This window comes from Vicia villosa, linkage group LG3 (assembly GCF_029867415.1).
Source record: "Vicia villosa cultivar HV-30 ecotype Madison, WI linkage group LG3, Vvil1.0, whole genome shotgun sequence".
Taxonomy (NCBI): Eukaryota; Viridiplantae; Streptophyta; class Magnoliopsida; order Fabales; family Fabaceae; genus Vicia; species Vicia villosa.
In genome coordinates, this window is record NC_081182.1 from 8,461,667 (window position 1) to 8,533,755 (window position 72,089).

Here is a 72,089-nt window from a genome sequence, read left to right on the forward strand (position 1 = left end):
CTTCGTTACTGAAATTACTTCGGCAAAAGAATCATAGGATGTTGTTGTTCAAGTGATTCGCTCATGGTTTGTGCCAGACATGAATTCAAAAAAAAAATATTATGCGATGGAAATGGTTCTAATGGATGAGAAGGTTGTTGCTGTAGTTTCATTTTTTTCTATGATATTGTCGCACTGTAATTGCCCTCACGTCTTCTTATTTTAGCTTAATTTTGGTTTAATTTCGTTAAATTATCAACTTTTTTGATAACTCTCTAGAAATCCTGTTATGGTTCTTGAGTGTTGTGCGACTGTTTCACACGGTGGACGTCAGGTTAGTTAGTAGTTTTATGAACATTTTTGAGACTGTTGAAACTTGATTCAAATATTTTGATGCTCATGTTTTTTTAAATGTTGTTGTGTGCTTCTAAACCCTATTTTGTTATATAAATTTTATTCTGCAGAATACGTGTTGCAGCAGCTGCAACTATGGTTTTAAATTGCGGTCCGCAACCGCAATTGCACCCGCAATATTGCGGATGCGGTTGCCTCCGCAACCGCATCGGACCGCAATTGCGGTGTGATTTTCAAATCTCGCCTCCGAATGTATTCAGAATCCCATCGAACAATTTTCATCATGTTTTTTTAAGTATTTTCATCAAAAATCAATATATTAGATTTCTAAAACTCAATTTACTTTTTATATAATGAAAAAACATAAAATTAAGTGTTTTTCAATATAAAATTTCAAATACTTCCTTTAAAAAATTCACGTCGCAACGGCCGCAATGCGCATCGCAACAAGCGCAGTGACCGCAATCGCAACATCCGCAACCGCAATTTAAAACCATGGCTGCAACAGCTTCTTCGATGGCACAGACTCCATCAATTAGAAGAATTACGTCAAAAGGGAGCTGGTTTACCATTGTTGCAAAAACATGTCATGGATTGTGTCAAATATATTTTCTTTTTTGTGATAATTTTGATGTGATCATCATAAATTATTGTAGGTCTACTTCTTATATCCTTAGCTGAGTTTCTCAATATTATCTAGTGCAGTGAGAAGTTTTGGAAGTGAAATCAAACAAATTAACTCCGTGACAACAAGTTAGCTGGATGCAATAATTTGAACGACAAGCTCAGAGTGATAGATGCGACTATAGAGTGAGACACTTAATTCATATGTTATTGAAAAATTACAGAAAACATCATATGTCAATGACAAGTAATTCAACCTTTTATCATGTCATGCTGATTTTCGATTTTATGTTTTCAACTGCTAGATATGGCTTATGCTCATTTCAATCATGTAGGTGTAAGATTGATAACATTGAAGAGTTGTTGTTATTAGTTGCTATGATATTAGAACTTCTGAATCACAGGGCAATTGATAGATCACAAGGCAATTGTATAAACACTACGCCAAATTTGGCTTTTAGCAGCACCCCTACGAAAGCGCTTTTAGGAAAAGCGCTGGCATAGGCTTCGCTAAAGACAAAATTAAAAAACACGCTAAAAAAGCGCTCTAATAGTGGGGGGGTATGAAAGCGCTTTTAAGAAGCGCTCTGGTAGGGGGGGTTATGAGAGCGCTTTTCAAAAGCGCTCTGGTAGGGGGGGGGGTACGAAAGCGCTTTACAAAAGCGCTCTGGTAGGTGGGGGGAACGTGGGGGGAACGAAAGCGCTTTTCAAAAGCGCTCTGGTAGGGGTGTTTAATGAGAGCGCTTTTTGTCAAAAGCGCTGGTATAGCCCAGGCTATGAGAGCGCTTTCCAGAAGCGCTTTAGTAGCCTTATTACTAAAATTAAAACCAAAAACACGCTTCTACTGTTTCTCACTTTCTCTCTTTCTTTTTCTCTCTGCACGCGAACCAGAAACCCCACCCCTCACCGTCGTCGGTCCTCCGTCAACCTTATCGGTCCTCCGTCAACCTTATCGGTCCTCCGTCCACCACCATCGCGCGAACTTCTTCTCCTCCGTCCACCACCATCGTTTCGTCTCCGTCTCTTCTCCTCTGGTAGCAACTTGCTTTGCGCCACCCAGGTATCACACTTCTCATAGCTTTTAACAAAACCCTAGATGTATCAATGTATCCTTGTGATTCTGAATTTGATGGAATGCTCTTTTCTTAAGGCCTTTGATATATATATATATATATATACATAATATTTCTGTTAGCAATTGCCTAGTTCCAGAAACGTGTGATTTTAGGTGATAGGGTTTGTTCCAGAAACTTCTAAGTGATAGGGTTTTGAGTTCTGTTGAACTGTGAAATGGTGGCTGTTGGATTGTTTGGGGTCTGCTTGTATGGTTTTCACAAAATATAAATTTAACCTCTTCTTATCTTTTGAGTTCTGTTCCATAGAGAGGCTCTTATTCTTAATTTGTGGTCTCCATTTATGTCCTTAGCCTCTTCTTATCTTAGTACAATTGAAATTGTGAGTCTCTTGTTATCTTAGTAGAATTGAAATTGTGAGTAAAGTTTCTTGACTGTTGTATAAGATAGTGGAGGAGGTGCAATATTTCTCTACCAATGATGATATATGTAGTGGATTTTGAGGCATGTCGGTATATACATACGTGTAAAGTTATATAACTAGCTAGTGGCATAACCGATGCCCATCATATATTTGGGCATAAAACTGAATATAAATTAAATGATATAAAAATGAATATATAATAGTATCAGTATGAACATAATTAAAAATGAAACATCTCATGAAACAGAGACCAGCACTAAAATCATACCATTCCCTCCATATGCCATAAAACTCACATTACAGACAGTTTTTCATTCATTAGAATTCACATGAAGTTATCCTACAATATTTCTTAATTTAGTGAAAAGGTAGTTACTACGAAGTTTCTAAGAAATAGCGCAGTTTCTAACTGTTACTACGAACTATTTGATGAATACATATCTGGAAGTTTGAGATGGACAATACTGCACCAAACAGTATTATGCATATATATAAACTATATAATATATAATATATATTATATATTATATACTTTTATTTATATATAATAACAACAACAATAACCCTAGCTAGTACATACATAGCTATATAGATTTTGGAATTTGATAAAATATATATTATATACTTTTATTTAACTGCATCATGAGCTATTCACCCATTCTTATTATAATCATACATTGAATTGAATTTCTTGTATAGGTCTGACTGGATTGATAACTTTGGATCTCTTTGGAGCTCGTATCATTGACTCTGGTACTACATATTTAGGAGTATGTACACACATCAAACTATTGTTGATTTCCTTTGTTCAATCGATTTTGTCTTGGTGGTTACTAACTTTGTGAATTTGCTATAGGGGTAACTTGTGTATAGTGAAAGTTTGATCGTTTCCCAGCCTAGTTCGACGTTTGGCGTTTTCTTGAGTTCGGTAACATCCGAGGTAAATTTCTTTCTCAAATTACTGGTATTATGATGAATTTGTCTGAAATTGTGTGATTATATATGTTACGTTTTATTGCTTCGGATTCATTCCGTTTATACTTTGCGTTTTGACAGAAACACATTAGTTTTATGTGTTTAGAGAGTTAATATGGGAGGTACTTACTAACTTTGTGAATTGAATTCGCCATAGGGGTTACTTGTGAAGAGTGGAAGTTTGACCGTTGTTGTTTAGCTTAATTAAGACATGGATAAGTTGCGACATCCGGCAGACTCACCACAATGGAGTAAAGTTGATACTGAATATCCTGAATTTGGAAAAGAAGCAAGAAACCTTCGGTTGTCATTGTCTACTGATGGAATGAACCCGCATGGTATTCAAAGTATCTCGCATAGCACATGGCCTGTGATTCTTATGATTTATAACTTACCTCCGTGGCTATGTATGAAGCGTAAGTACATGATGTTATCTATGCTAATTTCTGGGCCTAAACAACCAGGGAATGACATAGACGTATACTTGGCACCCTTAATCGAAGATTTAAAGTTTTTGTGGGAGAGAGGTGTGGAGGTTTACGATGGGTATAGGAAAGAAAGTTTCAACTTGAGGGCGATGTTGTTTGGAACAATTAATGATTTTCCAGCATACGGAAATCTATCCGGGTACAGCAACAAGGGTCAAAAGGCGTGTCCTGTTTGTGAAGATGAAACCGATACGACACGATTGGCGCTTTGTCAGAAGAATGTCTTTCTCGGCCATCGTAGATTCTTAAATTCTAATCATCACTACCGTGGGTGGAGAAAAGCATTCAATGGAGAGGCCGAACATCGTACAGCCCCGCCTTTTTTGTCAGGTGATCAAATTTTAGAAAAGGTGAAAGATGTGAGCACTCAGTTTGGCAAGCCTTTTGCACACTCAATTGTCAAGGGTGGGTGGAAGAAGAAGTCAATTTTCTTTGAACTTCCATATTGGAAGTCGTTGTACGTAAGACATTTCCTGGATGTTATGCATATTGAAAAAAATGTATTTGACAGCGTTATAGGTACGCTACTCAATATACAAGGAAAGTCTAAGGATGGCGTTAACATAAGGAATGACATGGTAAACATGGGGATGAGAACTGAATTGGGGCCCGTGACGAAAGGAAGACGAACATATCTGCCACCTGCTGTTTACACTCTATCTAGAAAGGAGAAGAAAACATTGTGTAAGTTCCTCAGTGAAGTAAAAGTTCCAGAAGGCTACTCTTCAGATATTAGAAGACTTGTGTCCATGAAAGACCTCAAGTTAAAGAGTTTGAAGACGCATGATTGCCATGTTATAATGGAACATTTTTTACCAATAGGTATACGTTCTATTCTGCCAGAAAAAGTAAGAAGCGCAATAACTAAGCTGTGTTTCTTCTTCAGGTCTATTTGCAGTAAGGTGGTCGATCCCGCGATCTTACCAACATTGCAAAATGAGATAGTTGTTACTTTATGTGATCTTGAAATGTATTTTCCTCCCTCGTTTTTTGACATAATGGTTCATCTAGTCGTTCATCTTGTGAAAGAGACACAACTGTGCGGACCAGCTTATATGAGATGGATGTACCCTGCTGAACGTTATATGAAAATATTAAAAGGGTACGTGAAAAACAGAAGTCGACCGGAGGGTTGTATTGCCGAGCGATACGTTGCTGAAGAAGCGGTTGAGTTTTGTACTGAATATCTGTCAAATGTTCAATCAATTGGACTCCCCAAATCTCATATTGTCGAAAAAAAAGAAGGAAAAAGGCTAATTGGAAATAAAGTTGTGACAGTATCAATGGTCGAACGGGATCAAGTGCACTTGTATGTTCTGCACAATGAGATTGAGGTTGAGCCGTTTGTTGAAATGCACAAAGTTGTTCTCCGAGATTTAAATCCAAATAGAAATGAGAACTGGATAGTACGAGAGCACAATCGAAGTTTCATACCGTGGTTTAGAGATCATATTTATTCAAAGTATCGTTCAGATCCTGCTTCAGTAACAGAAAGGTTGAGATGTTTAGCCTATGGTCCATCTGTAATTGAACTTTCTTATAGCGCATACGCAATTAATGGATACACATTTTATACCAAAGAACAGGATGATAAAAGTACTATGCAAAATAGTGGTGTTACCTTGGTAGCTGAAGCTATGCACATATCAAGTGCGAATGACTTAAATCCGAAATTTGCAAATTTGTCATATTTTGGGGTTATCGAGCGCATTTTGGTGTTTGATTACGCGAAGTTTCAGATTCCTGTATTTGGTTGCAAGTGGGTTGAAAATAATAGTGGCGTACGAATGGATAAGTCAGGATTTTTGCAAGTGGATCTCAATAGGGTAGGGTACAAAGATGAGCCTTTCATTCTAGCCTCTCAAGCTAAACAAGTGTTCTATGTCAATGATCCGACAAGTACGAAATGGTCTATAGTGCTTTTATCTAACAAAATAGTTGATGAAAAAATTGAAGATCAAGGTGATATTGGTGTTGGCATTGAATCTTGTACAAGAAACGATCAAAATGAGAATGAATCTTGTATTAGAAATGATCATAATGAGGGTATTTGGATCAATCCAACCGTCCGCATTGTTAAGAGACGCGTAGTACACAAACCTACCAAGAAAAGAAAGAGACGTTAGTGATAAAGGTAATAGTATACATAGTCCGACTAATTTGTTTTATTCAATTTGGTGCATATTCTCGTTTTGTACATAACTTTTGAACCATGTATCCGCTTGTTGACTTCTTTACATGTAACTATACTATTTTGACGATTCCGGAGCTGCTCATGCACTTATCTTTACATTTCGGGACTATTTTTTTATCGGTTTTGCTTCTGCCCGTAATCAAAAGTCGGGCTTAGGGTCTGAATTTCGGAAAACCGACTTTGTTTTTGAGTCCGTGGCGACGTTTTACCATAGCCATGTAAATTTCGTTCAATTCCGATAACTTTCTTTTTTTACGCTTATTTTGATTTGTACCGATTTCGTTTCCGATTTACTTGTACATGCATGGTTTGACTTCCATTTGACTTGTATAGATTGTTAGCTTATTAATAGTGTACTAATGTGCTTTAGTTTGTTTGATACAGGTTCAATGGCTTCAGATAGAGATGCTCCACCTGAAAACCCACCTGAAAACTTACAAGAAAACTCACAAGAAAGAGTTGCTTCGGATACAAATGCTCCACCTGATACTGAAGCAAAAGAGGTTGCACGAGGCATCACTATTATGAGGGATATCATACGACATAGAGACCAAGGATTAGTATACCGATTGGAATGGAATTCTGATAAACAACCAATTGGTCCTAATTCTGCAAAGTTGACAAGTTATATTGGTACACTTGTCCGTATGCATATTCCAGTCTCCATAGCTACCTGGAAATCGAAGACGAAAAATTTAGAATTGGAGGAGAAAAAACAAGCGATTTGGGAAGAGCTTTAGGTATATATCATATATGGTTAATTGTTGTTATTATCTTGACGATAAATTGTTTAAATTATTTATACTAACACACTATGCGTACGTTTTTTTGCAGAGGACTTTTGAGATACCAGATGAACGTAAAAGCTACATACTTAGTTTGGCCGGCAAGAGATATAGAGGGTGGAAAAGTTTTTTGACAAACACCTATCTTAAGGATAAAGATGGAAAATTTCTTGAAGATGCACCGGGACGGCCAACAAAGTATGCGACCTTCATTGATGAAGCAGATTGGGCTGAGTTTGTAAAGCAAAGAGATGAAGCTTTTCAGAAAAAGAGTGCCACGAATAGGGAGAGAGCATCCAAACCCGCGTATCCATACAAAAAAGGGCGTTTGGGATATGCACGCTTAGAGGATAAAATTGTAAGTAAATAGAAATTCGATTTAATTAATTGTCTACATGTGCATGTTTTAATTGACGATTTTATCGTTTGTGTCAATGCATAGTTGGAGGAGACTAAAAGTGAGGAAGCTTCACTTCCTGTACATGTGTTGTGGAAGGAAGCTCGTGTGGGCAAGAATCACGCTGTCGATCCCGATGTTCAGAGAGTTTATACTGAATGTGTAAGTATAATACTGTGTCTTTAATTAAATCAAATGTTTTTTAATATATAAATGACTTTTTATCTCCACTAATAATTATTTAAATGTAAATGAATTACAGGAGACCTTGTCGCAATCGGCATCCACCGGTGAGGAGAGCGTACTTAGTAGAGTACTAGATGCTCCCGAGTATCCCGGTCGGGTGAGGGGTAAGGGTCATGGTGTGACTCCAACCTCTTTTTATAAGAGTTCTAGGAGAAGATCAAATCTTACCAATGAAGAAGTGTTGCAAAAGTTGCAGGAATTGCAAGCACAGGTCTCTGAATTGCAAAGAGATAAAGATATGTATATGAGAGAAAAGTGCAACACTTCATCGGTGAGAGAAACTAGTGATAAGGCTAGTATCAACTATCAAAAGAAATTTCCCGAGGTAATTATAAGTTTTTTTCCTTACAAACTGTTCTATTTTATTAATGATAATGACTTTATATTTACTTTTGGTTTAGGGCATTTCATCTTGCCAACTATACTTATCGGAACCGAATTATCGACTAGTTGGCAAGGGAAAAGTGCACAACACTTCGGGAGATTTACTTCACCACAGACCGCTCCCGGATGGACACCTGAAAGTATCGGTGGATGTTGTATTAGATCGTGATGCGATTCTACCGGTACCTGACATGGTCTCAGAGACGACATTGCTGCGAGATGCAATATGATCGTTTGTTGCATGGCCCTCGGAGCTCATTACCATTAGTGATGAGGTAAATTGAAAACGATTATGAATCATTTAGTTTTCGAATGTCAATTCTAAACCGTTTATTAATTATGTTTTACATTTTATTTTTAGACTGCTCCTATAAAACCCGCAATTAAGGGTAAAGGGATTTTACAGGAGGAGGAGTCTGTTGCATCGCTAAAAGAGGTACATTTAAAGTGTTAATATATAATCTGAATCAAAATATGCATGATTTTATATTTTACCTAACTTATATGATTTTTAGGCATCCGCTCGGGAGTCACAACAAGTGACGCAGCAGGTTCGTAGCGTACCACCCAGTGGTCCTCCGAAGCAAGCGGCAAGAAAAGGCGGTGCTTTTGTGCCTCGATACCGGGCGACACTCGCAACAATGGTTGATATGTCCGATATGAAGGATGGTGCTTTACGGGAAATCGATATGGATGAAAGTGTCTTCGGTATTGAGTTCAAGTCACATATTACAATTGACGACTTGCAAGAGATTTTTGACCAGGATCAACTAGGCGTCAGTAATATGCAATCATACATCCGGTAATATTCACTCATCCGATATATTATTTAATTAGTCCCACAATATAATTTATTTACACTTTTCAATGAAAAGAATCTAATGTTTATTATGTTTTTATTTAAGGTTGTTGTATGACAGAGTGTTGCGCGGGACTGCATTGTCTAACAGATTCCGGTTCGTGTCTTCCGCCCATTGCAGCGGAATGGAAATTGTTTCGGATCCGGAATCTGTTAGACAGCGCTTAGTCGATAGATTCATGTCCACCGGCAATACAGAATGTCTGCATCTTTGGGCGTATAATACCCGACCAGTAGGGTTAGTTTCTCATTCTTTATTCATCTAATCTCTGTTTCTTTAGTGTATAGCAATATTTTCATATAACCTATTGTTTTAATTTATAGAGCACACTGGTTGCTGCTTGCTATCAACCCGATAAGGGAAGTCGTGTATTATCTGAATTCGGTAAAGGGTGAATGGACCAATTATCCGGCCATGAAGGAAATCGTTGATTTGTAAGTGGGATCGTTCTAAATATATATTCGTGTATATTTATATATTTACTTATTTGTGGGATTGATCTAAACATATGCTTTTATATATTTGTTAATTAGATCAATACAAGTATTCCGTAGTCAACGGGACGCACAGGTATCCCGGACTAAATCAAACAACATCACCTGGATCGAAGTGCAGGTACATTACTTTTCACAAATTTGCTTATAATATTTATGCTACTTGGTAAAACAAGACAACTTATATAGAATCTTATTTGTTTTTCTATGTAGTGTCCGCTACAGCGTAACAGTTCAGACTGCGGATACTTTGTATTGAGGTTTATGAAAGAAATCATTCAGGCGAATCAATTAGAGATTCCTCCCAAGGTATAAAGTTATAACTTAAGATAATTTCATATAATTTATTACATTTACCTAAATATATTATTCATATTATGTTTTTGTTTTATAGTACCTTGACGAATTCCGTGCTGCTGGGTACTCGAAGCTAAAGTTAGAAGAAATCAAAGAGGAATTGTGTCAATTTTATATTAAGCAATTTTTCATGCAGATTTGAACTATAATATTGTTGATTTTGTAATGATGTATATATATAATTTTGTAATGATGTATATATATAATTTTGGATATTATAATGGTATATATTAGTATATATATTGTCTTACTGATGGCTGAAATAATATAGTCGAAAATATATTACAGGTCGAAAATATATTACAGGTCGAAAATATTACAGGTCGAAAACATTACAGGTCGACTGGGAGGATTAAATTATAGGCTGCACATAAAAATACCTCATTTAGCAACTACAGCGCTTCTAAAAAGCGCTCTTAAAGGTCCACATACTAGAGCGCTTCTTAGTAAAAGCGCTGGCAAAGACCAGTAAAAAAGCAAAAAAAACTAAAAAATTACGCAGCATACAAAAGCGCTTTGGGAAAAGCGCTCTGGTAGGCCCCCCTATGAGAGCGCTTTGTCTGGAAAAAGCGCTCTCATAGGGGGGCCTACCAGAGCGCTTTTCCAAAAGCGCTTTTGTATGCTGCGTAATTTTTTAATTTTTTTTGCTTTTTTCACTACAACACGGAAGGGCTTTCACAGCGCTTTTTTTGGCCTTTAACAGCGCTTTAAAGCGCTGCCAAAGCCAGCGCTGGCGTAGGCTACGAAAGCGCTTTTAAAAGCGCTCTGGTAGACCCCCCCTTTAAGAGCGCTTTCCTGGAAAAAGCGCTCTGGTAGGACCCCCTATAAGAGCGCTTTCCTGGAAAAAGCGCTCTGGTAGACCCCCCTTTAAGAGCGCTTCTTAGTAAAAGCGCTGGCAAAGACCAGTAAAAAAGCAAAAAAAATTAAAAAATTACGCAGCATACAAAAGCGCTTTTGGAAAAGCGCTCTGGTAGGCCCCCCTATGAGAGCGCTTTTTCCAGACAAAGCGCTCTCATAGGGGGGCCTACCAGAGCGCTTTTCCCAAAGCGCTTTTGTATGCTGCGTAATTTTTTAGTTTTTTTTGCTTTTTTACTGGTCTTTGCCAGCGCTTTTACTAAGAAGCGCTCTAGTATGTGGACCTTTAAGAGCGCTTTTTAGAAGCGCTGTAGTTGCTAAATGAGGTATTTTTATGTGCAGCCTATAATTTAATCCTCCCAGTCGACCTGTAATGTTTTCGACCTGTAATATTTTCGACCTGTAATATATTTTCGACCTGTAATATATTTTCGACTATATTATTTCAGCCATCAGTAAGACAATATATATACTAATATATACCATTATAATATCCAAAATTATATATATACATCATTACAAAATTATATATATACATCATTACAAAATCAACAATATTATAGTTCAAATCTGCATGAAAAATTGCTTAATATAAAATTGACACAATTCCTCTTTGATTTCTTCTAACTTTAGCTTCGAGTACCCAGCAGCACGGAATTCGTCAAGGTACTATAAAACAAAAACATAATATGAATAATATATTTAGGTAAATGTAATAAATTATATGAAATTATCTTAAGTTATAACTTTATACCGTGGGAGGAATCTCTAATTGATTCGCCTGAATGATTTCTTTCATAAACCTCAATACAAAGTATCCGCAGTCTGAACTGTTACGCTGTATCGGACACTACATAGAAAAACAAATAAGATTCTATATAAGTTGTCTTGTTTTACCAAGTAGCATAAATATTATAAGCAAATTTGTGAAAAGTAATGTACCTGCACTTCGATCCAGGTGATGTTGTTTGATTTAGTCCGGGATACCTGTGCGTCCCGTTGACTACGGAATACTTGTATTGATCTAATTAACAAATATATAAAAGCATATGTTTAGATCAATCCCACAAATAAGTAAATATATAAATATACACGAATATATATTTAGAACGATCCCACTTACAAATCAACGATTTCCTTCATGGCCGGATAATTGGTCCATTCACCCTTTACCGAATTCAGATAATACACGACTTCCCTTATCGGGTTGATAGCAAGCAGCAACCAGTGTGCTCTATAAATTAAAACAATAGGTTATATGAAAATATTGCTATACACTAAAGAAACAGAGATTAGATGAATAAAGAATGAGAAACTAACCCTACTGGTCGGGTATTATACGCCCAAAGATGCAGACATTCTGTATTGCCGGTGGACATGAATCTATCGACTAAGCGCTGTCTAACAGATTCCGGATCCGAAACAATTTCCATTCCGCTGCAATGGGCGGAAGACACGAACCGGAATCTGTTAGACAATGCAGTCCCGCGCAACACTCTGTCATACAACAACCTTAAATAAAAACATAATAAACATTAGATTCTTTTTATTGAAAAGTGTAAATAAATTATATTGTGGGACTAATTAAATAATATATCGGATGAGTGAATATTACCGGATGTATGATTGCATATTACTGACGCCTAGTTGATCCTGGTCAAAAATCTCTTGCAAGTCGTCAATTGTAATATGTGACTTGAACTCAATACCGAAGACACTTTCATCCATATCGATTTCCCGTAAAGCACCATCCTTCATATCGGACATATCAACCATTGTTGCGAGTGTCGCCCGGTATCGAGGCACAAAAGCACCGCCTTTTCTTGCCGCTTGCTTCGGAGGACCACTGGGTGGTACGCTACGAACCTGCTGCGTCACTTGTTGTGACTCCCGAGCGGATGCCTAAAAATCATATAAGTTAGGTAAAATATAAAATCATGCATATTTTGATTCAGATTATATATTAACACTTTAAATGTACCTCTTTTAGCGATGCAACAGACTCCTCCTCCTGTAAAATCCCTTTACCCTTAATTGCGGGTTTTATAGGAGCAGTCTAAAAATAAAATGTAAAACATAATTAATAAACGGTTTAGAATTGACATTCGAAAACTAAATGATTCATAATCGTTTTCAATTTACCTCATCACTAATGGTAATGAGCTCCGAGGGCCATGCAACAAACGATCATATTGCATCTCGCAGCAATGTCGTCTCTGAGACCATGTCAGGTACCGGTAGAATCGCATCACGATCTAATACAACATCCACCGATACTTTCAGGTGTCCATCCGGGAGCGGTCTGTGGTGAAGTAAATCTCCCGAAGTGTTGTGCACTTTTCCCTTGCCAACTAGTCGATAATTCGGTTCCGATAAGTATAGTTGGCAAGATGAAATGCCCTAAACCAAAAGTAAATATAAAGTCATTATCATTAATAAAATAGAACAGTTTGTAAGGAAAAAAACTTATAATTACCTCGGGAAATTTCTTTTGATAGTTGATACTAGCCTTATCACTAGTTTCTCTCACCGATGAAGTGTTGCACTTTTCTCTCATATACATATCTTTATCTCTTTGCAATTCAGAGACCTGTGCTTGCAATTCCTGCAACTTTTGCAACACTTCTTCATTGGTAAGATTTGATCTTCTCCTAGAACTCTTATAAAAAGAGGTTGGAGTCACACCATGACCCTTACCCCTCACCCGACCGGGATACTCGGGAGCATCTAGTACTCTACTAAGTACGCTCTCCTCACCGGTGGATGCCGATTGCGACAAGGTCTCCTGTAATTCATTTACATTTAAATAATTATTAGTGGAGATAAAAAGTCATTTATATATTAAAAAACATTTGATTTAATTAAAGACACAGTATTATACTTACACATTCAGTATAAACTCTCTGAACATCGGGATCGACAGCGTGATTCTTGCCCACACGAGCTTCCTTCCACAACACATGTACAGGAAGTGAAGCTTCCTCACTTTTAGTCTCCTCCAACTATGCATTGACACAAACGATAAAATCGTCAATTAAAACATGCACATGTAGACAATTAATTAAATCGAATTTCTATTTACTTACAATTTTATCCTCTAAGCGTGCATATCCCAAACGCCCTTTTTTGTATGGATACGCGGGTTTGGATGCTCTCTCCCTATTCGTGGCACTCTTTTTCTGAAAAGCTTCATCTCTTTGCTTTACAAACTCAGCCCAATCTGCTTCATCAATGAAGGTCGCATACTTTGTTGGCCGTCCCGGTGCAACTTCAAGAAATTTTCCATCTTTATCCTTAAGATAGGTGTTTGTCAAAAAACTTTTCCACCCTCTATATCTCTTGCCGGCCAAACTAAGTATGTAGCTTTTACGTTCATCTGGTATCTCAAAAGTCCTCTGCAAAAAGAGTACGCATAGTGTGTTAGTATAAATAATTTAAACAATTTATCGTCAAGATAATAACAACAATTAACCATATATGATATATACCTGAAGCTCTTCCCAAATCGCTTGTTTTTTCTCCTCCAATTCTAAATTTTTCGTCTTCGATTTCCAGGTAGCTATGGAGACTGGAATATGCATACGGACAAGTGTACCAATATAACTTGTCAACTTTGCAGAATTAGGACCAATTGGTTGTTTATCAGAATTCCATTCCAATCGGTATACTAATCCTTGGTCTCTATGTCGTATGATATCCCTCATAATAGTGATGCCTCGTGCAACCTCTTTTGCTTCAGTATCAGGTGGAGCATTTGTATCCGAAGCAACTCTTTCTTGTGAGTTTTCTTGTAAGTTTTCAGGTGGGTTTTCAGGTGGAGCATCTCTATCTGAAGCCATTGAACCTGTATCAAACAAACTAAAGCACATTAGTACACTGTTAATAAGCTAACAATCTATACAAGTCAAATGGAAGTCAAACCATGCATGTACAAGTAAATCGGAAACGAAATCGGTACAAATCAAAATAAGCGTAAAAAAAGAAAGTTATCGGAATTGAACGAAATTTACATGGCTATGGTAAAACGTCGCCACGGACTCAAAAACAAAGTCGGTTTTCCGAAATTCAGACCCTAAGCCCGACTTTTGATTACGGGCAGAAGCAAAACCGATAAAAAAATAGTCCCGAAATGTAAAGATAAGTGCATGAGCAGCTCCGGAATCGTCAAAATAGTATAGTTACATGTAAAGAAGTCAACAAGCGGATACATGGTTCAAAAGTTATGTACAAAACGAGAATATGCACCAAATTGAATAAAACAAATTAGTCGGACTATGTATACTATTACCTTTATCACTAACGTCTCTTTCTTTTCTTGGTAGGTTTGTGTACTACGCGTCTCTTAACAATGCGGACGGTTGGATTGATCCAAATACCCTCATTATGATCATTTCTAATACAAGATTCATTCTCATTTTGATCGTTTCTTGTACAAGATTCAATGCCAACACCAATATCACCTTGATCTTCAATTTTTTCATCAACTATTTTGTTAGATAAAAGCACTATAGACCATTTCGTACTTGTCGGATCATTGACATAGAACACTTGTTTAGCTTGAGAGGCTAGAATGAAAGGCTCATCTTTGTACCCTACCCTATTGAGATCCACTTGCAAAAATCCTGACTTATCCATTCGTACGCCACTATTATTTTCAACCCACTTGCAACCAAATACAGGAATCTGAAACTTCGCGTAATCAAACACCAAAATGCGCTCGATAACCCCAAAATATGACAAATTTGCAAATTTCGGATTTAAGTCATTCGCACTTGATATGTGCATAGCTTCAGCTACCAAGGTAACACCACTATTTTGCATAGTACTTTTATCATCCTGTTCTTTGGTATAAAATGTGTATCCATTAATTGCGTATGCGCTATAAGAAAGTACAATTACAGATGGACCATAGGCTAAACATCTCAACCTTTCTGTTACTGAAGCAGGATCTGAACGATACTTTGAATAAATATGATCTCTAAACCACGATATGAAACTTCGATTGTGCTCTCGTACTATCCAGTTCTCATTTCTATTTGGATTTAAATCTCGGAGAACAACTTTGTGCATTTCAACAAACGGCTCAACCTCAATCTCATTGTGCAGAACATACAAGTGCACTTGATCCCGTTCGACCATTGATACTGTCACAACTTTATTTCCAATTAGCCTTTTTCCTTCTTTTTTTTCGACAATATGAGATTTGGGGAGTCCAATTGATTGAACATTTGACAGATATTCAGTACAAAACTCAACCGCTTCTTCAGCAACGTATCGCTCGGCAATACAACCCTCCGGTCGACTTCTGTTTTTCACGTACCCTTTTAATATTTTCATATAACGTTCAGCAGGGTACATCCATCTCATATAAGCTGGTCCGCACAGTTGTGTCTCTTTCACAAGATGAACGACTAGATGAACCATTATGTCAAAAAACGAGGGAGGAAAATACATTTCAAGATCACATAAAGTAACAACTATCTCATTTTGCAATGTTGGTAAGATCGCGGGATCGACCACCTTACTGCAAATAGACCTGAAGAAGAAACACAGCTTAGTTATTGCGCTTCTTACTTTTTCTGGCAGAATAGAACGTATACCTATTGGTAAAAAATGTTCCATTATAACATGGCAAAAAAGTTTTACATTAGCATAAAGTCATTTAATACATGCATAAAGAACATGAACAGAATAGAAAGCATGTCATGAATTGCATACAACATACACTAGTTTTACACTTTCTTTTGGTGATGCCATGAGGGTCAAAAAGAAGAAACTCAAGGCCCAGTAGGAGTCATTGTAAATTAACATAGTTCACCACAAGTAAATGTATGATTTAGGATCAATTACAAGCCATTGATGAACATAGTTCCAGATATGTATTCATCAAATAGTTCCCTCAATGGAAATAACCTAACATTTTCCTCTAATTCAAGAAATACTCAAGTAAAAAACTCTTGTAGCTGCTGCAAGGCTTCATGTTTCTCCATGACAGTGCCCAACAATAATTGTATTTGTTAAGAAAAGAGGTAATTCAATTAACAAAATGCTGTGTTTTTGAGTGTAATCTAACAGATTGAGAAACACATACACTTGTATTTATACTCATTCTATATCAGTCAATACAGGAAATGTAGTATACACTAAAGACAATATAACATTCATCAATGGCCAAACCAAATCCACTAAACATCATTTTTCTCTCATGGTTTATTCTCCTCTTCATGATAATTATAACTACTGGTACACTTTTATATGTACATTCTAAGACAAGCTAGTATTTTTATTATTACAATAGTAACAAAATAATTTAATTATTAAGAACTTAATGTGCTTTTTACATGCAATTAAATTAATGCAAATTCAAATGGTGCTTAAACAAATTAGTGAAACTGTTTGTATTTGGAGACTCATATGCTGATACAGGAAATTATTTGAACTCATCTTCATATAAACCTCCATATGGGATGATTTTTCCCAGTAAACCTTCTGGAAGTTTCTCCTACGGTCACATCCTCACCGATTACATCTTTAACTCTCTACTCTAATTGTCTCTAAATCTCAAACTAAACAAAAACCGAATTGTTGAAATTATTTAAATTCTTAATATAGTTCATTAAATAAAAATTTAGTTATCAGTTCTAAGCTCAATTCATTGTGCCATCTTCCTATATGAAGATCAAATCTCCTGCACCATATTCATTGAGAAATTTCTCAAAACTACAATATGGTATGAACTTTGCTTACGGAGGCACTAGTATGTTCAATACTTTTATTGATGGACCAAACATGACTCTACAAATCTACTCATTTGAGGAGTTAATTCAACAAAACGTATATACTAAACTCGACATTGAATCCTCGGTTGCCCTCATCAGCGTTTGTTGTAACGACTATCTTACATTTCTTCTTAATAAACGGGTAGAACACTAATGTGAGTTTTTACAACAAAGGCATGGTATTAAACACAACAATCTCATAATGAATCTAAGAGGAAAAGAAAACAACAAAGAACAACAACTGATATTCACAAATACTCACAAACATGAAGCCTTCCAGATATGAAAGCTATGAGAAGTGTGATACCTGGGTGGCGGAGGAGAAGAGACGGAGACGAAACGATGGTGGTGGACGGAGGAGAAGAAGTTCGCGCGATGGTGGTGGACGGAGGACCGACGACGGTGAGGGGTGGGGTTTCTGGTTCGCGTGCAGAGAGAAAAAGAAAGAGAGAAAGTGAGAAACAGTAGAAGCGTGTTTTTGGTTTTAATTTTAGTAATAAGGCTACTAAAGCGCTTCTGGAAAGCGCTCTCATAGCCTGGGCTATACCAGCGCTTTTGACAAAAAGCGCTCTCATTAAACACCCCTACCAGAGCGCTTTTGAAAAGCGCTTTCGTTCCCCCCACGTTCCCCCCACCTACCAGAGCGCTTTTGTAAAGCGCTTTCGTACCCCCCCCTACCAGAGCGCTTTTGAAAAGCGCTCTCATAACCCCCCCTTACCAGAGCGCTTCTTAAAAGCGCTTTCATACCCCCCCACTATTAGAGCGCTTTTTTAGCGTGTTTTTTAATTTTGTCTTTAGCGAAGCCTATGCCAGCGCTTTTCCTAAAAGCGCTTTCGTAGGGGTGCTGCTAAAAGCCAAATTTGGCGTAGTGTTTACTGGTCTTTGCCAGCGCTTTTACTAAGAAGCGCTCTTAAAGGGGGGTCTACCAGAGCGCTTTTTCCAGGAAAGCGCTCTTATAGGGGGTCCTACCAGAGCGCTTTTTTCAGGAAAGCGCTCTTAAAGGGGGGGTCTACCAGAGCGCTTTTAAAAGTGCTTTCGTAGCCTACGCCAGCGCTGGCTTTGGCAGCGCTTTAAAGCGCTGTTAAAGGCCAAAAAAAGCGCTGTGAAAGCCCTTGTACGGCGTAGTGAAAGGTGTAAAGTAGAAGAAAAGTTTATTATAGTTTTATTTTTGATACTAAATAAAGTTCAATATTTTTATTGTTACTTGCAGGGTGTAAATGAAAATTACAAATACAAGCAAGAATATGTATATTTCCAATCAATGAATCTTTTTCTACTTATGCATTACAGAAAGCAGCGATCTCAGAAAAAACTAAAGCATAAATTAAGCATTGATACTTCAAGTAGAATGAAATGAAATTCAAACAAAGATTTATCAAACTTCACAAATATAACCTATTTATACAAAAAATCGGAGGCAATTGAGTAAAGGCAAAAGATCATTCATACAATTGAAACTGAAATAAAAATCCTATCAATTTGCATACTTAAATGAACTAAGAGAGTAAGCCTTCAAAATAATATTGATAAAGCAAAAATTCTTATCATCAAACTGTTTCTTAATTTCGCTTAAGCTTGATAGTAACAAAGATATGGGCGGGCATCTGACAAGCCACTTTGCGTACAAGGTAAAATTCAAGTAGCCATAATCATATTGCTTCCGAGTGGTGAAAACAAGAAGAAAATTTACTATATATTCCTCCATTTGAAAGAAATCTTTTATTATAGAATAATATCTTCCCATGAGATTTTGTCGTAACACCAATCTCATCAATAGTCCCGGTACTTATATCAAAACAAGCTAGTTTGTTGTCTTTCTTTCTGATCAATATATTTCCCTTCTTCCCTATTCCAATCGGAGTCTTAAGACAAGATAAAGGTCCAACAATAAAGAGTTTAATCCATGATTCTTTTACACCCAATTCACCCAAAATTGAAATATGAAATGTATTTGTCTCCTCAAAATTTACTATAAACGCAACAGATCCATTTAACACCGTCAAAATTCTCTTCCTCGTCCACTTGATCGAATTAAAAACAAAAACATCATCTGTGTAAGAGGGCATGAGTGTTGTAATGAAAGATTCTTTGCTGAAGTCAAATGACTCCAAATATGTATATGTTTTCGTTTTTTCCCACCAATGAGACACTCCATCCACGTACACTTCTTCACCGCATATATACGAGTCAGGAAAAGAGTCATGGATTTTCCTCCAAGAGTTATTGTTTAGGCTAAATATCTCCCAGAAGGAAGAAATCCCATGATTACTTGTTGGAAAATAATGAGTGCGCCTAATCATCTTATAGTCATCTTTAACATGATCATAACCAACTTGATATTGATCCGACCAAACGTTGGAATTTCTATAAGATTCAGCATAAATAATCTTGAATTCCGTGGTAGTCGGTTTCCATGCGATAAATTTTCGATCGTCACCAATGTAATGATATTGGAGAAAAAGAGTGCCGCTAAAACTAATCGGACCCAAAACGTCAAAAAAGTAGTTGTTTCTCCTATCTCTCAGAGAAAGCTTTGGCCAATCTAATTTAACCATATTCTCAAATCTCTCACCGGAAAGAGAGTACAATGCATTTTCGCCTTTCAAATGTAGGAGAAGAGACATATCATCATAAAAAGAATGATCCTTGGACAAGAAATAGTTGCGGTACATAGTCATGAAGCTAGGGCTATCAAATAATAGAGACCATGGTTTGCATACGCATTCGAATCGCTTCAAAGATTTGAGAGAAAGTTTGGAGAGAATAGAGAAGATAATATCATCAGGTATATGGTTGCTCACCTGAACATTTGAATCAGTCAGTGTTATATCCATCATCACCACGAAATAGCACCGACGCCGTAAAGGATCAAGAGAGTGGCGCTGCACACTGCAAGGAAGGTCTAATCAAATTAGTTAGGTATTTGAAATTTATATACACACCCAAAATATGATTCAATGCAATGCCTGGAAGGTTTCTAAAGAAAAAGGTTTAGGGCTATGCATTATAAAAAACAACAAAGTAACCACGTCACAATCATAGTAGAGTTATTTATTATAAGGAAATTTCTTTACCCACCTCCCTCTTTTCTTGACCACCTCAGGTGAAAAATCCAAAATACTCTTACTTCGGAAATGCATTTTCGAAACGCTTATTTTTTTTTCAAAATTTGTCTTATTTCGGAAATGCACTTCCGAAAATACGAAAAAAAAAAGATGTTTTCGGAGATGCATTTCCGAAAACACCCCTTTTTGGGGTTTCGGAAATGCATTTCCGAAAACACCTTTTTTTGGGAGGGGGTGTCTTCGGATATACACTTCCGGATTTGTTTTGGGAGGGGGTGTCTTCGGATATACACTTCTGAAATATTCTAAGACCAAATTGGTCTTGGAATGTTTCGGATATACACTTCCGAAAGAATTCAATAATTATTAAAAAATTAAAATCAAGGTGAATCAATACAATTAATAGGTATAAAATCAAGGTGAATCAATACAATTAATAGGTATAAAATTTCCTAAACAATTTTAAAGTTAAAAATTATTTTACTAATTTATATAAATCAAAAACATCTTAATTCCATAAGTAAATTTTGAATTATTTAAAATCAAATATAATATATAAATATAAATATAATATATATATTATAAATTAAAACACTTGTTGTTTTAATTTTTATAATTATTATATAAATGTATAAGTATATTTATAATTAATATATAATAATTATTATATAAATATATAATAATTTTTATAAATATATAATAATTATTATAATTATTATATAAATATATAAATATATAAATTAAAACACTCATTTTTTAAATTATTTTTGTAAATATATAAATATATAATAATTATTATAAATATATAAATAAAAAATTATAACTCATTTTGTAAGTGAAATTATTTTAATTATTTTAATTAAAATTATTTTAAATTTTAAAATATGAATCAAAATAGAAATATATAATAATTATTATTCATAACTCATAAATTATATCAAAATATATAATTATTATTATTCATTATTCATAAATTATATCAAATTTATGATAATTGAATTAATTAATATCCTAAAATTAATTTTTTGGATTTTTTTTTGTTGTTTCGGAGATGCATCTCCGAATTAGTCAAAATCCCAATTTTTGGGATTTTTTCGGAAATGCACTTCCGAAGTCTGGAAAAATTTAGAAAAAAAAAATTTCGGAAATGCATTTTCGAAGCGGGGTAAAATGAGGTTTTCGCTGGGGGTGACCCCCATAGGGAGGTGGGTAAAGAAAAAATCTTATTATAAAACTTTAATATTTTTACATAATTTATGTGTTTTTCTTTTTGGCTTTATGAACTCAAGTTTTTAAGAGAATTGGGCCCTAGTAATTGGATTCGAACTCTATATTCTTCAAACCTTCGTACCATGCGAGTCCAATTTTATAACTTTATTAATCAATATTTTATATTTCATTAACCAACTTTATATTATTACTAAAAACTATTTGCGTTTATTAACCAACTTCTTACCTTTATTTACCAACATTTTACTTTTTATTAATCAATTTTATTTACTATTAAAATTATTTTTGATATCTGAACATTTATTAACCAACTTCACCATTTCATTAACTAAACTTTTACTTTTCATTAACCAATTATGTTTTACTACTAAATTATTTTTAATATCTAAAAGTGATTAATCAACTTTATCACTTCATTAATCAATTTTTTATATTACATTATTCAACCTTGTTTTATCATTAAAAGTCACTGTTCACGAGTAATGTTCATAAATATATTATTTACTTTTAAAAATATATTGTTCTTTGTATAAATACGGTAAACAGCGCATATAGGATATGATGTAAGTGTTGGTGTCAAAATGGGGTGTCAGGACAGCGTTATTGTTTTTCCTTTTAAGTAAATAATTTGTCTCTCATTTATACCAACCATCTTAAATTCAAATGTACTTTTAAAAATATATGATTAATTAATTAATATAATAATTAGAATAAAATTTAATATAAGTGATATGATATTTAAAAGTAAAAATTTTATAAATAGTTTTTTGGAACCAAAATAACGTTAAAAAACAGTGAAAAATCAGGGGGGTAAATAAAAAAAAAAACAAGTTTACAGAGGGGTCCTAGGGGGGTAAGTCATAGAACTTTTCATATTTCAAGGGGGTAATCCAAAAAAAAATTAATAGGGGGTAAACTGAATCTTGCCTATATGGTAGGGGAAAATACCTATTATCCCTATAAATAAACATAAAAATAAAAATTATAATAAAAATAAAAAGTTTGCAGTGATTATAATCTTTATTAAATAAAAATAATAATTTAAAAGGTAAAGAGAAATTATAATAAATTGGCAGAAGCAATAGAAAAAAATCACAAAAAAGAAGCTGAAACACACAAGAAAATTATAATTTTGAAATAATAAGATATAGCTGGGCATATTTCAGTAAATATATTAATTTATTAAATATCAACGGTCACATTCTATCCCCTCCCCTCTGAATCCCCCCGAAACAGGGATGCAAAATGTGTAATTTGGAGGGATTTTGCTCTCATTCTCCCCCCTTAAAAATTATACCAAACACATTTTATTATAAAAATTTATTTCCCCTCCCCTCCTCTCCCCTCCATTTATCTCGAACCAAACACACCCCTAAGAGACCCATAACCAAAGTGGAGGATAATTCATAATAAAATAATTTGATGAACAACTTAATAATCTAAGTTGAATGATATCCCATAAAAAAATTTGAATGATACCAAATATCTACTATTTTATATCATTTTATGTTTTTTCTTTCTTTTGCATTTAATAATTTGATGAGCAACTTAATACTCTAAGTTGAATGATACCAAACACCTATCATTTATATAATTTTTTTTTTACATTTTATTATTTTAAAATGAATTTTATATTCAGAGTATCAATATCTAACAAAATCATCTAGTACTAAAATAATGTTGATCTCTCTTTTCTTTAGTTGGTTTATGGCTTTCTGCAATGTAAGATTGAGTACCACTCGTTCTGGTACCTTCGCTAACTAGTTAGAGGCAATCCCAAGATGGAAATCTACTTGAGAACCTCTGCTGAATTTGATCTAGCAGGGACTTAACTCTTGGTCCCATAGGTATGTTAGCTTTGGGAGGACAGTAATTCTCTTTAATTTTGTGCTTAAGCTACACTAGTTTTTTCCTCTCTTTTCTTTAACAAGCGCGTTCACTAGACCACCTACTCCCATTCACATGCCACTGTCCTCTCCCCCTAACACGAAGAACCATGACTATGTGGGCAACTGTATCCAACTGGAGTTCAATCTCAACAATTCTATAACAATCCTAGTTTCGTGTCCGACAGTAAAGACTTGGGGGAAACTGTGTCGAATTGGCCAAACGGTCCAATAAAACTAGACCAATCCAAAATTGTCCTCGCTCAAAAATGATAAACTGGTAAACCCTCATTGTAGGAACAAACACTGAAACTTAGTTATGTGCCCATCTCAACTGTTAGAGTCAATCCAACAACCTCCCACATTCGACGCTGTAATCACCGAGAGCTATTTCAATTTACGTCCATATATAAGCGTTATTTTACACCATGCTAAACTAGGATTAATTCATTCTTGCAAGTTTCATCTTTCTGAAATCACTAACTTGAATGCTTAAGTGTTAACTTTGCAAGTACATCTGTCTCAATCTACAAGAAACTCCCATCACCGTATTAGGGAAATTCTACACTGTTCTTTACTATATCACGAAATTTCCAATTCTTTATCAGAATATAACCAAGCTCAGCCCAACTAACATCCCTTATACACCCTATGCACGAGTAAAAAAGATAAACACATTTGTCAAAAGAAGCACTTAGCTTGTCTCACTTCTCACAACAATTTTTACAAATTCAAAATCTAAATAAAAAAAAGAATATAGCCTAGGCGTTTCAAGCCTTAAAAGAAGGGTAGACAAGCGTGGAAAATTATTTGCGATTCAAAGCAAAAAAGAAAAAGAAAGAAATCTAAAAAGAAGCCGAAGCCACCTCCTAAGAAAAACCACCCCTAAGAGACCCTTAAGCAAAGTGGAGGATAATTTACAGTAAAATAATTTGATGAACAACTTAATACTCTAAGTTGAATGATACCCCGTCAAAAAAAATTTAAATGATACCAAATATCTACCATTTTATGTTTTTTTACATGTAATAATTTGATGAGCAACTTAATACTCTAAGTTGAATGATACCAAACATCTACCATTTATATAATTATTTTTACATTTTATTATTTTAAAATGAATTTTATATTCAGAATATCAATATCTAACGAAATTATCTAGTAACAAAACAAAGAGGAGAATCCACGTGCCTCAAGAGTAGGTTTAATGAACATAACTTTGAGAAAGCATATATGCTTTTGTTCCGATGACTTGTCTTCTCTACATATTTTTTTTAGGATACCTACTTTTAGGCCTTCTTTTTGAGAAACTTCATGGAGAAGATTAACACATCAAAAATTCATTTCAATATACAAAATTTTTGATGCATCACAACATATGAAGAATCAATTGAAGGAACATCTAGAAATTCATGCAAAGATTTATGCAGAGATTTATTCAAAGCTTTGTCCAAAGGATTCACATGAAGTAACTTCATGGAGATCAACTAAAAAAATCAGAGGAAGAAAATCACATTGTTTCAAAGCTATACCTACAAAGAAAGCAATAATAAGATAACACCTTTGACCTATAAGCAAATGTTTAAATTAAGTGTCAAACTTAGTTAAAAAAAACTAGAAATTAGCAAGAAATATCGTTGACTTCAAATATCACATTAAATTCATTGAAAATAACAATAAAATTCTTGAAAATGAATTAAATTATATTACAAGTCAATTGTTAATGTGAAACATGTAATTCGTTAAAAAATGACGTTAGTAATTTACAAGAAACCCTAGATAAATTCATTAAGGACAAAGTAAATTTGGATTTAATTTTATCTAGTCATGTCATGATAAGAAGAAATCTAGTCATCCCATTTATAATTGTAATCATTGTCATAAGCATGACTATTTTGAACCATTCTACTTTTATAAAATGCATAATTTAAGATGGACTAAAGGGGATAGCTCAAGAACTCTTAAATCCATTAATGCAAGAAGACCCAAAAATATTTGAGTACCAAAACTAAAAATTTGATTTGTTTTACAAGTATACTTTACAGCTACAAGAGCCTAAGATATTAGTCCAGACTGTGCAAAGCACAAGTTTAAAGGTTCCATAAAAAAATTGATTTTGATGATCTTGAAGGTCAAGAATGTCTTTGGAAAGTATATTTTGGTGAAAAAAAATTTAAACATTTCCCTAGATAATGAATAATGTTTTGGATCTCCTCTCGCATCAAGCTATTCAGAGATATGACCCTCCTTTTGTATTATACATTCACTTCAATATGGGAGAATTACAAAATTCTTTAAATTTTTAAGGTAATATACTTAATAGAAAATAAACTTGGAAAACCCCAGTTAATTCTCTAACAAGTGATTAATTATTTTTCTAGTCCATTTAATTTATCTCTAGTAATCATACATTATAAGAAATAATGTCCTTAAGGAAAGGGGTGCAAAGCTGATAAAAAGGGCGTGCAGCGAGAAGGGCAAGGCAATTGCGAATCCAATTGTGAATTATTGTGTCCAAGATTTTCAAACTATCCTCCCTCTCACGCTACTCCTTCAATCGAACTCACCGTTCGTTGAAGCTTTCACTCGACTGAATTCGTACTGCAAAAGTTTTCCCAATGAAACCTCCAAAGATTCTCAACCCAATTTACTGATACACAAACCTAAATTGGACGTTATTAACACAAATCTAGAAGACACTCAAACAACAAATTATTATCTGTAGTTTGTTTGTGTGTATGCATAGATGTGAGGCTGAAGATGAAGAGAAATCTTTGTATATTTATGGTTTCATCAAGTTTCAAATGATTCATGTATGAAGTATTTATATGTGTGCAAGTTGGTGGAAAAATGAGAATTTATTAGTTTGAAAAAGAATGATAGTTTTCAAAGAAAACGCAACATATGTAGACACATATAAGTCACGTGTCGACTAATGTTGGTGCATGTGTTGACCTATTCAAGGTCATGTGTCGAAACATATAAACAGAAGCTACATGCTTTAAAAATGAATAACATGTGTCAACTCATTCATCATATGTGTCGACACATAAATGAAAATTTTCTACTATGTATTGACGCATAGAAATAGAGGTTACATGCTTTAAAATACAAGCACATGTGTCGACACATGGACCTGTTTTTCATAAAAAAAATCACTTTTGATGCATGAAAACCTGTTTTCGAAGCATAGAATCTGTTTTCAATGCACAAAACCTTTTTAAATTCATTCTAAGTTTCCTAATGCAAAGGTGCATATAAAGACAAACATTTAATGAAAAAAGTTACTCACACAAGTAACCCTCTCTAACCATACTTCGCTAAATCTTCTTAAAAGTTGTTGATGAACTCAAAGATTTGTTCTCCATTCCAAACAAATTGCAAAATTTGGATGAGTACAGTAAATGTTTCAGTTGTTGAGACATTCTTATCCATGAGAATTTCGAGAATCAAAATGTTATAATTTAGTATGAAATGCAACTGTGACTATTGAAAAATTATATTGATTGAAGTTCATTAGACATAAATAAGAGTGATTTTGAAACAATAATATAAAAAAATTGAAACAAAAAGAATTTTCAAAGTTATTGTACATATAATTTGGTTGGCGACTGTTTGAAATATGTGGCTTTTAAGGAACGACATACTTTTAGAAATGAAGATTAGAACGTTTTAGATGTGATTTGGAACGTTAATGCTTTAATTTGGAGATAATTTTTCATCGGAAATATTACTCATCTCAATTATAACTTTTACAAATTTTGCAAATATCCTTTGTTTTATTTATATTAAGTCGCAATTGGATTATAATTTCTTTGTTGCCAAACTTTTGTCTCATTTTTTGTAATCGAGATTGAGAATCCTTAATTCTCTTATTAATTTATCTTGCTTACAATAAAAATTATAATAAAAATTAAAAACAAAAAAAAGTGAGCATCAAAATATTAACAAAAAAGAAATATATCAAATTTTTATTTGAAAGATCGTGAGAATTGAAAAAAATTCAGTGCTAAAAGAAACTTACTTTTCAGAGACAACTAATGGAGTTGCTGTAAAACAACCATATGAAATTTCTATGCTACAAAAGATGATTTTGTTTACTATTGATAACTTCTTATGGTTGTTGGGACAAATTAAAAGGATTTTCAAGAAAGATGAGAGAAGAAAAAGAGAAAAAAGAAAAGAAAAAACTGTTAACTAATTTTGTAAAGTTGTTATTGTTATATTTTGACCGAATGATGTATTCGATCTGTCGAATACAACTGACTCCTATTACTCTTTGACTTGCTACTTTGAAACAGTCTAATACTAACTTTTAAAATATCGAATTACAACTTCAAACGGTGGTTACATGTGTAAAATAAAAAATTATATATATGTTGTATTCAAGTTTTTTTTTTCTATCTCTGGCTTGTACAGTATATGGACAGTGAGAATATTCCACAAGAGATACTTATCAAATATATTTTCCTACCCTATGTTTTTTTTTCTATCAATGCGGCACAAGCCAGAGACTCCAGTTTTGTAATTAATTTTTTGTTAAATAGCATGTACATAATTTTCAGCATTCCATTACTTTTCAGTTACTAATGTTTTGTATTTGATATATAGTTTTTTTTTTTTTGACAAACCAAAAATCAACTCATATCATTAAATAAATGTTGTTCAATACAAAGAGGTATCACATGAAATAAACTACGCCTAGTCCAAGAATCGGCCGCCTTAGCTATAGAGTGGGCAACCATATTCGCTTGGCGTTTAACAAACTTCACCTCGAAGTTAGGAAAATTAAGTAACAAACTATGAATCGAAGAAATAATGCAACTAAATTCTGAAACACCTTGGAAGTTTCCATGAATAGCTTGGACCGTTCTAAGAGAGTCGCATTCAAAGACAACATTTTGCATCTCCATGTTGATAGCACTTTGAATGGCTTCTTTGAGAGCCAAAGCTTCCGCTTCAAGAATAGGATAATGGCTAAAATCCCAAGCCGCACCTGCATATAAAAAACTTCCCATATGATCTCTCATACACCAGCCCCGGTTAGTAGTACCCCGACTATTATTATAACCCGCATCAACATTGCATTTGGTACTTCCTTCCACCGGTGGCTCCCACCTCAGGTTTGAAGGCCTACTTCCCACATTGGTACCATGCCTTTGCGCCAGAAACCACTCTTGCCAGCTACAAAAAGCATTTAAACCAAGCTTAGAATATTCCTCCTTCTCATTATTCCAAACCATATTGTTACGATTTCTCCATAAAATGTCAAACATAACCGCAACTCTACCCGCAATCAAACTATCCTCCTTACTACAAATATCAAGAATCAAGGATTTTACATCATGGAAAATTTGTAATCGAGGATAAATAATGTGAGCCAAACCTGTAATTTGCCAACAGCGGTTAGTCACGTTACAGCCAAAAAACACATGCCACGAGTCCTCCAATGTATCCTCACAAAAAGAGCAACTAGATGGACAAGAAACATGGTAATGCCGCAACTTTTGTCTCGTCGGAAGACAATCGCGGCAAATCCTCCAAAGTAAGTGTTTAGTTCTAGGGGGCTTTGATATTCCACATACTACACCAATCACCATCCACCCCACTTGAACCCGGCCTCACCTGCTCCTTTCTCCACAACCTATAGCCAGAACGGACACTATAACACCCATTTTGCTCCTCTTTCCAATTCCACTTATCCTCCTGCACTTCCTCAACTAAAGGAACTTGCATGATGTCCTCCGCCACATAAACACCTTGTCGTTGCGGGCCATACACTCTCCCTTCTTTTTTCCCCCTTAGCCAAGGTGAGTCCATTACAGAAATATTACTACCGTCACCAATACTCCACCTTGCTTTAAATATTCTGGAGGATAACGATTGAGGCATAGTTAGCAAATTCCAGCCCCTCTTAGCCACCATAGCCATATTAAAAGCCTTTAAATCACGAAAACCAAGACCACCTTCATTCTTAGTACCAGTAAGCCTATCCCACGCCATCCACTTAATGCAATTTGAAATATTTCCTCCTTCCCACCAAAACGAGTTAAGCATCTTCTCAATATCTTTAACAATTCCTTCCGGAAGGATAAAAAGACTCATAATATAGGAAGGAATAGATTGAAGCACCGACTTAATCATTACCTCTTTTCCCGCTTTCGAAATAGGCCTACTTCTCCAAGCATTAATCTTTTTCCAGACCCTGTCCTTCACATAACCAAACGTGTCCTTCTTATTGCGACCTATAAGAGATGGGAGACCCAAATAGGTTCCAGTTCCCATGACATGCCTCACACCCATAATACGTGCCAAATCTTCTTGAGCCGGACGACTGATATTCCTACTAAAAAACACTTCAGACTTAGATAAATTAATGTCTTGGCCTGATGCGTCAGCATACACCCGAAGGATCTCCATGATATTATTAACTTCAGAAAGGTTAGCCCTGCAAAACAGAAAACAATCGTCAGCAAAAAGTAGATGGGACACACTCGGTGCCCCTCTACAAATCTGAACACCATGGATGTCCCCTCTAGCAACGGCTCCTCTGATAAGAGCAGAAAGACCTTCTGTGATAAGAATAAAGAGGTACGGTGATAAAGGATCACCCTGTCTCAATCCTCTCCCTGGTTGAATAGGTCCAACACTATCCGTATTCACAAGAACCGAGTAATTCACCGACGAAACACACATCATCATCCACTTAATCCACTTCTCCTCAAAACCTAATCTTTCCAACATCCCTTTTAAGAACCCCAATCCACCCTATCATATGCTTTACTGATATCGATTTTTAAGGCCAATTGAGCATTATTACCCGATTTCCTTCTCTTAAGTGCATGAATAACTTCAAATGCAATCATAGCATTATCCAGAATCGATCTACCCTCCACAAAAGCCGATTGCTCCTCACTAACACATTTATCCAAACACTTCTTTAACCTATTAGACAGGAGTTTTGAAACAATTTTGTAAGCCACATTACATAAAGAAATCGGACGGAGGTCCTTCATACTATTAGGATTTCCACACTTCGGGGTAAGGCAAATATTTGTATCATTAAGAGTAGGAGGGAAAAAACCTCTATCAAGCCAAATCTTCATTTCAGTAAAAAAATCATCCCCACATATTGTCCAGAAATTTTGATAAAAAGCTGGATTAAAACCATCCGGTCCAGGAGTCTTATCCGGGTGCATTTGAGATAAAGCCTCATAAAGTTCTTCCTTTAAAATAGGAGCCGTAAGAAGCCCATTATCCACATGAGTAATAACCGGCTGCACCAAGTTCAGAACCGGCTCATACTCCCCAGTCCTAACCTCAAACAGTGCATCAAAATATCTCTTAGCAACACCACACAATCCTTCCTGATCACTTATCGCAACATTCGCCTCGTCATGGAGTATTCTGATTTTTTGAGAACTACGACGCGCTGAAGCAGACCGGTGGAAAAACTTAGTATTAAGATCCCCATTACGAAGCCAATGCATTTTCGCCCTTTGACGCCAGTAAGTATCTTCACGGATAAGAAACTTAGAGTACTCATTATGAGCTTCCATATAATGAGCAGCACTCGTCGGGTCGCTACCTCCACGGTATAATTCCAATTGTGCACGAATATTATCCCGTTCCTCATTATGCTGACGCACCCGATTTCTATTCCATCTATCTAAAATCATAGCACAATCTGAAATTTTCTCCACCACAGAATGATCAGTAACACCCGACCAACCATCACGCACAACCTCCGTAATCCCCTCTTCTTCCAACCACCAATTTTCAAACTTGAAACTTCAAACTTGATATATAGTTAAGAAAGTGTTAATTGTCATTCATCAGCAGCTCAATAGAAATACCCCACTTAGAGACTTATTTGACCTTAAATACATGATCAGAGTTTTTTCTGCATTTCAAATTCTACCTTTTGTTTGTTCTCATCTGCTTTTATTTTATTAGTAATTTGGCTCACAAATTAAAAAACTAAAGCAAAACATTAAGCATAGTGGCATTCAAACAAAGATTATCAAGCTTCACAGATATAAGATCCTTAACATAAAACCTGAGACAATTGAGTAAAGGCAAAGATCTTTAACATAAAAACCATATCAATTACATAAGTGGACTAAGAGAGTACAAGGTAAAATTCATATAGGCCGCCCTTCAAAACAAGAAGATAATTTACTAAATATTCCTCCATTAGGAAGAAGGGTTTTTTTATCGTAATATATCACGACACGATCGTCTGTTGTAACACCGGTCTCAACAATAGTCTCAGTACTTATATCAAACCAAGCTAGTTTGTTGTCTTTCTTTCTGATCAATATATCTCCCTTCTTCCCTATTCCAATCGGAGTCTTAAGACAAGGTAAAGGTCCGATAGTAAAAAGTTTAATCCATGATTCTTTTACACCAAGTTCACCCAAAATTAAGATATCAAATGTATTTTTCTCTTCATAATCTACTATAAAAGCAATAGATCCATTTAATACTGTCAGAGTTTTTGGCGTTATCCTGTTGTTAACGTCCTCTAAGCAAGAGGGCACAGGTGTTGTAATGAAAGATTCTTTGCTGAAGTCAAACGACACCAAATATATATTGTTTTTCCTACTTTCCCACCAATGAGACACTCCATCCATGTACACTTCATTACAGCATCTGTATGGTGAGTAAGGATATTTATCACAAATTTTCCTCCAAGAGTTATTGTTTAGGCTAAATATCTCCCAGAAGGAGGAAATTCCACCGTTACTTGCAGGAGTACAATGGATGAGTCTAATCATCTTATAATCATCTTTAACATGATCATAACCAACTTGACAATGATTATAACTAAAATCTGGAAAACAAGAATTAGAACTATCGTAAATGATCTTGAATTCCGTGGTAGTTGAGTTCCACGACATTATTTTGTGAGAGTTGTCATAATGTCCTAAACAAAGAGTGCCATTAAAACTAATTGGACCCAAAATGTCAAAAGAATAGTTGTTTGGCCAATCTAATTTAACTATTTTCTCAAATCTCTCACCAGAAAGAGAGTACAATGCATCTTCATCTTCTTCGTCGTCTATCAAGTGTAGGAAAAGAGATATACCATCATAAAAAGAATGATCCTTAGATATGAAATAGTTGCGGAACATAGTCATAAAATAAGAGTTATCAAATAATAGAGACCATGATTTGCATACGCATTCAAATCGCTTCAAAAATTTGAGAGAAAGTTTGGAGAGAATAGAGAAGACAATATCATCAGGTATATAATGGCTAACCTCAACATTTGAATCAGACAATGTTATATCCATCTCTGCCACGAAATAGCACCGTTGCCGCAAAGGAACAATAGAGCGGTGCTGCACACTGCAAGGAAGGTTTCTAATCAAATTGGTTAGGTTTTTTTTTCTATTAATATTGGTATTGCTACTTTCATGCTCAGATTTATGGAGAAATTTTCTATACATTAAAACAAAATAATCTGTTTTCAATTTAATCGCCTAAACTAAATCTAAATAATTTTCAATTTTTTGAAGCAAAGAATTGGTCTCTCGTTTATTCCAACCATTTTAAATTCAAGTGTACTATTGGAAAATATGATTAATAAATTATCTATTAATTATAATAACATTTAATAGCTTATTTTTAGAAAATAAGAATAATAACCATGTGTTGTTTAAAATATTATAATTTATATTAATTATTATTTTTTAATGTTATTTACTACTAAATCACATATAAACATAAGAATAATGTTATTTACTACTAAATCACACATAAATTAATGAAAAATATCCATTCACGTAGAAAATATGAATTCTTAATGTAATTTTTTTTTACGAAATAATTTGTCTCTCATTTACTCCAATTGTTTAAAATCAAACTTTACTTTGTCTAAGGAAATAATTAACTAATTAATATAGTCACTATAATAACGACTACTCCCTCCGTTTTGGTTGGTAATATTTTTTTTTGGTTGACTATTTCCGGCTTTTGTAAATGGATTGAGGAACTCCTAATTCTTCCGTTAATGATATTTCGCTTTCTAAAAAAATGTCGTTTTAGACTTTTCACACATATTAAGAAAAATAATAATTGTTGTATGAAAATGAAAAATTATAAAGTTTTTTACAAAATTATCCTTCATTAATGACATGTGGAAGATAAATTTATATAATTGAAATGGAGAGAATAATAATTATTTAAGTATATAATATGAAAAATAGTATTAATTATTCATTGGAATTGTAAAACGACTTATATTAAAATACAAAATATTTTTCCAAAATGACTTATAATAAAAAACGGAGGGAGTATGTTTTAGAGAATAATAATTTCAAGTCATTTTAAATCAAAGTTTACCTTTTCTACGATCTAATTTTTTTCTTGGGAGTGGGGAAAGTTGAATTCTAAAACAGAAAAAAAAAACACTAAAAAATAATCAACCGAAAAACATAATTCGTTGTAACACCTCTCTCAAGTAATCGAGCAAGACCAATACGATATAATTAAGTAATATGATAATTATAATATCATGCAGTGACTTATTTTTAGAAAATAATAATAACATTTAACCATTTAATTTTTTAAGCAAAAGAGAACTTCAATAAAATGAAAATCAAAAGAACAATAATAAGGAGACCAAATCAAGACCCCTAAGAAAAAGATGAAAATTTAAGTCTAAGTCTAGGAGCATCTAATTTGTCTAACAGGAAATCATTAGCAATGTTAACATGAATATTATGAATGTTGATCTCTCTTTCAGCTAGCTGAGGGTTTTCTGCATTATAAGATTGAGTCCCCTCGTTCCGGTACCTTGGCTAACTAGTTGGAGGCAATCCCAAGTTGGAAATCTACTTGGGAACTTCTGTTGAATTTGGTCTAAAAGAGACTTAATTTCTTACACCCTATGCACGAGTAAAAAAGATAGACACATTTGTCAAAAGAAGCACTTAGCTTGTCTCACTTCTCACAGCATTTTTTACAAATTCAAAATCTAAAGAAAAAAATGCCTATGCATTTCAAGCCTAAAAAGATGGATAGACAAGTGTAGCAAATTATTTGCGGTTCAAAGCTTTGGTTACAAAAATAGAATTTTAAAAAAGAAAAAGAAAGAAATTTAAAAAGAAGCCGAAGTCACCTCCAAAGAAAAGCTACCCCTAAGATACCCTCAAGCAAGGTGGAGGATAATTCACAGCAAAATAACTTATGAACAACTTAATACCCTAAGGCTATGTTTGGGAGTTTGGAGGGGAAGGGAGGGGAGGGCTTTGGAAAATAGGAAGAATTGGATGAAAAGGATAAAAAGATTTTGGGTTGGAGGGTTTTGGAGGGTTTGAGTTTATTCATAACACCAAAAACCCCATAAAATGGGGGAACTCAAAAATTGAATTGAAGGAGGGTTTTGGAGGGTTTTGAAGGGCTTACATAAATATTTCAAATATCTTTTGGGTTGTTATACTATTCTGAAAATTAAAAATTTAATAATGATAATGACTCTTTTATCATTCTAAACAAAATCATTTTTTCAAAAAATGTCAAATATTTTCCTATATTTTTTTAAAATTTCATTTTTGGAAGCCTTCCCCTCCCCTCCCCTCCAAACTCCCAAACATAGCCTAAGTTGAATGATACCCCATAAAAAAATATAATAAGTTGAATGATACCAAATATCTACCATTTATATCATTTTATATTTTTTTACATTTAATAATTTGGTGAGCAACTTAATACTCTAAGTTGAATGATACCAAACATCTACCATTTATATAATTTTTTTCTTACATTTAATTATTTTAAAATGGATTTTATATTCAGAGTATCAATATCTAACAAAATTATCTAGTACCAAAACAAAGAGGAGAGAATCCACATGCCTCAAGAGTAGGTTTAATGAACATAACTTTAAGAAAGCATATATGCTTTTGTTCCGATGACTTATCTTCTCTACATTTTTTTTAGGATAGCTGCTTTTAGGCCTTCTTTTTAAGAGTTTTTGTCCAATTCGTCAACCCTAGAGAGAAAATAGTAATAACTATTTAAAGTTCTTCCAAATAATTGTTGTGAAATTTAAAGGTTTAACCATACTAAAAAGTTTGATGTGTAGCAATAAAGAATAGTGACAAATAAGACTCAAGAACTGATATAAAAAATATGATTCAGTACTTAGCTTTGAGGATAAAAAAATTTTGATAAATTTTTAGAAAGATCAAACAAAAAGATGAGGGAAAAAATTCAAATACTTCTAAAGAATCTTCATCAAAAGATTTTTGCAAAGAAACACCATAAGTATCTTTTGAAAGAATTATCAATGTGAATGAAAGATCTTCTATAGAAACATCTTCTGAGAAAACTTTTGTAAAAGCTTCATGGAAAAGATCAACACATCAAAAGTTCATTCCAACATACAAAAATTTGGATGCATCATATGAAGAAGTTGTAACAACATATGAAGAATCAATTGAAAAAGCCTCTAGAAATACATGCGGAGATCTATTCAAAGTTTTGTCCAAAAGTTCATCAAAGAATTCACATGAAGTATCTTCGAGGAGATCAACTAAAAAAGCAAACGAAGAAAATACATGATGCATTGTAAGTATATTTTGCAGCTTCAAGAGCCTAAGATGTTAGTTCAATTTATGCAAAGCACAAGTTTGAAGGTTGCTTAAAAAAATATGATTTTGATGATCTTGAAGGTCAAGAAGGTCTTTGGAAAGTATTTTTTAGTGAAAAAATATTTAAATATTTCCCTAGACAAGGAATAATGTTTTAGATCTCCTATCACATCAAGAAATTTAGAGATATGACCCACCTTCTACTTTATACATTCTCTTCAATATGGGAGAATTATAAAATTCTTTAAATGTTTAAGGTAACATACTTAATAGGAAATAAACTCGGGAAAAACTCTAGTTAATTCTCTACCTAATGATTAGTTATTTTTCTAGTCCATTTAACTTATTTCTAGTAATCATACATTATAAGAAATAACGCGCTTAAGGAAAGGTGGTGCAAAACTGATAAAAAAATGGGGTGCAAAATGAAGATCAAGGCACAAAGTCATACAATGCCCAAACAAACCAAGAAATCTAAAAAACCAGCATCTAACCGATTAAACTTAATTGGCTAATCAATTAGGCGTGTTTCAAATTCATATTCTACAAGGAAATAAAATTTGCACCGAAAAAAATTAAATGTAAGTGAAATTTCATAAGGATCCATTTCACTTTACTCAAAAAATAGATCTGCTTGAAACTTGACATTAATATTCAAAGCCAAAAATTTCAAAATACTAAAAAATTGAGAATATGTTGCAACCCATAAAAATTTTCTGGATGGTAAAAAATTAAAACAAAAAACATCAATAAGCCGCGTGAAATCTTCACCATCTAATCAGAATGTAAACGACACAACTATATATCTTAGATATAGCATTGTAAAAGACAAACATTGATAATTAAATCATTCGGACCGAAAACAGTGAACTGCAAGCTTAATAAAAGCTGGAAACAATATTTATGATTAATTGCAAGAGTAGAAAAGTCTTAGTTCGAGGTTGGTGTTCCTTACTGATCGTACCTGATGAATGGATCGCTGTGGCCTGCAACTTGTTTATAGGCGACAACGCTGGGTCAAGATCTGCTATTTTGGGCTGGATTATCGAAGGCCAAAAACGGGAGACTATCAGGATCCTACTTGATAGGGCAAAGTCAACAAGTGACTTCTATCATGGATGTATTGAGGGTTCGGAGTTGTCAAAGACCGATTTCTCCGCTAGGCGGTTGACCACGTGCTCTACGGGGGTTACGTGACAAGCAAGTCGTCATTCCTTTTGGTCTCAGATGTCGAATTGGGTTTGGCCGAGGATGTGCTCGGGCACACTCCAGAATACTTACATAATGAGTTATCTTGTAATTGATTAATTATTTTCTTTATCTAAGCTTTATTAATTTTATACCAAAGACAAATAATGCAAACCATTGAAAAAATATCGCATTCAAATATGCAACAAAACTTTGAATTTGATCTTCACTAAAGTTCAAAATAATTCTGATGAAGACTCAATTTTTAACAAATTTGTACTTAGAATCTTTTAAAAATGTCTTTAATAAAATATGGTTGTTGGGACTGCACCTTTATTATCATATTTTGAAAATGTGTTTTTTGGTTGTCTTGTTATTCAAATTTGTTGAGATTGTAAAGATGAAAGTTCATGTTTATTCTTAATTCTCAAACAAAAATTAGTTGCTGTGTTTGCAGAAATTGAAGGAACAAGATGTTATTAATAAGAAACATCATATTTTTTAGCAAAATTTCTTTGATAAAATATTCTTTTAACTCTGTACATGATATTAATAAAAAAGATGTTAATGCTTTGATTTATAGATGATCTTTCATCGGAAATATTACTCATTCCAATTGTAACTTTTACAAATTTTGCAAATATCCTTTGTTTTATTTATATTAAGTCGCAGTTGGATTATAATTTCTTTGCTGTCACACTTTTGTCTCGTTTTTTTGTAATTGAGATTGAGAATCCTTAATTCTCTTATTAATTTATCTTGCTTACAATAAAAATTAAAATAAAATTTTTAAAAAAAAGTGAGCATCAAAATATTAATAAAAAAGAAATATATCAAGTTTTTATTTGAAAGATCGAGAGAATTGGGAAAAATTCAGTGCTAAAAGAAGCTCACTTTTCAGAGACAACTATTGGAGTTGCTGTAAAACAACCATATGAAATTTCTATGCTACAAAAGATGATTTTGTATACTATTGATAACTTCTTATGGTTGTTGGGACAAAAGGATTTTCAAGAAAGATGAGAGAAGAAAAAGAGAAAAAAGAAAAAACTGTTAACTAATTTTGTAAAGTTGTTATTATTATAATGAATAGCTGTATTTTGTTTTTTTGATAAAATGAATAGCTGTATTTGAAACTATACAAGTTATACTTATTTATAAGCCATCAATATCTAGGCCCTCACAATTCAAGTCTAATTACAACTCAAGCTTAAAAGATATAAGTTATATTTTGACTGAATGATGTATTCGATCTGTCGAATACAACTGACTCCTATTACTCTTTGAATTGCTACTTTGAAACAGTCTAATACTAACTTTCAAAATATCGAATTACAACTTCAAACGGTGGTTACATGTGTAAAATTAAAGTTCATTAAAAAATTATATATATGTTGTATTCAAGTTTTTTTTTTCTATCTCTGGCTTGTACAGTATATGGACAGTGAGAATATTTCACAAGAGTATAAAATTAGCAGGATCTTGAGTATGCTGTATATTTTGAAACATTAAACGAATTTTTAAAATTAGAAGGATCAATGGCACAAGCCAAAGACTCCAGTTTTGTAATTAATTTTTTGTTAAATAGCATATACATAATTTTCAGCGTTCCATTACTTTTCAGTTACTCTTATTTAACAAAACCATTTAGTTGAGAAAGTGTTAATTGTCATTCATCAGCATCTCAATAGAAAAGCTCCACTTAGAGACTTATTTGTCCTTAAATACATGATCAGAGTTTTTTCTTCATTTCAAATTGTACCTTTTGTTTGTTCTGATCTGCTTTTATTTTATTAGTAATTTGGCTCATAAATAAAAAAAACTAAAGCAAAACATTAAGCATAGTGGCATTCAAACAAAGATTATCAAGCTTCACAGATATAAGATCTTTAACATAAAACCTGAGACAATTGAGTAAATGCAAAGATCTTTAACATAAAAACCATATCAATTTGCATACATAAGTGGACTAAGAGAGTACAAGGTAAAATTCATAGCGCTTCAAAACAAGAAGATAATTTACTATATATTCCTCCATTAGGAAGAAGGGTTTTTTTATCGTAATATATCATGACACGATCGTCTGTTGTAACACCGGTCTCAACAATAGTCCCAGTACTTATATCAAACCAAGCTAGTTTGTTGTCTTTCTTTCTGATCAATATATCTCCCTTCTTCCCTATTCCAATCGGAGTCTTAAGACAAGGTAAAGGCCCGATAGTAAAAAGTTTAATCCATGATTCTTTTACACCAAGTTCACCCAAAATTAAGATATCAAATGTATTTTTCTCTTCATAATCGACTATAAAAGCAATAGATCCATTTAATACTGTCAGAGTTTTTGGCGATATCCTGTTGTTAACGTCCTCTAAGCAAGAGGGCACGGGTGTTGTAATGAAAGATTCTTTGCTGAAGTCAAACGACACCAAATATATATGTTTTAACCTACTTTCCCACCAATGAGACACTCCATCCATGTACACTTCATTACAGCATCTGTATGGTGAGTAAGGATATTTATCACAAATTTTCCTCCAAGAGTTATTGTTTAGGCTAAATATCTCCCAGAAGGAGGAAATTCCACCGTTACGTGCGGGAGTACAATGGATGAGTCTAATCATCTTATAATCATCTTTAACATGATCATAACCAACTTGACAATGATTATAACTAAAATCTGGAAAACAAGAATTAGAACTATCGTAAATGATCTTGAATTCCGTGGTAGTTGAGTTCCACGACATTATTTTGTGAGAGTTGTCATAATGTCCTAAACAAAGAGTGCCATTAAAACTAATTGGACCCAAAATGTCAAAAGAATAGTTGTTTGGCCAATCTAATTTAACTATTTTCTCAAATCTCTCACCAGAAAGAGAGTACAATGCATCCTCATCATTGAGGTCGTCTACCAGGTGTAGGAAAAGAGATACATCATCATAAAAAGAATGATCCTTAGATATGAAATAGTTGCGGTACATAGTCATAAAATAAGAGTTATCAAATAATAGAGACCATGGTTTGCAAACGCATTGGAATCGCTTCAAAGATCTGAGAGAAAGTTTGGAGAGAATAGAGAAGACAATATCATCGGGTATATGGTTTCTAACCTCAACATTTGAATCAGACAATGTTATATCCATCTCCACCACGAAATAGCACAGTCGCCGCAAGTAGGGGTGGAAATAGGCCAGGCCGATAACAGGGGCCTACAGGCTAGCCTATATAGGCTCAGGCCAGGCCACACATTATTTTTAAATAGAAAAGGCCTAGGCTTTTTTATAAGCCTCTTTAGTTAAAAAGGCTAGGCCCCAGGCCCTAAAAGAAGCCTTTTAAACCTATCAGGCCGGCCTATTTAAATAAATATGAATACTTTTTTATTATCATTATGTTATGTTTTAGACTTTGAATTAAAATACATAAATAAAATTTGGTTATCTTGAAGATTATTTTCATAAGTTCTCTTAAACAAATAGTCTTGTAAAAATTATGCTAAGAGGTAAGTTAAAATAAGTCAATGCAGACAAATTTGTAGTCTCTTGATCTTTTAGTTAGTTAGTCTATTTAAAAATTATTTTAATTGCATATATACATATGTCTAAAACAAATAGGCTTTTATATAGGCTAACAGGCTAAACAGGCCTTCGAAAAGGCCAGGCTTAGGCCTAAAAAATAAGCCTACGACAGGCCACAGGCCAGGCTTAGGCTTCAGTTTTTTTGGCAGGCCAGGCTTAGGCTTGGCAAAGCCTAGCTCGGCCCAGCCTATTTCCACCCCTAGCCGCAAGGAAGGTTTCTAATCAAATTGGTTTTGGTATTGCTACTTTCATGCTCCATATTTATGGAGAAATTTTCTCTACATTAAAACAAAATAATCTGTTTTCAATTTAATCGCCTAAACTAAATCTAAATAATTTTCAATTTTTTGAAGCAAAGAATTGGTCTTTCAAGTGTACTATTGGAAAATATGATTAATAAATTATATATTAATTATATAATAACATTTAATAACAGTTAATATATATTATTCTGATATAACTAAAGAAATATATTATTATTAAAAATATTCAAATTTAAAAAGTAATATGCTTCAATGTAAAATGCCTAAACCAAATCTAAATCTCACATAAATTAATGAAAAATATCCATCACGTACAAAATATCAACTCTTAATGTAACTACTTTACGAAATAATTTGTTTCTCATTTACTCCAATTGTTGAAAACAATTGATCTCACCGTTAAATTTTGATTCAGTAAAATTAATGAATTAGATTACAATCTCATTCTATAGTCCTCTTTAATAGTCTATCAACAAAATCAATTCTCATTATATTTTAAGAAATAAAATATTTGATACTTTTAAAAAATAATAATAATCAATTAAAAGTAATTTAAATATATGATATCTGTACTTTAATTAATAAAAAGTTAAAATTTATTATCGTTTGTATTCAAAAACTAAAATTGTCATATATTAATCAAAATTATTAATATAATCAAATATTAATGAAAATTACTAGTAAAATTAAAATATCACTACGCCATACAAGGGCTTCTAGAGCGCTTTTTTTGGGCTTTTAAAGCGCTTAAAAGAGCTGCCAAAGTCAGTGCTGCCGTAAGTAACGACAGCGCTTTTGAAACTTCAGAAGCGCTCTCGTAGCCCCCCTATAGCAGCGCTTTTTCCAGAAAAGCGCTCTCGTAGCCTCCCCTATAGCAGCGCTTTTATTCAGAAAAGCGCTCTCGTAGTCCCCCTTATATCAGCGCTTTTTCCAGAAGCGCTTTCTGTAACACCCCGTTAATTCTTGTTTAGTAATTTAATTATTATTTTTAATTAAATTATTAGAATTAATAATTTTTGGGAATTATTTGGAAAATGATGAAATATTGGCATTGGGCCTAGAGTGGTGGTTAGCAGTAAGGGGGTGTTAACTAAGCAAGCCTAATAAGATATTTTATTTTATTTTTATAAAATAAAGGAAATTGGGAAAAGAGAAGGAGAAGCAGAAGAGACAGAGTCTGAGAAAGAAAGAACACGTGAAAGAGAGAAGAGCCAAGGGAGAAGAAGACCTTCGAAGATTCGACTCTGAGGTAAGGGGGGATTCTTCGGGTTAGTGATCCTTATGCGATTGTAGGTAGTAGGATTGATTAGAGTTGCCGTTAACTCAGTCGTACGTGTCGGGTTTGGGAATTTAGTTAGGTTTTGATGAATTTGTATGAATTACATGATTCTGTTAATACTCATGACATATGCTGTTAATACTAGTATAAAACTTGTCTGAAAGATGTGATGATGTGAAAATTGATGGTATTTGTGTGCTATGTTCGTATGTACTTGAAATTGGGGAAATGGGATAGGGTAAATACTGTCAAAATGGTGAATTTGGCTGTGCAGGTACGTAGGAACCGGTTCCCATGTGGGACGAACCGGTTCCCCCTTATAAAAACAGAGAGGTGTGGATTCTGGGTTGCTGGGAACCGGTTCCCAGATAGGGACAACCCGGTTCCCCATAGTAAAAATCAGAGGCGTGTTTTGGGAAGCAGCCAGGAACCGGTTCCCACGTAGGGACGACCCGGGTTCTGCTGCATTTTTTCTAAAAAATGTTTTATCTTTAAAATCTCATAACTTTTGATCCGAGTATCCGATTTATGCGCCGTTTTGAGCATTGCGAAGCTGAGTTAATGGCCTATACGATGAATAGGTGGTATGGACGTAAAGTCCAAGTTGTTTATTTGTGATTATATTATTTATTGGGTGATGACTTTCGTGTATGCGTGTGATATGTTTGTATGAATGCTAAGAATATATACATGCTTTTTGGTGATGATTTGGTGATGATAATGAGACGATGTGTTACATCAGATTGGTGATGTTGTAAGCATGTTATATGTTGCATTCATTCGCATACATTTTTGGTGATGGATTCCGGTGATGAAATGGATCAAAATGGTGGGCATAATTCCCATTGTGTGGAATTTGTGCTGGTTAAACTGTATCTCGGTGATGAAAAAGATCAGTTGGATGGGTGTATCCCATGTATGGTACCACATGCATTAGTGTCAGTCCATTCATTACATTATATTCTGATATAACTGAATGATTATGTAGTGTGTTAGAAGATGCTTATGTACTGATGCTTGCTTGTTGTAATAAATTCCGATTATATGTATGCTTGAGTGTATGACAATTTCTATGAGATTTTATTGCCTATGACTATATAATGTTTATTAATTCGAATGAAACTCACCCTTACTTTGATGATTTCAGATTAAGGATGTAGCGGCGTCTTGATTGGGTGAAGATAGCTTGTAGGCTAGCCCGTAGTTCGTGTCGAGTCATGCTCTGATTGTAACACTGGGATCGATTAGTCTTAGTGTTACTTGAGATACTTTGTTGCTATTTTGATTATGGATTATGTATTGTTGATCTGTTTGGATATGTTCCTAACATTGTTTAAAATAAGTTTCCGCTGTGATGAACACATGTTTGAAGTTTGGTTTAATCTTAATAAAGCATGACAAACGACATTGGTATTTTTATTCATTTTAATAATTGTAGCATCCTTGATGTGTTATTACTCTGATTATATTATATTTTCCACGGGGGTTTAGAAGGGTGTTACAATAGTGGTATCAGAGCATAGTAGGTCGTTAGAGTCAGAGTCTTAGTGTCAGTATTCCCTTGTATGCGACTAGTGTAAGGTAGACACTGTCGATACTTTTATTCTGATGAGCTTGTTTTGTGATTTAGCAAAACAATGGCTGGAAGAGGTGGGAGGAATGATGACGCTATTGCAGAGGCTCTGGGCTTGATCGCTGGTGTACTGGGAGGAAATGCTAATGGAGCTGTGATTGGTGCTGACAGACAATTGAACAGCTTTCAGAGGAACAACCCTCCACTGTTCAAAGGCACCCATGACCCTGATGGTGCTCAGAAATGGTTGAAGGAGATCGAGAGAATCTTCCGAGTGATCGATTGTGCGGAAAATCTGAAGGTGAGGTACGGTACTCACATGCTATCAGAAGAAGCTGATGACTGGTGGGTTACTACTAAGACTGAATTGGATTCAGATGGGATTGCAATCACTTGGGCCATATTCAAGAGAGAATTTCTGAGGAAGTACTTTCCTGAAGATGTGCGGGGAAGGAAGGAAATTGAGTTCTTGGAGCTGACACAGGGTAGTATGACAGTGCCGGAATATGCTTCCAAATTTGTGGAATTGGCTAAGTACTACACACACTACACCAACGATGCAGCTGGGGAATTCTCTAAGTGTATCAAGTTTGAAAATGGTCTTCGTGATGAGATCAAACAGGGCATCAGGTATCAAAGGATTCGCCGATTTGCTGATTTAGTAGACTGTAGCAGGATTTTTGAGGAAGATAGTATCAAGCTGAAATCATCTCACTCTCGCGAGTTAGTTGATAAGAAGGGTAAGAAGCCTATGGACAGAGGTAAACCATATGGTAGAGGAAACCCAAGAGCTGGTGATTGGAAAAGGCCTAGTGGGGGAGATTCTGGTGCTCCCTTTAGGTGCTTCAACTGTGGTGAAACTGGACATAAGAGGAATGAGTGCAAGAAAGAAGAGAAGAAGTGCTTCAAATGTGGCAGAGTAGGCCATGTTGCTTCCGACTGTAGAATGAGAACTGTGACTTGCTATAACTGTGGCGAAGAGGGTCATATCAGTACACGGTGCACCAAACCAAAGAAGAACCAATCTGGAGGAAAAGTCTTTGCTTTGTCCGGATCAGAAACCACTCCAGAGGATAGACTGATTAAAGGTACGTGTTTCATACATGACACACCTTTAATTGCGATTATTGATACCGGTGCGACTCACTCGTTTATTTCATTGGATTGTGCTAAGTGGCTAAATTTAGAGATATCAAAGATTAATGGAAGTATGGTTATTGACACTCCTGCATCGGGTTCAGTGACCACTTCATCTGCATGTTTGAACTGTCCTATTGATATATTTGGTAGGAAGTTTGGAATGGACTTAGTGTGCCTTCCACTTGAACAACTTGACATTATTCTGGAGATGAACTGGTTGCAATTTAACCGAGTTCATATCAATTGTTTTACGAAGACGGTCATCTTTCCTGAAGAGATGAGTATCGAAGAGTTGGCAATGACTGCAAGACAAGTGGGTGAAGCGATTCAAGACGGGGCAGCCGTGTTTATGCTTTTTGCGTCGATGTAAATGAAAGGAGGAGTAGTGAGTAATGAATTACCAGTGGTAAGAGAATTTCCAGAAGTTTTTCCTGAAGATGTTAGAGAGCTACCACCTGAACGGGAAGTAGAGTTTGCCATTGAGTTAGTTCCTGGAACCAGCCCTGTATCGATGGCACCTTATAGAATGTCAGCATCTGAGTTGACCGAATTGAAGAGTCAATTAGAAGAATTGTTGGAGAAGGAATTCATTCGTCCCAGTGTATCACCGTGGGGTGCATCGGTGTTATTGGTAAAGAAGAAGGAAGGATCTATGAGGTTGTGTGTGGACTACAGACAGCTGAATAAAGTTACTATCAAGAATCGGTATCCAATGCCGAGGATTGATGATTTGATGGATCAGTTGGTCGGAGCTAGTATATTCAGTAAAATTGATTTGAGGTCTGGATATCATCAGATTCGTGTGAAGACGGACGATATTCAGAAGACTGCGTTCAGAACGAGGTATGGTCATTATGAATACACCGTGATGCCGTTTGGAGTTACTAACGCACCTGGTGTTTTCATGGAATACATGAATAGGATTTTTCATCCTTATATTGATAAATTCGTAGTGGTATTCATTGACGACATTCTGATATATTCCAAAAGTGAAGAAGAACATGCAGAGCATCTCAGAATTGTGTTGGGAGTGCTGAAAGAGAAGAAGCTTTATGCCAAACTGTCGAAATGTGATTTCTGGTTAAAGGAAGTGAGTTTTCTTGGCCATGTAATTTCTAAGAACGGTATTGTCGTGGATCCAGCAAAGGTAGGAGTTGTGTCTCAATGGGAAGCTCCGAAGTCCGTGACTGAAATTCGTAGCTTTCTGGGTCTTGCAGGTTACTATCGGAAGTTCATAGAAGGATTTTCAAAGTTAGCTCTACCTTTGACGAAGTTGACTAGGAAGGGTCAAGCGTTCGTTTGGGACTCGAAGTGCGAAGAAGGATTCCAAGAATTAAAGAAGAGGCTGACTAGTGCTCCTATTTTAATTTTGCCGAATCCGGCAGAATCTTTTGTTGTGTATTGTGACGCTTCATTGATGGGACTTGGAGGGGTACTGATGCAGAACCAACAGGTAGTCGCTTATGCGTCGAGACAACTTAAAGTGCATGAGAAGAATTACCCGACTCATGACTTAGAGTTGGCAGCAGTGGTGTTTGTGTTGAAATTATGGAGGCATTACCTTTATGGTTCACGGTTCGAGGTGTTTAGTGATCATAAGAGTCTGAAGTACCTATTCGACCAGAAGGAGCTTAATATGAGACAGAGGAGGTGGTTAGAGTTCCTTAAAGATTATGATTTTGAGCTGAATTATCATCCAGGTAAGGCGAATGTCGTTGCTGACGCTTTGAGCAGGAAGTCCTTGAATATGTCTATGTTAATGGTCCGGGAACTAGATTTGATTGAGCAATTTCGGGATTTAAGTTTGGTATGTGAAGGCACTTCGAATAGCATCAAACTAGGTATGCTAAAGCTGACAAGTGGAATTCTTGACGAGATCAGAGAAAGGCAAAAAGAGGATGTGGGAATAATTGACAAATTGACTTTGATTAACCAAGGAAAAGGAGGTGAAATCAGGATTGATGAGAATGGCATAATGAGATTTGGCGACCGTGTTTGTGTCCCTGACGTTACTGAACTGAAGAAGAGTATCTTGGAAGAAGGACATCGTAGTGGATTGAGTATTCACCCTGGTGCTACTAAGATGTACCATGATTTGAAGAAGTTATTCTGGTGGCCTGGAATGAAAAAGGAAATAGCTGAATTTGTTTATTCTTGTTTGACTTGTCAGAAGTCAAAGATCGAACATCAGAAGCCGTATGGAACTATGCAGCCTTTATTTATTCCTGTATGGAAGTGGGATAGCATATCCATGGACTTTGTATCTGGATTGCCAAGAACAGCTAAGAACTATGAAGCCATTTGGGTTGTTGTGGATAGACTGACGAAGTCTGCTCACTTCATACCGATGAGAATGGATTATTCTATGGAAAGGTTGGCACATTTGTACATTGAGAAAATAGTAAGTTTGCATGGTATTCCTTCGAGCATAGTATCAGATAGAGATCCAAGATTTACATCCAGATTTTGGGATGGGTTACAGAAGGCCTTGGGTACTAAATTGAGATTGAGTTCTGCTTATCATCCGCAGACTGATGGTCAAACTGAAAGAACGATTCAATCATTGGAAGATCTATTGCGTGGAATAGTTATTTGCCGTTGATTGAGTTTACCTACAACAACAGTTACCACTCGAGTATTGGTATGGCTCCATTTGAAGCTTTGTATGGTAGGGGGTGTAGGACACCACTGTGTTGGTATGAATCTGGTGAAAGTGCAGTGATTGGACCAGAAATTGTCCAAGAGACGACGGAAAAGATTAAGATGATTCAGGAGAAGATGAAAACTTCTCAAAGTCGTCAGAAGAGCTATCATGATAAGAGGCGGAGAACACTTGAATTTCAAGAGGGAAATCATGTGCTTCTGAGAGTAACTCCTACGACGGGTGTTGGTCGAGCACTAAAGTCAAAGAAGTTGACGCCGCGTTTCATTGGTGCATTTCAGATTACAGAAAGAGTAGGAGAGGTGGCTTATCGTATTGCTTTACCGACAACACTTGCAAACCTACATGACGTATTCCATGTATCCCAATTGAGGAAATATATTGCGGATCCGTCTCATGTGATCCAAGTAGATGATGTGCAGGTGAGGGATAATATGACAGTTGAGGCTTTGCCTATGAGGATTGAAGAGAGGAAGATAAAACAACTGCGTGGTTAAGAAATAGCTTTGGTCCGAGTGGCTTGGGGAGGAGCCGCAGGTGGGAATGTTACGTGGGAACTGGAGAGTCAGATGAAGGACTCTTATCCCGAGCTCTTCGTTTGAGGTATGTTTTCGAGGACGAAAACTCTTTTAGTACACTTGCTATTTTTCCGATCACATAACATCGAGGAAATGTCTTACGTACAGCGACTTCCAATATGGAAGTTCAAAAAATAATTGACCTCTTCTTCCACCCACCTTTGACATTTTTTTTTATATATTTTTCGTAGGGTTTTGGGAACTTCTGACTGCGCACTCTCGCCATTTGTGTCGTCTATGTCGGCGGTGCTCTACTTGCAGTCGTCACTCTCTCCTCGGGTTATCCAAGCGATGCCCGAGGGTTAGTTCGTTGGTTGGATAATACTTCCGGCCGAAGCTTGGTAGTTTCCTGGGTTGGACCGCCGTATTCATGTCTCCCTTTGTTAAGTTTTGGCGTGAGTCCTCGGCTGACGAATGGGCGTATCCTCGAAGAGGGGTTTAGCCGGGGGCTCTGCTGCTCCTGCTCTACCCCTTCGCTTATGTTGCGGTGGAAGGGTGGATTTGATGAACCGTCGAATTCATTTTTTCCTTCTGCATGTACGTGAATCTGATTCGAGTTCTAGTTCGGGATCTAGTTTGGCGTCCAGCCCGGAATCTGGCTCGTGGGCCGGCGGCTCAGATAACACGGCAGCAAGTAGCTCAGATGTTGAAGTGATTGAGGTTGAAAATACGCCTCTCACGGCTATAGCCGAGGAGGACCATGCGGATTCTCCCGGCTCTGACGCCGAGGAGAGTGTTTCTCTGATGCCGCTTTTCAGCTATGAATGCACGGTCGAGCTTGATTGGGTGGCCGATGAGCCTATGTCAGTTGTATCCCGATACACCGAATCTTTAAGCGGAGCATTTAGTGAAGGTGAGGCCCGGGGAGACGGAGATGAGTTGAATTTTCAAGTAGATTGCCCGTCTCGCGACGAGCGCGTGTGCTCTCGTTTTGACAGGGATAGTTTTGCCATGTACGAATATGTGTTTAAGGAGCTCGGTTTCCGTCTTCCCTTCTCTAGTTTTCAAACCTCCTTATTGGCGTTTCTTGATCTGGCGCCATCTCAACTGCACCCGAACGCCTTTGCCTTCATGCGGGCATTCGAGATTGTCTGTGATTATTTGGGTATTGGGGCCACGACCGCTTTGTTCGGCCGCTGCTTCCGTGTCCAAAGGCAGACGGCGGATGGGCGTTATAATTGGGTTTCCTTTAGGAATGCTGATAGAAAATTTTTCAAGATGTATGCCGACTCAGTGAAAGATTTCAAGGACCGTTACTTCCCCGTCCGTCCACACAGCCCGCTGTCATACCCCAAATTTGTCCTACCCTTTAATTTCTAACTGGCTTAGACTTTTGCATCTCATCTGCATATATCCACTAGGTCATCAACATAACATCATGCATCATTAATCAATAAATTTGGTATGGGGTCGAGGATCTTGGTAATTAAGGTTCTCAGTGGCTTTTAGGCTTTCATCTCAGGTTATTCTTTCTTCATCAACACGCACCTAAGGCAAATGGATCAAGGTTTCTCATCCATCCTGATTGAGCTTGTTGACTCCCATCTCTACTAAGCCAAAGTTCAGATAAGTCAGTGAAATCAATTTGAAGATTAATGGCTCAAGGGCATAAAAAGGAAAAACGGAATAGAAAGAGGAATATTCTTGTGGTTTCTTGGCACAAGTTGCAAAGCATTAATGTATTGTCATTTAGATTCAAGTGTCAGGGGTTCTTCAAGTTACAAATGCCATCACTCATTCAAAGTTACAAGATGAAAGATGAAGAAGAGTTGGCATTACAAATTTGTCGCTTGATTCAAGTTTGGCCAATTAAAGAATTTGAACATGGAAATTTCAAGTGAAGCACATGGAGGGAAGAGAGACAATTCAAAGTGTATTTGAAAGTATAGAAAATATATATATCATTTCCATCCAAAATCCATTACATACATTTCCACTTCAAAAACAAAAAAAAAGAAGCTTCATTACACTACATGATCTCAAGGAGTGTGTTCAGTACAAATTCAAAAATTCATTACATTATGGTCCAAGTCATATTACAACTTCAAGATCAAAATTCATCCAAATACCATTACATCTCACCATCCTATTACATCACCAATACTGCTGTATATGGAAAATTACAACAAGAGAAAACGTGAGGAGCCTATTGTTCTTATCCCAAATCCCATCCTAATTGCTCTTTGTTTCAAGTGTTCTCTATGACCAAGCAATGATGGTTTCTCCGTGAAGATATGGTCCAACTGAACGCCGGCTTCAAGGTTCTCGTTGAAGGAATGATTGAATCAAACACCACTGCTCAAGCAAACCTGCAACACACATAAAAACCATTCAGCATACTTCATAGACATTTTGTATCCAGTTTCAGCATAGCTCAGAAAATCCACAATCAATTCACATTAGTTTAAACCATCCAAAAACCTGCCACAATCCATATGTGATCAGCCCCATACATGATGCATCATTCAAAAGAGATCCTGAACCAGTATATACATTCATATCAGTTTCTACTACACTATTGGATTTGTAATAAACATGAACCATATCCAAACATAAACAAAACATAACAGGCTGCCAGTCTAAACATCCATACCAAAAACAGTCCCTACACAATTACCATATCACTAACCAATTGTCTACTAAATTCCAGCCCTGCACAATACACATAACCATTACCAATCAGCCATGCACCAAAGTCACCTGCAAATTGGATCCAGGCAGCAAAGAAACCATTCACTACAAACCAACAATTTTTAACAAAAAAATGAAAATAATTTGGCAGTTGCATCAAGTTCAAAACCAACATACATGGATTACCAAGACAGTTCCATTCAAGCCATTCACTCGCATCAAAGTAGTCCACCATCCGATTGTGTGTTACACCACCAGGGAAATCTTACTATACTCGTGTTCAAATCGTGTCATGAAACCTTATCTGCTGTATTACTACGCCCTGTAGAAGAAAACAAGAGGATAAGCTTCAAATCAGTTTCAGGCAAATTGGTTTGAAAAAAAAAAGAATTAAAACAAGAAAAAACAAATCAAGAGGAAGTCACAAAGCATTTTTGGTTTCAAATCCAGATCAACATATTCCCAAACTAGCCTCCAAGTAACACTAACCCCATGGTACTAAACTAACCATAACCAACTCAATTGCTAACAGTCATAACCGTCAAAACAGAATTGTAACTGTCAAAACCACTCCAACTAACTTTCAGCACACTTTTGTTTTAACCTCTACACTACTAACAGAAGCAAAACTAACCAAAACAGAATAACAGATTTGTAACCACCCTAACCACCTAACTAACTAACTTCCAAAAACAGTTACAAGCCTAACAAAATCCAAACCGCATCCTCACAACTCCAACAGAATTTTGAAGCTAGTTAACATTTCTAGCTGTTAACTTCCTAACTTTCAATAACAGAAAATCAAACCCTCCTAAACCTACAACTAACTCCCAACCCTCAAAACAGAGTCAATTACTAATCATAACCACCAACAGAAGAGACAGTTTGTAACTAACTCAATTTTCAGATTCCAACAAACTCAGTCGATTCGATCTCACCCTCCAATTCTCCTAACTGATTTCAATCCTGAGGCTCTAATCAATTCTCCCTCTAACTGATTTCACTCTCTCCAAATCTCTATATAACAGAATCATCACTTCAAGCTCAAGATTTCACGCCATTTTCCACAACTCACTCTTCATCATTCATCTTCCTGATTCAACCTCTATCTCTCCCTCTCATTCCATCATCCCTCTCCCTCACCTTCACCAAAGCTCATCACCACCATTGTTGGAGTTTCAACCTCTGAAACTCCTTCAACCGAGCTCAACCTTCATCCCTTATCAACCACCTTCATAACTCTTTGAATAACTCTGTATCATTCAACCTCTATCTCTCACGCTCAAGCTCTCATTCTCTGAACTCAGAATAACGACACAAACACCGCAATAGAACTCACAGAGAAAAATCAAAGAAAAGAAAAAGAAGAAAGAAGATTCGTAGAAAGAAGAGAATAAGAGGCGAAGTGCTTGGATGCTAATTATTACCTGGATTTCACGAAGACGCGTCCTTGGTGTTCTTAGGACGCCGCCGGCTTGAAGAGTCACCGGAAGCTACTCCGGTCGGTAAGATCCCTTATCATTCGTTCTTGCGCTCTATCATGATGTTTGTTTCGTCTCCGATTGACTGAATCCGTTGATGCTTAGACTCGTGTTTGCTGTTAGACCTAGGGTTTGCTTGATCTCCCTTTCTAATTGTTAGATTTAGGCGTTAAATCTGAGACTAACAGAGATATCGGAGGAGATTGAGGCCGGATTAGGATCTAGAGTTGGATTTGGGGAAGAATCGGTGCGTGAGGTTTGGTCATTGGTGGCGGTGGGGAGGACGACGGCGACGTAGTCGCCGGAAATCGCAAGAGAGAAAGGATACGAGAGCGAGAGAGAGGAAAGAACTTGAAGAGTCACAATTTTGACTCTGAACCCTAACTACATCCAAAACGCACCGTTTCCTTCTTTTTTTAATTTTTAATTTTGTTTTATTTTCTGATAATTGAGTAGAAAATAAGCTTGGGCCATGAAATTGCTGATACACTCCATGTCTTGGCCCAACGTACATCCCTCCTCTTGAATAACAAAAATTACTTTTGGGCTAACACCATGGGCCTATGCCCCAAATGCTATTCACCACCACTGATTTCAATTTTATACCCTCTGTCTCCATTAACAATTTAGATTTTAATTAGTTTTTTTTCATTTCTTTTAGTAATAAAAATGACATTTTCTTTCCTATTATTTTCTTAGACTTTGATACAAATTTTGACATATAAAAATGTGCTCAAAAAAATATTAGTTTTAGGCTATTTGTTTTTTAGTCTTTTACTAAATTCAATTTCTCCCATAAAAATCAATATAAAAATAGTAGTTTTTTTTAGTTTAATTTTGCGCTAATACTTGTATCATTTTCTTTATGTTTTGTACCATCTCCATGCTAATTGTTGTATAATTTTTGTGTGACTTTGTTACTTGTTTTGGCCATATTTTTGGCCTATTTTGTTAATCATTCTAATGCTCCTTTTAGAATTCAATCACCATGTTAACATAGGATTTAGACTTGTAAATAACTCTAGGCTTAAAAATTAGGCTAGTCTCCCCCTTTTCATTTCTTTTTCTTTTACAACATAAAACACTCTAAAAATACTTGAATAAATTTCCCATAAAAAATACCAAGAAAACTCATAAAAAATGACTAATAAATACTTTGACTAATAAAAAGGGAATGGAAGCTTGTAACTTCTCTTGCTTAAGGGATGTTCGAGTGCTTGGAGCTCCCTTGCTTAAGGGTTCCATTCAGGCGTAAGTTCCCAACCTCTAAAAAACACAAACCAAAGAGTAACTCGAGTTTCCCTTGCTTAAGGGATTTCCTCGAAACGCTCAAACTCTCTCTCTCTTCTCTCGCTTTCTTAAGGGCACCGTTATTTCCGCTCCATTGCATCCTAGGCTGTCCCCTTGTGCAAGAGCGCGAACGTTAACGCCGCCATACTAAAAAACACAAAAACAAACAGAAAATATGGAGCCGAACTACGGCGCTCTGATTCCTGAAAAGGATACGTAGGCATCAAGTCGCGGGGCTTGAACGAGCACGCTTGTAAATATTTCCTTCTTTTCCCCGTATTTCTTTTGCATGCATTCGCATATAGACATAGACATAGTACACACCCTTTAGATAGAAACAAACATAGGTGGATACCATCGAGTACGATGGGCGCGAGGGGTGCTAATACCTTCCCCTTGCGTAACCGACTCCCGTACCTTGATTCTCTGGTCGCAAGACCCTGTTCCTTCCTTTGTTAGGTTTTCTGATATTCCTTTCCCTTATGGGATAAATATATTGGTGGCGACTCTGTTCATTTTTCGCGAGCGTGCGACAGCTGGCGACTCTGCTGGGGATTACCTAAGCAAGTCGATCCTAGCCTTTGTTTGTTTTATTTTATTGGGTGTTTATTTGTTTTTATGTCTATATCTTGTATATATGTTTGTATGTTTATTTTCTGCTTGCATATCATGTTTATTTCTGTTTGCACATCATGCATATGGATTATATTCTGTGTTCCTTGGGGTCTTCTGTTCTGTTTTGCAGGTGGGGGGTTTGTGTGAGGTAAAAGGCCCACTACCCAGGCCAAGTGACATATAGGATTAGCGTGGATGCTCATGTCGACTCCCGTAGCGCTTGCTATGGCTGAGATTGACATGGGGTACCACAACTGGGCGAGGTTCTTTCATGGAACACTGTGTCTGGCACGCTTGTTGCCTCAAACACTTTGTACCCCATGGGAACTGTAGACCCTGGTGACCATTAGGGACCACCTGTCCGTGTCTAGAATTCATACCCGTAAGATTGGGGTGGGACAGGAAACCTTGACTCCTACATACCTTTTGGCTCATCATATCTGAGGTCGGACCTTTATTTGGTCTGTTCTCATGGCTCTTGATATTCTGGTATTTCAAAAAGGCGTCGAACCTTTGATCCCGTGACATTTGGCCTGTACAGAGGTTTTATATCAGTCATTCAGAGGATTGTGTGGTGGTTACTCAGATCATATGGACCTTGATCCCATGCTTGCATTGCATAACATCATTGTTTTATCCACTTCATTTGTGAGGAATTCTAAAGTCTATTTCCAAAAAAGAAATGAAAAGAAAAAGGAAATAGAAAAGAAGAAAAAAAGAAAAGAAAAGATATTCTATAAAAAAAAAGCTTTGGTTTCAAAAAAGGATAAAAGAAAGAATGTGTGAAAAGACTTTAGGATTCCTCGGAAATGAAACATTGCATTCATATCATCATACATTTCATGGTTCCGCATCAGAAGCTAATTGGGGTCCCTTTCAATCCAGATTTCTGCTTCATCAACGCCTTTGACTTCCCTACATCCGTAGCATACAAGGATTAATCAGAAGAGAATCATGGACCATCTTGAACAAAATCAGGCTGAACTTCGTAAGGACTTGGATACTATGGGGGAAAGGATGACCCAACTCTTTGAGACTCTCCATGTTGTTGTTCAAGGGCAAGAAGAGCTAAGACAAAGTGTTGCTAAATTGGCTAATAGTACTCCGACTACTGTTGCTAATGGAGGATCAAAATCGGTGCCCGTGGAAGTTCCTAATAAGGAGGATTCACACCATGAGAACGATTCTGAACTTGAAGCTTTCAAGTTCCCGATTGAAGAAAATGAGAGAAAGTTCCATCTCTTGGAAGAAAGATTGAAGGCTTTAGAAGGTCGAGGCTCCTCTGGTTTAAATGCTATTGATTTGTGCTTAGTGCCTGATATCAAGATTCCTGCTAAGTTCAAAGTCCCTAGTTTTGAGAAATACAAGGGTATTACTTGCCCGATGAGTCACATCAAGGCATTCTGCAACAAGATGGCACCGTATGCAGAAAATGACAAGCTTCTAATGCACTTCTTTCAAGATAGTCTCAGTGGGGCATCCCTTGAGTGGTATACACGACTTGAACGAATCCATGTCCGCACATGGGATGAATTAGCAGAGGCTTTTCTCAAGCATTATAAGTACAACAGTGACATGGCTCCTACTAGACTACAACTCCAAAGTTTAACTCAGAAGGTTGATGAGTCTTTTAAAGAATATGCACAAAGATGGAGAGAATTAGCTTCCAGAGTCCAACCTCCTCTTTTGGAACGAGAGCTTGTAGACATGTTCATGAACACTTTGAAAGATCCATATCTGAATATGATGGTTGGATGTGCTTCCTCCGAATTCTCAAGTTTAGTTGTCGTAGGAGAGCGAATTGAAAACGCCTTAAAGATGGGTAAAATCCAAGATATGGACAATGCTTCTGAATTCACAGAAGAAGAGAAAAGTGAAACAAACGCAATCTCTGAGATTGAAGAAGAGGAAGTCCCTGCTCATCCTCAGGTTCAGGTTCCTAACTATCAGATGGTACTAGTTTCTCCTGGCCAATATGTTCCACAAGCCTTTGCCACCACTATCAATCAACAACCTCAGATGGTCCAACAACGACCGATTCGGTATTTGCCACAAAAGCAATGTGTTCCACATCAACAAGGTCATCCGAATCAACGCCAACCGAGAAGTAATTTGGAACGAAGAAATGCTCCTTTGGACCAGATTCCTATGACATATAGCAAACTTCTTCCATATTTAGTTCAAAGCTCATTGGTGGTTCCCAAATCTCTAAAGCCTCCACCACAACCGTTTCCACCTGGGTATGACCCTAATGTGAAATGTGGATATCACGCTGGATCAATGGGGCACTCAACTGAGGACTGCAATGCTTTCAAAGCCAAAGTACAACAGTTGATTGATGGGAGGCATATAACCCTTCAAGAAGGAAACATATGGGTGAATGGAATTCCTTTGCTCGAATAAATGCCTAGATTTCAGAAAGTCTCCAGAATCAACAAATTCTTTCCTCACAACATATAGCTTTTCTAAGTTTGACGGCCATGCAAGGTTCCTCCATGTTTGATGGTGATTACCAATCTAGCAACTATGCTTGGGGCTCCCGCACGAGGGATAAGCAAGACGTACTCTTATCTTGAGCATTGCATCACTTGCATTGCTCGAATCCCTAAAGTAAGGCAAAGGTTTACGACTCATGGGTGACTTCGTTGGAGTTCTCTTTTGAAGTAATCTGAAGCGTTTGGAAGGAACTACAGAAAGTATTCAAGATCAACAAGTCCAGACGGAGTCAAGCCTCCTCTATTATGGCAATCATCAATTCATTTCTGCATTTTCATTTGTAATCTTCCTTGTTTTGTTAAATGTTTCTTCCATGTAAAACCTGTTTGTTTTTAATGAAAATAAAAATACATTGCATATGCTAGTTTCGAATCAATCCATTCGTGTTCACTCATATCTTTCTGTCTATCGATATCAAACTCTGGTTTAAGCAAAAATATCAAAAGGAGAATGATGAAAAAATAATAATTGCAAAAATCTTTAATCATGTGCTTTTGAATAAAACCCCGCTGAGGATGTACAGGCATTGTTTCAAATCCCCAAACACTGGAGATATAAGGGAGATAGACCTTCGTTAACCCCTTTGAGCCTTGAAGTAGGAGTTTCTTTTCTATACAAAAGAAAAAACCCTCACATTTAACCCAGGGGCAGGGTAGCGTTCAACTAACCTGATTGAGCAATCAAAATTCATCAGGAGTGTGCATCCAAGGATACAACAATGGTTATCTTTCAAAAGGTTGAGGAAAGTCAATACTACAATGGTGATCCCTCATCAACCAAAGAATGAGGCAGTCACAATCACCTCCCGCAAATCAAAGATTCAGGATCACACGACTTATTCAAAAAAAAAAGGTGAATAAAAAAGAAAGAAAAGCCCGCTAAGTCGACAACTTGAAAACAAGTGACTTAGGCAAAAATTAGGGCATCCCGCTGGACTCCAAAATAAAATTCAAAAGAATTTGTCCAGGCAAAAGTTAGGGAAACAAAAAGAAAAGCAAAAGCGAAAAACAAGGATTAAAAGAACAAAGTCGTGTGATCAGACACCAAATCGAAAGGTAACGTGACTGCCATGTCCAAGAAGACTCCATTAATCCCTCGATCATTCCAAACTCTTTTTGAAGGATGAACGCTCGTATCAGGTTAAATTGAACTTAGGACTGGAGAACATCACGAAGAATGGGTGGGTTAGGTTAGACTTTGAGCCTTAAATCCTTTCTTTCTAAAACCGTGAACCAGGCCACGTTACAACCCTTAAAAGACCTAATTGAAGCAGGGTTTATTTCAAAAGCAAGCTGTGTAAAACTGACTCCTAGATATTGCTTACCATTCATGTTGATATCGATGTGACAAATAATTCAAACACTGAATGCCACAACTTTGTTTTAATAACTTTGATTTCGAAGCTAGCATAAGCATTGCATTAGGATTATCATCTTCAAAACAAATATCTTTTACTTGTGAATAAAGACTTGACATCAAGGAAGACCAAACAATGAATAACTGCAGAAAAAGTTGATTGATTCCATGAGCCATTCACTTTAAAGGCTGACTAGTCCAAGGGGCAAGTTGTGTGTGAAAACTCTGTCAACTGAGGCATCCATTCAAGCTTCCATCAATCTGGGGCAATCAAGTCGAGGAATCTCTCTTGAGTTCATCCAATCTGGGGCAGTTACGTCGAGATTCGACAAATCTCTCCAAGGATCCTTTGGGGCAAGTTCCTTCGTAATCCATGAATCTTGGGGCACAATCTTCTGAGTTGTATTGCTTTCCCGGATCATAGGAGTTTATTTCTCCTGGAACTTTGGTCTCTCCCCAAACACATGAGTTTATTTCTCATGGGATTTGTTCCACTCCCCCAACCTGGTCTCCTTGTCTGAATTTCTCATCCTCAACATGCTGAATCGAGGGAATCTCCTCAAGCTCACCATCCCCAAGCAATTCAAGATGTAGGGAAAGTCAAATGAAGTCACTTCCTCCCCAACAAAGCTACATTCCAACCCTCAAGGCAGTTGCCAATAATCTTTGGTACTGTAGGGTTTCCAACACCGATTCATATTGGCACCTCAAGACAATAAGCAACGGACCCCAATGAGCATGCTTCACCATCACTCTAACGCCTTTATTTGGCACTTCGCATATAGAATCCATTGCATATAGCATTGCATCCTCAAAAGCGTAGCATATCCATCAAATGGAGCATTACGCCACAGGAAAATTCAAACATGCATACAAAGCATAAGCCAGATAATACAAATCAACACTCAATCAAGACGACGGTACTTCCCCACATAAAAAGTTGTCCTTACAAACTCCGATTGATATCTGCTACTACATCACAAATCTTCTCAAAGCCCAATTCCCGCCTTGGCAAACTTTTTCAAAGTCCAGTTCTCGCCCTGGCAAACTTTTTCAAAGTCCAATTCCCGCCTTGGCAAACCTTTTCAAAGCCCAGTTCTCGCCCTGGCAAACTTTTTCAAGGTCCAGTTCTCGCCCTGGCAAACTTTTTCAAAGTCCAGTTCTCGCCCTGGCAAATCATTTCTTTCATTTTCAGTCCTCGTCTGATATCTTATGGTGAAGTCAGTTCTCGCCTGACAACCACCATTCATCCATAATTTCTTACCGTAAAACCCATTCTCAATCCCCAGCAAGTCATTATTCTCTTTCCCCATTCAACCGTAACATCCATAAATCATTCCACCAAAAAAACAAAAATCCCTTTCCCCAGCAGATATCAAAACACAAATAAGGATAACACTTACACCATCCTCTCTTCAGGACAAATTTCTGGTACTTTGATATTTAATCTTCTTCTACCTTCAATGTTCGAAAGGCTAGCGCCAATCTCACTCTCAGGTTTAAGACGATTAAATAGGGGCAGCTGTCATACCCCAAATTTGTCCTACCCTTTAATTTCTAACTGGCTTAGACTTTTGCATCTCATCTGCATATATCCACTAGGTCATCAACATAACATCATGCATCATTAATCAATAAATTTGGTATGGGGTCGAGGATCTTGGTAATTAAGGTTCTCAGTGGCTTTTAGGCTTTCATCTCAGGTTATTCTTTCTTCATCAACACACACCTAAGGCAAATGGATCAAGGTTTCTCATCCATCCTGATTGAGCTTGTTGACTCCCATCTCTACTAAGCCAAAGTTCAGATAAGTCAGTGAAATCAATTTGAAGATTAATGGCTCAAGGGCATAAAAAGGAAAAACGGAATAGAAAGAGGAATATTCTTGTGGTTTCTTGGCACAAGTTGCAAAGCATTAATGTATTGTCATTTAGATTCAAGTGTCAGGGGTTCTTCAAGTTACAAATGCCATCACTCATTCAAAGTTACAAGATGAAAGATGAAGAAGAGTTGGCATTACAAATTTGTCGCTTGATTCAAGTTTGGCCAATTAAAGAATTTGAACATGGAAATTTCAAGTGAAGCACATGGAGGGAAGAGAAACAATTCAAAGTGTATTTGAAAGTATAGAAAATATATATATCATTTCCATCCAAAATCCATTACATACATTTCCACTTCAAAAACAAAAAAAAAGAAGCTTCATTACACTACATGATCTCAAGGAGTGTGTTCAGTACAAATTCAAAAATTCATTACATTATGGTCCAAGTCATATTACAACTTCAAGATCAAAATTCATCCAAATACCATTACATCTCACCATCCTATTACATCACCAATACTGCTGTATATGGAAAATTACAACAAGAGAAAACGTGAGGAGCCTATTGTTCTTATCCCAAATCCCATCCTAATTGCTCTTTGTTTCAAGTGTTCTCTATGACCAAGCAATGATGGTTTCTCCGTGAAGATATGGTCCAACTGAACGCCGGCTTCAAGGTTCTCGTTGAAGGAATGATTGAATCAAACACCACTGCTCAAGCAAACCTGCAACACACATAAAAACCATTCAGCATACTTCATAGACATTTTGTATCCAGTTTCAGCATAGCTCAGAAAATCCACAATCAATTCACATTAGTTTAAACCATCCAAAAACCTGCCACAATCCATATGTGATCAGCCCCATACATGATGCATCATTCAAAAGAGATCCTGAACCAGTATATACATTCATATCAGTTTCTACTACACTATTGGATTTGTAATAAACATGAACCATATCCAAACATAAACAAAACATAACAGGCTGCCAGTCTAAACATCCATACCAAAAACAGTCCCTACACAATTACCATATCACTAACCAATTGTCTACTAAATTCCAGCCCTGCACAATACACATAACCATTACCAATCAGCCATGCACCAAAGTCACCTGCAAATTGGATCCAGGCAGCAAAGAAACCATTCACTACAAACCAACAATTTTTAACAAAAAAATGAAAATAATTTGGCAGTTGCATCAAGTTCAAAACCAACATACATGGATTACCAAGACAGTTCCATTCAAGCCATTCACTCGCATCAAAGTAGTCCACCATCCGATTGTGTGTTACACCACCAGGGAAATCTTACTATACTCGTGTTCAAATCGTGTCATGAAACCTTATCTGCTGTATTACTACGCCCTGTAGAAGAAAACAAGAGGATAAGCTTCAAATCAGTTTCAGGCAAATTGGTTTGAAAAAAAAAAGAATTAAAACAAGAAAAAACAAATCAAGAGGAAGTCACAAAGCATTTTTGGTTTCAAATCCAGATCAACATATTCCCAAACTAGCCTCCAAGTAACACTAACCCCATGGTACTAAACTAACCATAACCAACTCAATTGCTAACAGTCATAACCGTCAAAACAGAATTGTAACTGTCAAAACCACTCCAACTAACTTTCAGCACACTTTTGTTTTAACCTCTACACTACTAACAGAAGCAAAACTAACCAAAACAGAATAACAGATTTGTAACCACCCTAACCACCTAACTAACTAACTTCCAAAAACAGTTACAAGCCTAACAAAATCCAAACCGCATCCTCACAACTCCAACAGAATTTTGAAGCTAGTTAACATTTCTAGCTGTTAACTTCCTAACTTTCAATAACAGAAAATCAAACCCTCCTAAACCTACAACTAACTCCCAACCCTCAAAACAGAGTCAATTACTAATCATAACCACCAACAGAAGAGACAGTTTGTAACTAACTCAATTTTCAGATTCCAACAAACTCAGTCGATTCGATCTCACCCTCCAATTCTCCTAACTGATTTCAATCCTGAGGCTCTAATCAATTCTCCCTCTAACTGATTTCACTCTCTCCAAATCTCTATATAACAGAATCATCACTTCAAGCTCAAGATTTCACGCCATTTTCCACAACTCACTCTTCATCATTCATCTTCCTGATTCAACCTCTATCTCTCCCTCTCATTCCATCATCCCTCTCCCTCACCTTCACCAAAGCTCATCACCACCATTGTTGGAGTTTCAACCTCTGAAACTCCTTCAACCGAGCTCAACCTTCATCCCTTATCAACCACCTTCATAACTCTTTGAATAACTCTGTATCATTCAACCTCTATCTCTCACGCTCAAGCTCTCATTCTCTGAACTCAGAATAACGACACAAACACCGCAATAGAACTCACAGAGAAAAATCAAAGAAAAGAAAAAGAAGAAAGAAGATTCGTAGAAAGAAGAGAATAAGAGGCGAAGTGCTTGGATGCTAATTATTACCTGGATTTCACGAAGACGCGTCCTTGGTGTTCTTAGGACGCCGCCGGCTTGAAGAGTCACCGGAAGCTACTCCGGTCGGTAAGATCCCTTATCATTCGTTCTTGCGCTCTATCATGATGTTTGTTTCGTCTCCGATTGACTGAATCCGTTGATGCTTAGACTCGTGTTTGCTGTTAGACCTAGGGTTTGCTTGATCTCCCTTTCTAATTGTTAGATTTAGGCGTTAAATCTGAGACTAACAGAGATATCGGAGGAGATTGAGGCCGGATTAGGATCTAGAGTTGGATTTGGGGAAGAATCGGTGCGTGAGGTTTGGTCATTGGTGGCGGTGGGGAGGACGACGGCGACGTAGTCGCCGGAAATCGCAAGAGAGAAAGGATACGAGAGCGAGAGAGAGGAAAGAACGTGAAGAGTCACAATTTTGACTCTGAACCCTAACTACATCCAAAACGCACCGTTTCCTTCTTTTTTTAATTTTTAATTTTGTTTTATTTTCTGATAATTGAGTAGAAAATAAGCTTGGGCCATGAAATTGCTGATACACTCCATGTCTTGGCCCAACGTACATCCCTCCTCTTGAATAACAAAAATTACTTTTGGGCTAACACCATGGGCCTATGCCCCAAATGCTATTCACCACCACTGATTTCAATTTTATACCCTCTGTCTCCATTAACAATTTAGATTTTAATTAGTTTTTTTTCATTTCTTTTAGTAATAAAAATGACATTTTCTTTCCTATTATTTTCTTAGACTTTGATACAAATTTTGACATATAAAAATGTGCTCAAAAAAATATTAGTTTTAGGCTATTTGTTTTTTAGTCTTTTACTAAATTCAATTTCTCCCATAAAAATCAATATAAAAATAGTAGTTTTTTTTAGTTTAATTTTGCGCTAATACTTGTATCATTTTCTTTATGTTTTGTACCATCTCCATGCTAATTGTTGTATAATTTTTGTGTGACTTTGTTACTTGTTTTGGCCATATTTTTGGCCTATTTTGTTAATCATTCTAATGCTCCTTTTAGAATTCAATCACCATGTTAACATAGGATTTAGACTTGTAAATAACTCTAGGCTTAAAAATTAGGCTAGTCTCCCCCTTTTCATTTCTTTTTCTTTTACAACATAAAACACTCTAAAAATACTTGAATAAATTTCCCATAAAAAATACCAAGAAAACTCATAAAAAATGACTAATAAATACTTTGACTAATAAAAAGGGAATGGAAGCTTGTAACTTCTCTTGCTTAAGGGATGTTCGAGTGCTTGGAGCTCCCTTGCTTAAGGGTTCCATTCAGGCGTAAGTTCCCAACCTCTAAAAAACACAAACCAAAGAGTAACTCGAGTTTCCCTTGCTTAAGGGATTTCCTCGAAACGCTCAAACTCTCTCTCTCTTCTCTCGCTTTCTTAAGGGCACCGTTATTTCCGCTCCATTGCATCCTAGGCTGTCCCCTTGTGCAAGAGCGCGAATGTTAACGCCGCCCAACTAAAAAACACAAAAACAAACAGAAAATATGGAGCCGAACTACGGCGCTCTGATTCCTGAAAAGGATACGTAGGCATCAAGTCGCGGGGCTTGAACGAGCACGCTTGTAAATATTTCCTTCTTTTCCCCGTATTTCTTTTGCATGCATTCGCATATAGACATAGACATAGTACACACCCTTTAGATAGAAACAAACATAGGTGGATACCATCGAGTACGATGGGCGCGAGGGGTGCTAATACCTTCCCCTTGCGTAACCGACTCCCGTACCTTGATTCTCTGGTCGCAAGACCCTGTTCCTTCCTTTGTTAGGTTTTCTGATATTCCTTTCCCTTATGGGATAAATATATTGGTGGCGACTCTGTTCATTTTTCGCGAGCGTGCGACACCCGACAGCTTACTGTGCTTTGTCTGATTTAGTGGAGGTGCGAGATGAAGCTGGTGCCCCGGAGAGGGACGAGAATGGGCAGGTAGTGAAGGAATTATGTACCTCGTTCCCATTCTTTTGGTGGAGGGGCCACTTCTCAGCTCCTCCTAAAAATTATGCTTGGGAAGATGAGGAACTGGACGAGCAGGATATAGCCTCGTACTCGGTTCTTTGCAAGTATGTAGAGAGTTTCACGATGTCGCAGTGGGTGACGAGGAAAGGGGAGCCCGTCTTGGACGAGAATGGTGTGCCGAAGGTAGAGCCGCGGGCAATCAATACGAAAGCCCTGTTATCATGTCGGACCCCCGAGGAAACCCACGCGTTGTTATGTTATACCCGGGCTATCTATCTCGTTTGTTTCCTTTATTTGATGTTTTTGCTAACTCGTTTGTTTTCTTTTTCAGAGGCTATGCCGACGAAGGAAGATAAGCTTTTGAAGATGATAACCCAAGATGCGAGGAAGCTTCGAGGCAAGAAACCCCGGGGGATGGGTGTTGGCGACAACTCAGGCTCAGCCGGTTCTCCCCGGGTGAACTTGGACGCCGAAAGGACTCCAAAAAAGGCTCGTCATGCAGAGACGGCTCGTGAAGAGACGTCGAGCCTGGGGTCTGATCGTGCCTTTGTGCTGCCTCCTTGCTTCAAAGATGGAGGTTACTTTGAAAACTTTCCTCTGTAAACCTCTCCGGATGAAGCCCGACGGGTAGAAGAGGTGGGATCTCCTGCTCTCCTCAAGCAGCTAGCGAGCGACGGTGCTGCCGTCATGAGGGTTTTGGGGATGGCCGAAGTGTTGGCTAGGAGAAGCCCGGTTTCCGCCGAGGCTTTGAAAAAAGCGGAGTCAGGTAGAAAGCTTGCCGAGGATGAGGTGAACAGGTTAAAAGCCGACCGGGAAAAGCTGAAGAAGAAGATTGATGGGGTTTTGAAGCAGAAAGACGAAGAGCTTGAAGCGGAGAAGAAAAAGGTTGCTGAGCTTCAACGGGAATGGGCACCATCGGCCGAGGAGTTTGCAGATGTGGCTGTGTTGAAGTCCAAGGCCGAGTTTGTCGAGAAGATAGATGGGTTGAAGCTCAGTCTTGCCGAGATGGCTGAAGCCGGGTTCAACTGCGCAGTTCGGCAGTTGAAGATTCTGAATCCGGGTTTGAAGGAGGATAATATTGGGCTTACGTCAAAGATTGTGGACGGGGTGCTGGTGCCCGAGTCTCCCGATGGGGAAGAATAATTCTTAGTTGTCAATTTGGGCCTACGTGTCCGTTCTTTTGCTGGCCTGCGCGCCATTTGTTGTTTGTATGTTGGGCTATGCCCGGATAATTTTTGGGGTCTGCGTGCCCGTCACATTTTGTAATATTCGGATATCGCCGTCCAATTTGATCGGCTTTTAATGCTTTATTTTTGCAACTTCTGTTTATGCTTTAACCTTGCTTGTTGCGCTTAGAATGTTCGTTGTTGTAGGAGATGTGATTGGATTATGTTTCGCATTCCGGGCGAGTGGTATTGTACTTAGAAGTATTTCGTATTGTTTTTGGACTATGCTCGGCCTTGGTTGGTTTTGCCGGGCGTGTGGGGTACGGCCCGGGTGCGCACAACAGGTGTACGCTATGAGCGAGTACGAGGCCGCGGTCGAGGCCAGGTGCTTGCGGCGTGAACGGTCCCATCGCGAGCTGGGGTTCTGCCGTGCAGGTACTACCACAGGGGTCTAGGTGTAGGATTCCCTGTGTAGCCGGTCTTATCCCTTGGATGGGAGTTCCGACTGCTGTTGTCGTGGAGTGCTCGTGTTCGTACCTTGACGCGAGTCCGTGCCAGGTTGGCCTCCCGTGCTCGGAGGGAGTAGCCGGGGAGTGTTAAGCTGTTTTTAGCTGTAATAGCGTCTGAGTTTTTCAGCGTTCCAGGGTCGAGCAAGTTTTTCCCCGAGGAGGTTCTCGAGGTAGTAAGCGCCGTTCTCGGTTTTATCGTAAACTCGGTACGGGCCTTCCCAGTTTGGGGCGAAATTGCCCTCGCGCAAGTCCTTCATGTTTCTGCGGAGCACTAGGGCGCCGACTTCGAACTCGCGTTTGATAACTTTGGCGCTGTGGTGCAGAGCTATCTGTTGTTTTAATCTGGCTTCTCGGAGGGAAGACCCACTTCGGATCTCTTCGACCATGTCGAGTTCTTCCCTCATAGCTTCGTCGTTGAGTTCTTCCTCAAGAGGTGACTCGGTCCGCCGAGAAGGCTCTCGGATTTCCACGGGGATTATGGCTTCGGTGCCGTAGGTTAGTCTAAATGGGGTTTCACCGGTGCTCGAATGGGGCGTCGTCCTGTATGCCCAGAGTACACTGTGTAGCTCCTCGACCCAAGCTTTCTTAGCCTCGCCGAGTCTTCGTTTCAATCCTTGGAGGATGACTCGGTTGGCTGCTTCGGCTTGCCCGTTCGTTTGGGGCTGTTCTACCGAAGTGAAATGTTGTTTGGTACCGAGCATGGCTAGGAACTCTCAGAACTTTCTATCGGTGAATTGGGTGCCATTGTCGGTTATTATTGCCTGTGGTACCCCAAATCGAGCAAGTACGTTCCTCATCTGAGAGGAACAATGCACAAATAACAACCGTACAATAGAAAAAAATAAACGTGAAATAATACCGAGAGAAAATCTAGCCTTTAATTTAAAAAGGACAATCTTGGAATTAAAAAAATGATTGAGGTTAAAATAGGGAAAATAATAAAATTATAATTACTAAATCTTCCCTCCCCTCCAAATCCCTCCAATTTGGAGGGGAGCAAAAAGTGAGCTTAGGAGGGATTTTGCTTCCCTCCCCTCTCCTTATGAAAAATGAACCAAACACAAATTGTTATAAATATCCACTCCCCTCCCCTCCCCTCCATCTACTCCCAACCAAACGGACCCTAAGAGAAAATCACCCGAGAAACATAAATCCTTGTAACATCTCTCTCAAGTAACTCAACAAGACCAATATGATATAGTTTAGTAATATGATAATTATAATATCGTGCAGTGACTTATTTTTAGAAAATAATAATAACATTTAACCGTTTAATTTTTTAAGCAAAAGAGAACTTCAATAAAATGAAAACGAAAAGCACAATATATAATACGGAGACCAAATCAAGACCCTTACGAAGAAGATGAAAATTTAAGTCTAAGTCTATGAGCATCTAATTTGTCTAACAAGAAATCATTAGCAATGTTAACATGAATAAATTTGTCTAACAAGAAATCATTAGCAATGTTAACATGAATATTATTACACCATGTTTGATGAGTTTCTAATAGTTTGCATATCTTCCTCATAGTTTTTTTCTCATTTTCTGTGACTATAGTTCCCAAGGCTAAGAATCCAACTTTTTAAAGGTGATTTTAGACACATCTCTTTATAAATTGATTGTTAAAGTTCGGCCTCAGATTAAAAATTGGGAGCGGTTATGGACAAGTTGATTAGTCTTAACCAATCAACCTTTCTTAAAGGGAGAATTTCGATTGATGGTGTTGTAGCTGTCAATAAGGTGATTTTAGAAGGAGTGTCTTATTTTTATAGTAGATTTTGAAAAAATGTATGATTCAGTTAGCTAGAATTTTCTGGATATGCTTATGAACATATTCATATTTAATGATAAGTGGAGATCCTAAATCAAAGCTAGTGTTTTTCTAGTAATTTGTTTGTGTTTGTTAATGACTCCTGAAATCAAGATTCAAAGAGGGTTGAAGCAAGAAGTTCCATTAGCTCATTTCCCTTTCCTCCTCGTAATTGAAGACCTTTGTGATTTGATTCGGCAGACTTCAAATCTTAATCTCTTGTCTAGTTTTAAAGTTGGTCCCTCCAAATTGGAGGTCTATCATCTCCAGTATGCTAATAATACCTTAATTTTGATTGAGTCGTCGGTTGAGCCTCTTTAGCTATCAAAGATAGTTTGACGGGATTTGAGCTTGCCTCGAATCTAGGGGTTAACTTTTATAAGAGTAGTTTGATTGAAATCAATGTTGATCTCTCTTTTCTTCAGTTGATTGAGGGCTTTCTGCATTAAGATTGAGTCCCCCTATTTCTGGTACCTTGGCTAACTAGTTGGAGGCAATCTACTTTGAAACTTCTGTTGAATTTGGTCTAAAAGAGACTTAATTTCTTACACCCTATGCACGAGTAAGAAAGATAGACACATTTGTCAAAAGCACTTAGCTTGTCTCACTTCTCACAGCATTTTTTTACAGCATTTTTTTACAAATTCAAAATCTAAAGAAAAAAGAATGCCTAGGCGTTTCAAGCCTAAAAAGATGGATAGACAAGTGTAGCAAATTATTTGCGATTCAAAGCTTTGGTTACAAAAATATAATTTTAAAAAAGAAAAAGAAAGAAATTTAAAAAGAAGCCGAAGCCACCTCCAAAGAAAAGCTACACCTAAGATACCCTTAAGCAAAGTGGAGGATAATTCACAGCAAAATAAAGCAAAATAACTTATGAACAACTTAATACACTAAGTTGAATATACCCATAAAAATATATAATAAGTTGAATGATACCCATGGGCGGATCTAGGTTGAGGCAGGGTGTGGCTATAGCCACACCAAATTTTTTTTTTTATATTTATATGTTATATAATATTTTTAAACTAAAAATAAAATAGTAACTTAATTATTTTTTCTTTAACTTTCTTCTTTTACAAGTTTATATTTTTTCTCCTTCTCAAATTTTACCATCAGTATTTTAAAAATTAAATCGGTCATTAAAATGACAAAAATACTATATCACTGATTTATTAGTTGAATCATCTGATCACTGGTTGAATTGTATTATTAAATTTGACTAAATTAGATAATTCAGTCAAATAAAACAATATCTATAACAAAATTATATAGTTAATAAACCCGTCAACGGGATGACTTATCTCTAAAAAATTCACCAAGAAATTTAAAATATTAAAATTTATAAATTCATTCTTTAAATTTAAATTTTAAATATAATTATCACACACAACAAAATAGTATAAAATACAAAATAATGTAATAAAATATTGCAATGTCTAATAAATTTAATTCCAATAAAAAAAATAGTTCTAAATAAATTTTGCACAAAGTCTATTTATATTTTAATTTTAATTTTTTAAAAAAATTATCAAAACGACGTCATTTTGTTTGAGAAAAAAATAAGCATTTAAATTGTCAGTTTTTTAAAACGAAAGATTTTCCATTTTTTACCAGTTATGACCGCCAATTTTTGAAAACTATCGATTTTTTTTTTATTTTCCATACTTTTTTGTTTAGCTACACCGATATATAATGTCTGAATCCGCCCCTGATGATACCAAATATCTACCATTTATATCATTTTATATTCTTTTACATTTAATAATTTGGTGAGCAAATACTCTATGTTGAATGATACCAAACAAAATATCTACCATTTATATAATTTTATTTTTACATTTAATTATTTTAAAATGGATTTTATATTTAGAGTATCAATATCTACCAAAATTATCTAGTACCAAAACAAAAAGGAGAATCCACATGCCTCAAGAGTAGGTTTAATGAACATAACTTTGAGAAACCATATATGCTTTTGTTCCAATGACATGTCTTCTCTACATTAATTTTTTTTAGTATAGCTGCTTTTAGGCCTTCTTTTTGAGAGTTTTTGTCCAGTTCATCGACCCTAGAGAGAAAATAGTAACTATTTAAAATTCTTTCAAATAATTGTTGTGAAATTTAAAGGATTAACCATACTAAAAAATTTGATCTATAGGAATAAAGAATAGTGAAAAATAAGACTCGAGAACTGATATAAAAAATGTGATTCAATATTTGACTTGAGGATAAAAAAAAATTGATAAATTTTTAGAAAGATCAAACAAAAAGATGTGGAAAAAAATTCAAATACATCTAAAGAATCTTCATTATCTTCGTCAAAAGATCTTTACAAAGAAACACTAGAAGCAACTTTTGAAAGAATTATCAATGTGAATGAAAGATCTTCTGAAGAAACATCTACTGAGAAAACTTTTGGAGAAGCTTCATGGAAAAGATCAACACATCAAAAGTTCATTCCAATATACAAATTTTTTTATACATCATATGAAAAAGCTGTAACAACATATGATGAATCAATTGAAGAAACCTCTAGAAATTCTTGTGGATATTTATTCAAATTTTGTCCAAAAGTTGATCAAAGAATTCACATGAAGTTTCCTCGAGGAGATCAACTAAAAAAGCAAACAAAGAAAATTACATTTGTTTCAAAGCTATACCTACAAAGAATGCAATAATAAGATAACACCTAAGACCTATAAGCAAATATATTTAAGTTAAGTGTCAAACTTGGTAAAAACAATCCGAAGTTAGAAAGAAATATTATTGACTTCAAAGATCACATTAAATTCATTGAAAATAACAATGAAATTCTTGAAAATGAATTTGATTATATTACAAGTCAATTGTTAATGTGAGACTCGTAATTCGTTAAAAAATGAAATTAGTCATTTACATGAAACCCTAGGTAAGTTCACTAAGGACAAAGAGAATTTGGATTTAATTTTAATTTATCTAGTCATGTAATGATAAGAAGAAATACAGTCGTCCCATTTATAATTGTAATCATTACAATAAACATGATTATTTAAAATTATTATACTTTTTTAAAATGCATAATTTAAGATGATCTAAAGGAGATAGCTCACGAATTCTTAAATCCACTAACACAAGAGAACCCAAAAATATTTGAATACAAAAAATAAAAATTTGTTTTGTTTTGCAAGTATATTTTGTAACTTCAAAAGTCTAAGATATTAGTTCAATTTGTGCAAAGCACAAGTTTGAAGGATCCCTAAAAAAATATGATTTTGATGATCTTGAATGTCAAGAAAGTCTTTGGAAAGTATTTTTTAGTGAAAAAATATTTAAATATTTTCCTAGAGAAGGAATAATGTTTTAGATCTCCTATCACATCAAGCAATTCAAAGATATGACCCTCCTTCTATTTCACACATTGTCTTCAATACGAGAGAATTATAAAATTCTTTAAATGTTTAAAGTAACATACTTAATAGGAAATAAATTCGGGAAAAAACTCTAGTTAATTCTCTAACAAGTGATTAATTATTTTTCTAGTCCACTTAACTTATTTCTAGTAATCATACATTATAAGAAATAACGCGCTTAGGGAAAGGGGTGCAAAGCTGGTAAAAATAGGGTGGAAAATGAAGATCAAGGCCCAAAGTCATCCAATCTCCAAACAGACCAAAGAATCTAAAAAACCAGCATCTAATCAATTAAACTTAATTGACTAATTAATTAGGCGTGTTTCAAATTCATATTCAATAAGGAAACAAAATTTGCACCGAAAACATTATATGTAAGTGAAATTTCTTAAGGATCCATTTCACTTTACTCAAAAAATAAATCTGCTTGAAACTTGACATTCAAAGCCAAAATTTTCAAAATACTAAAAAATTAAGAAGACGTTGCAACCCATACAAATTTTGGTGGATGGAAAAAAATTAAAACAAAAAACATAAGTGAGCCGCATGAAATCTTCACTATATAATTAGATTGCAAACGACACAACTTTATATCTTAGATGCAACATTGTAAAAGACAAACATTGATAATTAAATCATTCGGACCGAAAAAAGTGAAAGCTAAGCTTAATAAAATATGGAAACAATATCATTGATAGATTGCAAGAGCATAAAAGTATTAGTTTGGGGTTGGTGTTCCTTACTGA

General features: G+C 36.1%; 5 protein-coding genes and 2 long non-coding RNA genes across 9 annotated transcripts; 1 reads left to right on the forward strand and 6 right to left on the reverse strand.

Moving 5' to 3' along the window:
• Window positions 1-10,978: 10,978 nt before the first annotated feature.
• On the reverse strand, window positions 10,979-12,375 carry LOC131654854 (uncharacterized). The gene is made up of 6 exons (XM_058924782.1): window positions 12,105-12,375; window positions 11,810-12,001; window positions 11,613-11,723; window positions 11,432-11,513; window positions 11,244-11,339; window positions 10,979-11,158 (listed from the first exon to the last, which is right to left on the reverse strand). Exons 1-6 carry the CDS (start codon window positions 12,263-12,265, stop codon window positions 11,054-11,056), a joined length of 747 nt encoding a protein of 248 aa, XP_058780765.1. The 5' UTR covers window positions 12,266-12,375; the 3' UTR covers window positions 10,979-11,053.
• Window positions 12,376-16,854: 4,479 nt separating this feature from the next.
• Window positions 16,855-17,722, forward strand: LOC131657507 (GDSL esterase/lipase At3g09930-like; the record flags this gene model as incomplete). The annotated part of the gene is made up of 2 exons (XM_058926895.1): window positions 16,855-17,032; window positions 17,136-17,722. Coding segments are annotated over 2 exons (465 nt in total), but the record flags the coding sequence as incomplete, so codon positions are not given.
• A 1,195-nt stretch (window positions 17,723-18,917) lies between these two features.
• Window positions 18,918-20,102, reverse strand: LOC131657508 (putative F-box protein At3g16210). The gene has a single exon (XM_058926896.1). It carries the CDS (start codon window positions 20,100-20,102, stop codon window positions 18,918-18,920), a length of 1,185 nt encoding a protein of 394 aa, XP_058782879.1.
• A 19,128-nt stretch (window positions 20,103-39,230) lies between these two features.
• LOC131657509 (putative F-box protein At3g16210) lies at window positions 39,231-40,379 on the reverse strand. The gene has a single exon (XM_058926897.1). The coding sequence runs from the start codon at window positions 40,377-40,379 to the stop codon at window positions 39,231-39,233; it is 1,149 nt and encodes a 382-aa protein (XP_058782880.1).
• A 10,047-nt stretch (window positions 40,380-50,426) lies between these two features.
• LOC131654855 (uncharacterized) lies at window positions 50,427-51,501 on the reverse strand. Of its 2 annotated transcripts, none has more exons than XR_009299582.1 (3): window positions 51,115-51,501; window positions 50,936-51,006; window positions 50,427-50,783 (listed from the first exon to the last, which is right to left on the reverse strand). It is a non-coding gene; the product is annotated as an uncharacterized LOC131654855 (long non-coding RNA). The 2 variants fall into 2 exon arrangements; XR_009299581.1 differs by having other exon boundaries at window positions 50,924-51,006; window positions 51,115-51,500.
• Window positions 51,502-60,545: 9,044 nt separating this feature from the next.
• Window positions 60,546-61,611, reverse strand: LOC131654856 (uncharacterized). Of its 2 annotated transcripts, none has more exons than XR_009299584.1 (3): window positions 61,225-61,611; window positions 61,046-61,116; window positions 60,546-60,893 (listed from the first exon to the last, which is right to left on the reverse strand). It is a non-coding gene; the product is annotated as an uncharacterized LOC131654856 (long non-coding RNA). The 2 variants fall into 2 exon arrangements; XR_009299583.1 differs by having other exon boundaries at window positions 61,034-61,116; window positions 61,225-61,610.
• A 4,458-nt stretch (window positions 61,612-66,069) lies between these two features.
• Window positions 66,070-66,841, reverse strand: LOC131657510 (uncharacterized). The gene is made up of 2 exons (XM_058926898.1): window positions 66,351-66,841; window positions 66,070-66,232 (listed from the first exon to the last, which is right to left on the reverse strand). The coding sequence occupies exons 1-2, from the start codon at window positions 66,839-66,841 to the stop codon at window positions 66,070-66,072; spliced, it is 654 nt and encodes a 217-aa protein (XP_058782881.1).
• Window positions 66,842-72,089: the final 5,248 nt, after the last annotated feature.

Bases quoted from the DNA above. Each gene is read 5' to 3' on its own strand.
- LOC131654854 (XM_058924782.1), bottom strand. From the start codon at position 12,265: ATGGTTGATATGTCCGATATGAAGGATGGTGCTTTACGGGAAATCGAT. The intron at 11,724-11,809 runs GTTAGTTTCTCA...TTTAATTTATAG, and splicing joins TATAATACCCGACCAGTAGG to AGCACACTGGTTGCTGCTTG. The intron at 11,340-11,431 runs GTACATTACTTT...TTTTCTATGTAG, and splicing joins TCACCTGGATCGAAGTGCAG to TGTCCGATACAGCGTAACAG.
- LOC131657508 (XM_058926896.1), bottom strand. From the start codon at position 20,102: ATGGATATAACACTGACTGATTCAAATGTTCAGGTGAGCAACCATATA.
- LOC131657509 (XM_058926897.1), bottom strand. From the start codon at position 40,379: ATGGATATAACATTGTCTGATTCAAATGTTGAGGTTAGAAACCATATA.
- LOC131657510 (XM_058926898.1), bottom strand. From the start codon at position 66,841: ATGCTCGGTACCAAACAACATTTCACTTCGGTAGAACAGCCCCAAACG. The intron at 66,233-66,350 runs GTACCGAGTTTA...AGCTAAAAACAG, and splicing joins GCCCCAAACTGGGAAGGCCC to CTTAACACTCCCCGGCTACT.